Source organism: Macadamia integrifolia, chromosome 6, assembly GCF_013358625.1.
Source record: "Macadamia integrifolia cultivar HAES 741 chromosome 6, SCU_Mint_v3, whole genome shotgun sequence".
Classification (NCBI taxonomy): Eukaryota; Viridiplantae; Streptophyta; class Magnoliopsida; order Proteales; family Proteaceae; genus Macadamia; species Macadamia integrifolia.
The window spans coordinates 30,389,769-30,461,155 of record NC_056562.1 but is presented as its reverse complement, the minus strand read 5'-3'; the positions used below and the strand labels follow the sequence as shown (position 1 = coordinate 30,461,155).

General features: G+C 38.4%; 6 protein-coding genes across 10 annotated transcripts; all 6 read right to left on the bottom strand.

Moving 5' to 3' along the window:
* Positions 1-15,501: 15,501 nt before the first annotated feature.
* Positions 15,502-16,319, bottom strand: LOC122082788 (lipid transfer protein EARLI 1-like). The gene has a single exon (XM_042650560.1). It carries the CDS (start codon positions 16,233-16,235, stop codon positions 15,777-15,779), a length of 459 nt encoding a protein of 152 aa, XP_042506494.1. The 5' UTR covers positions 16,236-16,319; the 3' UTR covers positions 15,502-15,776.
* Positions 16,320-22,845: 6,526 nt separating this feature from the next.
* LOC122082668 (pEARLI1-like lipid transfer protein 1) lies at positions 22,846-23,669 on the bottom strand. The gene has a single exon (XM_042650378.1). It carries the CDS (start codon positions 23,609-23,611, stop codon positions 23,057-23,059), a length of 555 nt encoding a protein of 184 aa, XP_042506312.1. The 5' UTR covers positions 23,612-23,669; the 3' UTR covers positions 22,846-23,056.
* Positions 23,670-36,491: 12,822 nt separating this feature from the next.
* On the bottom strand, positions 36,492-38,145 carry LOC122080814 (L-lactate dehydrogenase B-like). The gene is made up of 2 exons (XM_042647671.1): positions 37,275-38,145; positions 36,492-37,154 (listed from the first exon to the last, which is right to left on the bottom strand). Exons 1-2 carry the CDS (start codon positions 37,872-37,874, stop codon positions 36,711-36,713), a joined length of 1,044 nt encoding a protein of 347 aa, XP_042503605.1. The 5' UTR covers positions 37,875-38,145; the 3' UTR covers positions 36,492-36,710.
* Positions 38,146-45,230: 7,085 nt separating this feature from the next.
* On the bottom strand, positions 45,231-47,160 carry LOC122080952. The gene is made up of 4 exons (XM_042647854.1): positions 46,965-47,160; positions 46,717-46,876; positions 46,232-46,296; positions 45,231-45,435 (listed from the first exon to the last, which is right to left on the bottom strand). The coding sequence occupies exons 1-4, from the start codon at positions 47,091-47,093 to the stop codon at positions 45,277-45,279; spliced, it is 513 nt and encodes a 170-aa protein (XP_042503788.1). The 5' UTR covers positions 47,094-47,160; the 3' UTR covers positions 45,231-45,276.
* Positions 47,161-56,355: 9,195 nt separating this feature from the next.
* LOC122081610 (autophagy-related protein 8f-like) lies at positions 56,356-59,976 on the bottom strand. Of its 5 annotated transcripts, none has more exons than XM_042648794.1 (6): positions 59,840-59,976; positions 59,257-59,334; positions 59,120-59,175; positions 57,432-57,484; positions 56,823-56,953; positions 56,356-56,671 (listed from the first exon to the last, which is right to left on the bottom strand). In XM_042648794.1, the coding sequence occupies exons 2-6, from the start codon at positions 59,291-59,293 to the stop codon at positions 56,568-56,570; spliced, it is 381 nt and encodes a 126-aa protein (XP_042504728.1). In that variant the 5' UTR covers positions 59,294-59,334; positions 59,840-59,976; the 3' UTR covers positions 56,356-56,567. The 5 variants fall into 5 exon arrangements, with proteins under 5 accessions (XP_042504728.1, XP_042504725.1, XP_042504730.1 ...); XM_042648791.1 differs by lacking the exon at positions 59,840-59,976 and adding an exon at positions 59,727-59,830; XM_042648796.1 differs by lacking the exon at positions 59,840-59,976 and adding an exon at positions 59,727-59,830 and having other exon boundaries at positions 56,823-56,941.
* A 2,860-nt stretch (positions 59,977-62,836) lies between these two features.
* Positions 62,837-69,482, bottom strand: LOC122081608 (E3 ubiquitin protein ligase RIN2-like). The gene is made up of 8 exons (XM_042648790.1): positions 69,348-69,482; positions 69,087-69,192; positions 67,020-67,177; positions 66,772-66,909; positions 66,624-66,691; positions 66,283-66,513; positions 65,871-66,195; positions 62,837-63,812 (listed from the first exon to the last, which is right to left on the bottom strand). The coding sequence occupies exons 1-8, from the start codon at positions 69,459-69,461 to the stop codon at positions 63,756-63,758; spliced, it is 1,197 nt and encodes a 398-aa protein (XP_042504724.1). The 5' UTR covers positions 69,462-69,482; the 3' UTR covers positions 62,837-63,755.
* Between the last annotated feature and the right edge of the window lie 1,905 nt (positions 69,483-71,387).

Sequence of the window (71,387 nt, the reverse complement as noted above, 5' to 3'; positions counted from 1 at the left end):
ATTGGGGGAGACATTTATGGGTCCTAGACCCTTTCTAGGTGGCGACTCCCTTTTACCCATAACGTGTATCCCCCCTTGGCATTTGATGACCAGTGGATACTATCTCATCTCATTAGAGTTGAACCCGAGCGTGTATACATGCGCTATGCACCATGTCCCGATCCCGGGGGGGCGGAGGTCCGTGATACCTACAACAGTGATCACAAAAGCCTTAAGTACTTTTTCACCCAGAAAAATTTGAACATGAGGCAGAGGAGATGGCTTGAGCTCATGAAGGATTATGACTGCGACATTCAGTATCATCCTGGCAAGGCTAATGTAGTGGCAGATGCGTTGAATCAGAAGGCACAGACCGTGTCACTCTCATACTTAGCAGTCAGCCCACCACTTGTACAAGAGGCGACGTTAATGGATGAAACCCTCTTATATGAAGGAGCAACCTTAGAGCTTAAACATCAACTAGAAGACCTTAAATGGTTGACTATATCACTGGCGGCTCTACAGGTGCATCCTTCTATTAGGCAAGAGGTGATACTGAAACAACCTTTGGATCTTGAATTGCAGCGGATCAGAGTTAAGATTCAAGATCAAACAATGAACGACCCTGATTTTGTTTTAGCCAGCGATAGGGCATTATTGTTTCGAGGAAGGTTGTGTGTGCCCGATGATTTGGATATACAAGACAAGATAGTGCGGGAAGCACATAGCTCCGAGTACTCACTCCACCCAGGAAGTACAAAGATGTATAAGGACCTTAAACAAAATTACTGGTGGCCAAGCATAAGAATCACGATAGCCCTATATGTGGCGACTTGTCTTACATGCCAAAAGATAAAGGCTGAGAGGCATCGACATTATGGTACTCTTCAGCCACTTCCAGTACCAGACTGGAAGTGGGATAGGATTACAATGGACTTTGTCACCGGACTACCATGCACACCTAAGGGGATGGATGCGATATGGGTAATAGTCGATCGGCTTACTAAGACTGCTCATTTCATTCCCATCAAGACCAAGTTCTCTATGGCCAAGTTAGCACAACTTTATATGGATAACATAGTGTGCTTGCATGGAGTGCCAGTGAGCATTGTGTCAAATAGGGACCCAAGGTTCACTTCCAAATTTTGGAAAAGCTTCCAGCATGCTTTGGGATCACAATTGAATTTGAGTACTGCTTTCCACCCACAAACTGATAGTCAGTCGGAGCGAACCATATAGATATTAGAAGACATGCTAGGGCATGTGCAATGGAAATGTGTGGTAGTTGGGAAGAATATATATCCCTTATGGAGTTTTCCTATAACAACAGTTACCAAGCTACAATTGGGATGGCTCCATATGAGGCATTATATGGTAGGAAGTGCAGAACTCCTCTGTATTAGAATGAGGTAGGTGAACGCCGAATGTTAGGACCTGAAATGATACAGATGACTTGTGACAAGGTCGATGTTATTCAAGAAAGAATTAAAGCAGCTCAGTCACGTCAAAAGAGTTATGCAGACAACCGCAGGAAAGACATTGAGTTTCAGGCAGGAGAAAAGGTGTTTCTCAAGATCTCTCCTACTAAAGGGTTGCAAAGATTCCATAGAAAGGGTAAGTTGAGCCCAAGATACATTGACCCATTTGAGATCTTAGCTCAGGTCGGCTCAGTAGCTACATGCTTGCTCTACGACCTTCACTCAAGAATGTTCATAATGTGTTCCATGTATCCATGCTGAAGCAATACGTTCATGATCCATCGCATGTATTACCCGTGGAACCAGAATATCTAGAAGTTGATATGACCTATACAGAGCAGCCAGCTGAAATCTTAGACCGAAAAGTGAAAACCCCTCACAACCGCTCCATTTCCTTCGTAAAGGTGCGATCGGCTAATCATTCACTTGAAGAAGCATCTTGGGAGAAAGAGGATGAAATCCAAGCCAAGTACCCTCATCTTTTTGAGCAACCAGGTACGCCAATTTTGAGGATGAAATTTTCAAAAAGGGGGGGGGTAAATGTGATACCCTACTTTTAAACCCGATTTAATTACACGGTTGACCCGGTATAACCATGCAGGAACCAAATCGGAGAGGGTTAAGGCGGGTTCCTTATGGACCATGATGGCAAGGGTGACTTTGAACACAGGTTGGCCAGACAAGTCTGAGTCAGTGCCAAAGGAGACGGGTGTACCCAAGCCGTGCACATGCACGTATCATAAGGCCATGTACGAGTAATACCGATATGTAGCCATATCCTAAAGTGCATACGTAGAATATACCTTGTGCCGAGAGTGAGATACGCGCTGAGAGTCGAATTCCATCAAAATCCCACTTGTTGGCAGATTTTTGGCTCTCAGGTGGGCGGTCACAGGTGGGCGCATCCGCCCACCGAAGTGACCCACCCATATGGTTACTAGTGGTTTTAGGAAAGTATAAATAGCATTATTTTGTGTTTTGCAATATCTCGTTTATTACATTTAGAAGTTGGTGAGAAGATTAAAGAGGAGAGAGAAAAGAAGGGAGAAAAGAGAAAGGAGAAGAGGAAAAGGGAAGGAAGAGGAAGAAGAAATGGATTTAAGCGGCACCAAAGTTTGATCTTCCCATTTCGACGCCAGAAGAGTGATCCCCAACACGAGGTCTACGATTAGAGGTGAGCAAAGGCTATGTTTCTTAAACTTTCACCAAACCCAAGTAAAACCCTTGATTTGGGTAGAGTTCCTTGAGATCTTGTAAATCCCCCTTGAGATGATGAATCTAAGGTTTGATAGATGGTCTGTGTGCTGATTTTGAAGGATTTGAAGAAGTGGTTACAAGGTTGGAGAAGCATTGGTGATTTCTTAAGCTAAGAAGTGATTTTGGGGTTTTGAAAGAGTTCGTGAGCAAAGAAGGTAAGATGGCTTCTCAATCCTTAAACCTAACTTGGATCTAGGTTAGAATCATCTTATGAGACCTTAAATGTGTGGAAAATGAGTTTAGAAAAGCCCCATTTGATTCCCCAAAGGTTGGGAAAAGTTTCAAGGAAAATGACATTTTTCTGCCCTCTCAGATGGGCCGAGACCGGTGGGCCGAACGGCCCGCCTGAGGGCACCCGCCTGAGAGGGCAGGCCCTCGGGGCCAACCGGTGGGCCCCTACCGGCTGGCCGACCTGCCCACCGGTCTTGATCGGTGGGCCAACCTGCCCGTAGGTCCTAGCCGACCCTCGGCCCCACCGACGGGCCGACCTGCCCACCGATCAAGACCGGTGGGTCAAGACCGATGGGCCGACCCGCCAACCTGTGAAGACCGATGGCCCGTGACAGGTGGGCTGTCCGACCCACCCGAGAGGCCCCCAACGTGATTTTTGTGTCCGAATGGACCCAAAACGGGCGTGCGACCTTCTTTTATGATTCTAAACATGATTTTATCATCAAATATTATTGGTTTTGACCCCAAAGTGGTGAAATACTAACCCCATTCACTTATGATAGGTTCACCAAAATTTACGTTTCTCGCATCGGATCTCACCCGTACCGGGCGTGAGTCTTTGTACACTACAGGTAAGTGGGGAGAGAACGTTTGGCCTTATTTTAAGGCTTGTTTGGCATTCATTTAATTGTATCTAGACTAGCCATGTCATCATGCAAATTATGTGTAGCTTAGCCATCCTCATATGATCATGACATGTGTGTTGTGTTTTACTTTCTCAATGCTAAATGATGATGTGTCTATGTGATGAATGATGGGATCATTGTGCATGATGCATTATTAGACTAGATGTCGTAGTCGGCTTGAAAACGAGTGCATTGGTAGCCCGTAAAATGGGACGCGGTGGCACTATGCAATCGTACTGTCATATAGGAGCATGCGGCTTAGGATTATCATCTTCCCGTGCTACGACCCTTCCCAACAGGGGTTGAGGTGTTAGGTTACCATTTGGGGGAAGCAGTGGTCGGGGTTGTCGAGTCACTCTGGCGATTAGACATACGCCTGGCTGGTCATTAAGATAGTCGACAACCTCAGTGGTATATTCAAGAGGGCCAATCGTACTGCTTTTAAATTACTTGAGTCAGCACCTTTATTTTCTGTCATTTACTTTTATGTTGAGAGCCGGTAGTCGACATGCTTTACTTTTTCGAGTACTCATGGTGGACCTTCTTTGACAGCCCTATAAGCATATCGCGGGATGGAGTTCGCAACTCGTACCCAGAATATACGCGCACTGTGGTTGTAGTAGCACTAAACCAAAGACTTAGTAATGTTGTTTAGGTGGATGTGATTTAAAATAAATTGCATAGCATATAGTGCATATGGTTGTGATTGTTGTGTGGTCCTTCTTTTCACTTACTGAGCTAGTGAGCTCATCCCACGTGTACACCTCTTTTAGATGATTCTACAGGTTACCCGCCTGAAAATCAAGGGTCGGGCCCCACAGTTGAGTTCCTCGACGAGGATTGGTGGGTCCCCGAGGAGTGTGAGCACGGCACGGATTGCTTGTGCGAGGGCTGTGCTGCGGGACCACAGTATTGACGCCGTGCAGGGTTATACTTTTTTATTCTTTTGTTGACCCCTTTTTGTGTACTTGATACGTGAATTGTTATTCTTTTTGTGTAAATATCATGCATGCGGGCCCACATGTAATTATCTATATACTATAATTTGGGTATCAAGTATATTGGGGGTATTTACAGGTAAATTAAGTCTTCCGCTGAACTTTTGAACATTTATCTTAGATGTGTGTATGCTGTGGTTGAGTACTGTATCAGATGATCCTGGTATGTTTGGGTTAACCCCGGTTAACCCGGTCACCGGTCCGGTTCTGTGTGAACGAGGTGTGACATTCTTCATCTTCTACTCTCTCTCTCTCTCTTTGAACCCAAAATTTCTTGACAGATTTAGATTTCTTTGTTTTCTTCTGTCTTGAGAACTGTCTCTCCATCTCATCATCTTCTGTGTTTCTAAAAACTCTCTGCTTACCTCTGTTCTCCTGTCTTTGTGGGGGAAACACAGTTCTACAATTCTTTGCAATATGTCCAAGGTTGTTGCATCTGTAACAATCAACTGTTTCCTCCATAAGGGGTGCAAAAGGATTTCTGTCCACATAACTCCTTGGACCAATGTTGAACTTGCAATCTTAGATCTTGTGTCCAAAAGTGTTGCATTTGTAACAATAACCTTAAAAGGTGTGCTTCTGCATCACAGGTTCCATCTGCCAGCTGTAAGGAGCTCTGAAGTTGTCAAATGCTCTAGGTCTCTACTGAGGACCTTGATTGTATCCATAACTCTCTGCTCTCCTGCTTGGCCTTGCCAACTGTGGTTGTCTAGCATGGTTAGTCTTATGGAATATAGATGGATTTCCTCTTCTAGTTGGACCAGTCTGCATTTTATCTTTTGTACTGCTCTCTTGACATTGCCAGCAGTAGTAACATGTGCCTTTCCTCTTTGAGCATTTCTATCATTGACTTTGATAGGATTATGTACTGTTCCCTTACCATTTGCCTTGGTATTTTTGGAAGACTCCCCAACAAATCTAAACCCAAATTTGATGTGAGTCGGTCTTTGAGCATTGATAATGTCATTAAGCTTCTTACTGCTAGGATGCTCTTTTGGAGTAGAGTCATCTTCAACATCTTCATTTTCTAAGTCTTCTCTTTCAATCTCAGTTCTCTCATATTCTTCAACCTTAGCTTTTAATAAGGCTAGCTCATCTGCATAACCATCAAATTGTGCAAGAATCTCATATTGCTCCTCTAGTTGTGGCTTTAAAGCCACTTTCTCTAACTCAAGAGTGTTGCAGTCAATGGTTTTCTGTGAGACTTGATACTCAAGATCATCTAAGATCTTCCTTGACTTATTGGCTTTATCTCTCAACTCAATAACTATTTGTTCTTGCCCCTTAAGGTCTTGAATGACCTTTTTCACTTTCTTCCTTTCTCTTTTAAGCTCTCTAAGGGCAACTGTAAGTTTAGCCTCTAGATGTGATTTTTCATCTTCCTCTTCTTCTTCTTCTGTAGAATCTTCCTTGCTAGAAGAATCTTCTTTGTTTTCTTTCATATCTATTGAGACCATGAACATAGCCTCATCATCTTCATCATTAGATGATTCTTCAGACTCTTCATCAGATGTATCACTACATTTCTTAGGAACCAAACTTTTTTTCTTGTCCTTGCCTTTCTTGTATCTGTTTGAGAAGAATTTCTTCTTTCCCTTGAAATGACTTTTCTTTTCACTTTCATCTTCATCACTTTCTATTTTTCCTTGGTTAGGACACTTGACTGCAAAATGTCCAACCCTTCCACAGTTGAAATATTTGAAAGGCAACTTGTCCTTATATTTTCATGTTCCCCTTTTCAACTTTCTGGTGAAATGAGTTGTAACCTCATTTTCACTCTCATCAGTATCCTCCACAGACTACTTCTTCTTCTCCTCATTAATTTTTAAGTTTTTCATTACCTTGAAAGCAGTTTGTTTGTCAGTGGACTTGCCCTTCTTCCATCTCATTTCAAGAGCTGTGAAAGTGTCATGCACTTGATCAAGAGTAATAGTATCTAGGTCATTTGCCTCTTCAATAGCTGACACCTTGGAGTCATACTTGGGCAACAAAGATCTCATGAATTTCTGACAAACAACTGAATCTTCTAGATTGGCTCCCAGACCCCTAATAGAGTTGACCACTTCATTTACCCTGGTCATATAGGTGTCAATATTCTCTCCCTCTTGTATTAGTAGACTTTCAAACTGGACTCTGAAGGTCTGAAGCTTTGCTTTCCTTATCTTTTCATCTCCTTCATAAAATGTTGTTCAGTCTTCCCCAGATATCCTTGGCTGAGTCGTAATCCATTACCTTAGCCATCACACTCTTATCCAATGCTGAGAATATTGCATTCACAGCCTTTTGATTGTAATAATAAGCCTTTTTAGCTTCATTGTCAATCGGACCTCCTTCAGATATTTTGTACCCAGTCAGAACTGATGCCCAAACATCATAACCTAATGAACCTAGGTACTACTGCATTCTCCTCTTCCACAAGATAAAATCAAATCCATCAAACTTTGGTGCATGTCCTAAATGGCCTTCATCTGTCATACTGTCACTGCCACTGCCTTTGGATCACTCAACTGTTGATCAAACTGTCACTGAGTATCGGTTCTGATACCAATTGTTGTAACCCAACAGTCACTGAGAGGGGGGTGAATCAGTGAGTCCAATTCCGATCCCAAAAAATCTGTCTGATGTCAAGCCAAGAAAAACTTGATATACCTGTCCCTGTTTGCACACAGTTGTATGCACACTCAGCCTCTTATAGGCACTTCCAAGTGTGCACACTCATTCCACATTCCACGCACTTCAATATAAAATACAAACAACAAGCACCCACAACACAAGGTTTTTACGAGGTTTGGCAATTTACCTACATCCCCGAAGTAGTGCCTGTAAAAGCTTCGTACCTACTCAATACACTACTTTTGACTGCACCCACAGTCGGGAGCACCCAATTTTCACAAGTCGAAGCTGAGATGGCACTCGTAGTGCCAGTACAATGTGTAGCAGCCACTACACGGGAGCACCCACTCCCGGTGCTTAGCACCCACTAAGTGCTCAATAAATAATACAATAAATTTAGGCTTATATCAATGCCCTACAGTTAAGCCTTGCCTAGCAAATACATCCACAACTAGCTAGCATGCATACAGTTCATCCACAACTAACCTAGCATATAAACATTCATCCACAACTAGCCCTAACATACATACATATTATCATATATGCATATAATGTACTCAGCCTCTTATAGGCACTTCCAAGTGTGCACACTCATTCCACATTCCACGCACTTCAATATAAAATACAAACAACAAGCACCCACAACACAAGGTTTTTACGAGGTTTGGCAATTTACCTACATCCCCGAAGTAGTGCCTGTAAAAGCTTCGTACCTACTCAATACACTACTTTTGACTGCACCCACAGTCGGGAGCACCCAATTTTCACAAGTCGAAGCTGAGATGGCACTCGTAGTGCCGGTACAATGTGTAGCAGCCACTACACGGGAGCACCCACTCCCGGTGCTTAGCACCCACTAAGTGCTCAATAAATAATACAATAAATTTAGGCTTATATCAATGCCCTACAGTTAAGCCTTGCCTAGCAAATACATCCACAACTAGCTAGCATGCATACAGTTCATCCACAACTAACCTAGCATATAAACATTCATCCACAACTAGCCCTAACATACATACATATTATCATATATGCATATAATGTAAATTATAGGGTTAGAAAATCTCATAGCCCTTGTTTGTTGTTAGCAGAGTTGTCTCAGAGCATAGTCTCTCCACACTGGAATCCTCAACTCCCCTCTAGAGTAGGAGACTTGAATCTTCAAGTAAGCTTAACATGGTCATGGCATCTCATAAGTCTTTTCCCTTATCTTCTTGCACTTTGAATCACAAATAGAAAAACCCTCTCTTCTTTTCTCTTTTCTCTTGGTTTTTGATCAATGAAACATCAAGAACACTCAACTACCTTCTCAAACCCACTTTAATGGAGTGAAGACACCTTCCATCAAGCAATAAACCTTATTCAATGATCACCCATCAAGAGGGAAAATTTTTATATCAAAATCGTAGCCTTCCTTCACTCAAAACTCATTTTTATTTCTTCCATGGTGTAGGGCTTGAAAAAACGAAGAAGCAGCAACTTGGTTCACCCAAATCCGAGTTAAAATGAGGGAGATATGACCATTTGAAGTTGGAGCAATGAGATAGCCTGAAATGAAATCTTCGTAAGGGTGGCGTAGGCTACACCAGTGGTGCGCGCAACAGGGGCGAAATCTAAGTGTAGATCTCATATAAAAGATCTAATAATCTAAGCTGTCTAATTAAACCAACGGACAATAGATCCAAACCATTAGATTTTAATTAGGCGTTGACATCGTCAGAAGTGTTGTCGACCACGGATTAGCTACATCAGCGTATATTCCGGATCTATGTCGGCTTAACCCATAAAGGAGAATCATTTATAGACCATTAGATCTGGATCTATAAGATCTACTTGATCCAGATCTAAGGGATTGGAATCTAAGCTTCGGTGATGATGCACATGCGACACACACTAGTCAATGCAATATGGTGTAACGCCAGACCATCATATCTAATACACTCCACCAATGAGAAGCCTCGGATAAGCATCTTCAACGCATACTCTTGTACGAACCGTCAGATTAGAATCTGACCGACGTGGCTCAATCTGAGCCGTGTATTAAGGATCCCTCTGATTCTCTTATATACACATAAACCTCTGCTTCTATAAACTTTAATGCCAAAAACCCCTTTATCAACTCAGACCTTTAAAACCTTGAAATTGCACAAAAGCCCTTGAAATTTCAAAATTAAAATCCAGAAAATCCACCCAACACCGAGAGCATCTGTTGATTTTCTAGTTCGGATTTTCGAACCGGCTTCACGGAAACACTTATAAATTTTTCATACGATATCTGATCGAGATGAAACAAAGTGCATTGGAACCATAACTGGACGCTTTACGACTTTCTAGAAAAATTAATCATCTGACTCAGTCATGTAAAAAGACCAAAATGCCCCTAGACCTTTCTAATGACGTAAGTTTCTCATACGAAATCGGAATGCGATGAAATTAGAACCGTTGAAAAGATTGGATTTTTTTCGTATTGTTATATGGAGAACACTTCCTTTAAAAAACTCATCTTCAATGCCATAACTACCCTCGAATGTCACAAATGTCGTAACTTCTTCATACGGTATCAGAATGTGACGAAATCAAATGCACTGGACTAGGTAAATTACAATCTATCTTTTTAATGAAGAATCAATCTTCCAAAAATGTTATTTTCAATACCAAAAATGCCCCCAAGCATAAATAGGCCAATTTTTCCAGTTTTGACCCAGAAACCCGCACCACCTCTTAATGATGTATTAAACCACTCCATGCATACCAAGATGCTCTGTTATCTCATCGGTGACACTGGACACTACCATATCATTATTTTCATCCACGTCACCCAAACTGGCCACGTCATCACTGCCACGTGGCCGGGTTGCCAATAAGGACAACCATAAAACAACAATCTCCCTTTTTTATTCTTGGATTTTAGATTCTGGATGTTCATATCACATGTGTCCACATAAGGATTGGTTTGATACATATCAACCATATGATGGTGGGTCTGTCCTAATTGGGAATGATGTTGTATGCAAGACCATTGGGATAGGCACTATCAAAATCAAGATGTTTGATGGGATAGTAAGAACCTTAGCAGATGTGAGACATGTACCAAAATTAAAGAAAAACTTAATATCTTTGGGGGCACTTGACTCAAATGGCTGCAAGTACATAGCAGAAGGTGGAGTTCTCAAAGTTATTAAGGGTGTAATGGTTGTCATGAAGGGATAGCTAACAGGAAACCTATATAGACTCATAGGGAGCACAGTTATAGGTGGAGCATCTATGACTACAGATGCAGTATTTGATACAGATGATACCTATCTGTGGCATATGCGGTCAGGGCATATGGGAGAAAGAGGATTGATGGAGCTTCATAAAAGGAAAATGTTGAAGGGAGTAAAAACTTGTAAACTTAACTTCTGCAAGTATTGTGTGTTCGAGAAACAGTGCAAAGCTAGTTTCAAAACTGTAAAACATAAGAGTAAAGGAGTGCTTGATTATGTACACAGTGATGTATGGGGTCCTTCAACAATAAAATCTAAAGGTGGGGCAGAATACTTCATGACCTTTGTTGATAATTACTCAAGGAAAGTCTGGATCTACTTCATAAAGCATAAAAGTGAGGTGTTCACTAAATTTAAGGAATGGAAGGCTGAAGTAGAAAGGAAGACAGAAAAGAAAATTAAATACTTGAGAACAGATAATGGAGGAGAGTACACATACAAGTCATTTCTAGAATTGTGCAAAGCTGAAGGGATTACACATCACTTCACGGTTCCAAAGACACCACAGCAAAATGGTGTAGCTGAAAGGATGAACAGAACACTTCTAGAAAGAGCTCAGAGTATGAGGCTGAATGTAGGGTTGAGCAAGAGATTTTGGGCAGAAACAGTGAACATGGCATGTTTCCTCATCAATAGGTCTCCATTAAAGGCGATTGATTGTAAAATTCCTGAAGAGGTATGGATAGAAAAACCAGTAGATTATTCTATTTTAAAATATTTGATTGTCCAGTCTATGCACATGTTGAGAGTGAGCAGCGTTCCAAGTTAGACTCAAAGTCTAAGCAGTATATCTTTCTTGGTTTTAAGAAAGGTGCAAAGTTATGGGATCCAAGTTCACAGAAAGTTGTGGTGAGCAGAGACGTTGTGTTTGATGAGGCTCATATAGTGAAGTCAAAATACAATTCACAAGCAGTTGATGAAAATAAAGAAGGTTCTACTATGCAGGTGGAGTTAGGTGAGTTAGAAACAATAAGAGAGAATGAGTCATCAAGTGACTTACCAGGACAACAGGAAGCAGTAGAAGTTCTATATACTGTGGCAAAGGGTAAAGGGAAGCATACTCACAAAGCACCTATGAGATACGGGTTTGAGGACATGGTTGTCTATGCCCTCACTGTAGGTACAGGTGATCCATCTTCCTACCATGATGCTTTGAGTGATGCACAGCATGATAAATGGATGACAGCTATGATGGAAAAAATGAAATCTCTACAGAAGAACAAGACTTGGGAGATTGTGGAAAAATCCAAGGGAAGAAAAATCATTGGGTGTAAATGGGTCTTTCGTAAGAAAGAGGCAGCATCTAAAAATGAGCGTGAAAGGTATAAGGCCAGACTTGTAGCCAAGGGCTATGCACAGAAGGAGGGGATAGACTACAATGAAATATTCTCTCCAGTGGTGAAACACAATTCGATCAGGGTACTACTTGCTTTGGTGGCGATGTATGATTTAGAGCTTGAACAACTTAATGTGAAAACTGCATTTCTTCATGGTGACTTAGAGGAACAGATTTATATGGATCAGCCTGAAGGTTTCAAGGTGCAAGGAATGGAAGATCATGTTTGTCTGCTTAAGAGGTCGCTTTATGGCCTTAAGCAATCTCCTAGGCAGTGGTACAAGCGTTTTGATTCCCACATGATGAAGATTGGCTACACAAGAAGTGAGTATGATTGTTGTGTTTATTATAAAGTGTCAAGTGATAATTTCATTATTTTGTTGATGCTTTATGTTGATGACATGCTTATTGCTACAAAGAACAAGCATGATATAGTCTCTTTGAAGTCTTTGTTGAGTGTTGAATTTGAGATGAAGGATCTTGGTGTTGCTAAGAAGATCATTGGCATGGAAATCCTTAGAGATAGAAATGCAGATAAACTTTGGGTAACTCAGAAGAGGTATATTGAAAAGGTGCTAGAGCTTTTCAATATAGAAAAGGCTAAGCCGGTTAGTACTCCGTTAGCTGGCCACTTCAAGTTATCTGAAAGGGAATGCCCTACAACACATGAGGAGGTGGAGCAGATGTCTCAAGTCCCTTATGCTAGTGCAGTTGGGAGTCTCATGTATGTTGTGGTTTGTAGCAGGTTGGATTTGTCTCATACAGTCAATGTTGTTAGCAGATACATGAGTAATCTAAGGAAGGGATATTGGAATGCAATTAAGTGGATCTTCAGATATTTGAGCAAGACTAAAGATATAGGTGTTATGTTCAATGGCAAGGGAAGTTCTACAGAATTGGCAGGTTATGTTGATTCTGACTATGCTAGTGATTTAGACAAGAGGAGGTCTACTACAGGGTATGTGTTTACATTGGCTAGTGGACCAATATCATAGAGGGCGATGCTTTAGTCTACAATTGCATTGTCCACTACAGAGGCAGAGTACATGGCAGCAGTTGAGGCTGCCAAGGACTGAGTCTGGTTGGCTGGACTGGTTCGTGAATTGGGGTTGGAGCAAGGAGGTACAGTATTACATTGTGACAGTCAGAGTGCCATACATCTTACAAAAAATCAGGTGTTTCATGTAACGACAAAGCATATTGATGTAAGATTTCACAAGATCAGGGAGCTTGTGTCAGAAGGCAGTATTTACTTGAGAAAAATTCATACAGATCTCAATCCTGCAGATATGTTTATGAAGCCAGTTACTACAGAGAAGTTCGAGTCCTGTTTAGACTTGCTTAATATTACTCATTGTTGAAGATGAGGGACGCACCAAATAGGTGCGGGTTTGTACCTCTAATGAGGTATAATGATGAAGACGTCTACAAGTTATCTTTACAGGAGGCTCGATAGAATTCAAGCCAATGTGGAGATTGTTAATGTATGATGTCTTGTATTCCATCGCAGTTTAATCCAAGGAATACTGGTGCAGCACATAGACAGACAGGACGACGGTCCCACTAGCCGATTAGCAGGCCGTCAGGGTTGCAAGGGGGGCAGGAGGCCCCCTTGCATAGCAGGGGGTGTAGGGGGGCGCAGCCCCCCGTTCGAATTTTTTATTTGAGGGCAATTGTGTACTTTCTGGATTAGGATTTTTTCGCTATATATTTGTAGCAAGGGTTTCTTTCTCTGTAATGTAAGCAATACTGAGAGGTGTGAGGACGAGCGCTGTAAACCTATTCTCTATTGATAGTGAAGCAGGATCTCATCTCACCGGGGATCTAGGCAACCTTTCCGAACCTCGTAAAAATCCGTGTGCATTGTTTGTTTTGTTTTTCCATTATCTTCTGCATCGTTTTAGGGTTGCGTTTCTACAGAAAATACAGGTCCCTTAATTACCCCTTAGAGGTGAGCAATATTGGAAACAAGAACTAAATCTATACGTGAGCTAGGCTTCATCACTTCCCTGGAGTGATTCTAATACAATTTTGATTCTCTGGAGTACTGATTCTAACAAGAACCATTAATTTGGCACAAATTTGATTAGTTGCATCGTTATGCGGATAAGATTCCTCCATGATCCTTCAAGGGATGGTTCTAAAGTTGATTGGAACTCTGTGATATTGCACCTTATCTTCAGCCTTGTCAATGTTGTTTTACTTAGAGGATGATGCATCGAAGATTACCTACCTACTGATGAGATAGTTTCAGGTAAAAGTATACGCCTACTATTCCGACAGAATGGAATGTAAGAAGATTTGAGAGAAATACAAGGACAATCATGGCTTCCATTTTGCTTGATATCAGAGATTATGTACAATAGGTCAATTGTCCTATTGCAACATGTTGGTTACATATTCTTATTTTATCACAGATTATTTATATATAATCTTACGGAATTTTACTCATTATTTTTGGGAAACAGACTATGTGGTAGATGTACATGATTAACGTTTTGACATTCCCAGATTGGAACAAAAAATAATGGTTGATTTGACATGGTATATATCTAGCCGCTAGAACTATTCAAATTGAAGATATTTTTAATAAGATCGATTAAATATCAATCAATCACTTCAGTATCCTGATATTTACGGCTCCATAAAACCAACTAGCATTGCCTAGTCTTGACAAAACCGGCTCTCAACTCCCAGTCAAATAATGTGTTTTTTCTCTCCATTTTGTTATTTCGTGCGACAAATCCTTTTGCTAAATGCTTAGGAAATATAGAACAAATTACATTGACCTGTGAAAAAGCAAATTTGTCTCAATAAAAAATTGAAATGGTACAATTAATTATCTTGTTCTTTTAAATCTACACAATTTAACTGATTGACTTGAAGGAAATAGCTTTTCATTAAGCAAAAGAGAAAGGCATAGAATGGCCTTGGAAGAAATCTTATGTTTGATGAATTATTGTGTAGCTTGTCATAGATACATAAGGGATTTTCTTAGTGACGTTCCTTAAAGTGCCAATAATCAGTATATGTCCTGAATTTCATTTGCATATTCAAAATGTACGTGTACGAGACAATGATAATTCTTGAAAATAAAATTAATTTTTTATTCTTAACTTAAAGAAACTTTGAGAATAAGATAATGGGCAATCAAAAGAAAGTTAGCTAACTAATCATCTCTTTCTTTTTTTTTTTTTTTTTTTTTTTTAAGTGATAATGAATCCAGTTATAAGATGAACCACCGGGACGAAATCCCTGCATCTTTATTTGACACATAATTGCCACCCATTCCCTTTCTGCAATTTATGTTGGTCACTTCAAAAGCTATCCAAATTATTAATATAAGTTCCCACTAAATGCTTGGGAGACGAATACCAGACCGGAATTGAAAAGATCACATTACGTGTGGGGTTTCAATGTCAAAAGCCCTAAAACCAGTAGCTAGCTAGGAAACCTTTCTTGTGGAGCATGTGGTTATTCTTTTGCACTATTCTCTCCTCATGTATTGTTGAGGGTGTGAGGTTGTTGTATCCCCACCCCCCACCCCCCACCCCCACTCCCACTCTTTTTGTTTCTTAGCTTTTGTCTTGAAGGTTCTTTGATTCTTGGGGCTTGGCCTTGAGAGTGTAAGGCTTCCTTTCTTTTCTCTCTTTGCAATAAAATGATCTATCTATAAAAAAATAAAATAAATCATGTAACAATAAGAAGCAAGACAAATCAATCAACTAAGAAGCTGTTTTTATTAATAAGAGCATAAGTTGTTACTTGTTACAGCACAAGTTAATTATTATCATTACGAGGGGACTAGTGAAGCTCTAGAGGAACATACAACACGATTAAATGAAGAACAAGAAGTCCTCAAATCATATCATAACCAATCCAAAGTCCTAATTAACTCAGCAAGAGAGGTATAGAAGGGACAAAAGTGTCAAAAAAAAAAAAAAAAAGGAAAAGAAATGGAGAGCATAGCTATACTAAGGTGGCACACAGGCCTAAGAGCACTGGTAGCCAGATGGGACCTTCTTTCCACAATAATTCAAGAGCAAGCTCAAGGATACAGGGACGTTAAGGTTAATGCCCAAGACATTGGCTTTGATGGCAGTGCAAAGGCAAACAGCAGCATCAAGATTAACCAGATTCTGGATGAGACTGCAGCAAGAGGTCGAGGTTGGGGTTCCCAAATTTATGTTGAGCAAGCTCTGCAGCACATTGGCACAAGCACCCAACTTTAGGGTGTCTATAGGGCAACTTCCCTTACCACCAGTGCTTGGCGTAGGTGACTTTGGTGATGGGGTAGTGGGCGTAGGTGACTTGGGGGGTGATGGTTGGCAAGTTCCGCAAGTAGGCTTAGTCTTTGGTGGTGGTGGGCAATAGGTAGAGGAGACCAAAGTGAAGAAAAGGATATTGAGCATAAGGAGAAGGGCAGTTGATGCAGCAACCTTGGAAGCCATGATGATCTCAAGTAATACACTACAGAAGGTTCAAGTGCCCAAGTAGGTCTATAAGGGATATGACACTAAAAAGGAGTTAGGGACTCTTGTTTCCTGTGATGAGAATTTTCATGGGGTTTGGCCTGGGTTTTATAGATGGAGATTTGGAATATAAAAATACATTTTAATTTGTGGATGCCATGTAGGGCCCTGATTAGATCACAGAGAAGATTTTCTAAATTGATTAGCAGTTTAATCTGTTCATCACTAGTGATTTTATTTTCGACTATGGATGGATCCTTATCGTCTTATGTTGTTTCCTTGTGTGGATTGGGCGTTGAATTTACCCAAAAAAACAAGATTGGGCTTTGAATTTTTTTTATTTATTTTGCTAATTGTCGGCAAAATGGAATTTAAAAATAAATGATCAGTTTGAGACAACTATCTGGTCAGTTTTTAACTGAATCTCTCCATTTTATACATTCCACTAGAAGGTGGATCATGTTTTCAAGCCTATGGTATTATGTCTTGGTTTTATAGTTCTAATTAAAATCTAACATGGAACTTTTTTAATCTCCATAAATTGTAATGATGTAATTTTGAGCCACGGGAAAGGATTATGGTTTGAGGTATCGGTATCAGATCGTCCAGTATTGCTAATCATCGATTTTGATATCATGTCAATTTTGTATTGATGCAAACAATGTGAATCAAGGTCAAACAGTTCAAAAATCCGATTTTTAAGAAAAACAAGGGGCAGACTTATCTGATATGGCCGATTCATATTGATATGATATCAAATTTGAAGGTAACAGATACCTGATCCGAGACTCTGCACTAAATCAATGGAGACGATAAGTACGGGAACACTAAGTAATATTAACCAAGTCCACACAAGATTCGCCGTTATTTTTTTTTGGTGGGGAGGGGGGATGAACCACTCCCTATATTAAACTGTGATAGGATACAAGACATTATACCCCAACAATCATCACCTTAGTTTGAATTCTGTCAAGTCTTCTATAAATATAATATGTAAATGTCTTCATACCCGAACCTCCATAGAGGTACAAACCCACACTCATTTGATAAATCCTTCATCTTCAACAATGATAATATTAACCAAATCTAATTAGGACTAGAATTCCTCTTAAGTGACCGGCTTGATGAATATATCTACAAGATTGTAAGACAGCCATTTGAAAAGCCTACACCAATACTTTCTAGATATATATATATATATATATACCTATGACAGAATACAAAACATCGTACCGAACAAATGGGTATTGACTCCATCACACTCTATGAAAGGACATATTCATAACTAATTTTACAGGAAACGATCGATAATAAAGTATCGAAGACCGAACGATTTGATTCAACACCTAATAATCTAAAGTTCCAAAAAAATTGGGAAGTTCCGATTCACAAGGGTCCACGCGGTGCTGCACAGCTGCTGGGTCCATGCCAATGAAGGTTTTGAAACCCAGAATTCACGTAAATGGATCGATTTCCTTAGATATGGGTCCGATTCAATTTTGAGTCAAATCGTCATAGGTCGGAATTGTCCGGATTAGACATAACTTGATGGGACTTAGTATACGTTAAATTGGGTTTAGTCCGAATGATCAAGAACGATTCCGAGTTAACTATCAATCCAGCCAATGTCAAATAAAGTACCATTCTTAGTGGCTTCCCTATGGAAGTGACTCAAAGTGAACAGTTTTTTTTCTTTCTTTTTTTTTTAACAGATTGCACCTTGGATTTAGGTATCTACAGAAGATACCAATCCCATACCCATTCAAATTGGATCAGATTGCTGTGTATCAATTACTTTTGTCATTGTTTTAAAAAAAAAAAAAAAAATTATATTCAAATCGATATGGATAATCAATTCAGATCGATCAGATATCAGTATTAGTCTTAACCGATATCAATATAATACGATCAATACGATGTTGATACTGATACTTGAAACCATGGGTTGCACCGTTTCATAAAAGAAAGAGTATTGCAAGTGGATCAAGAACCAGTGATGTGTAATATGCTCAGAGATGAATACTCTCTAATTTCTACCTGCGAAAATGGATAATTAATTGATGAGCTACGTAGCATTGCCTAGTAGAAGAACTAGGCCAGAGGGGGAAAGAAGACATGCAATCTAGGGCCGAGGGGCCATGGCCGCCCATTGGAACAAACAGTACATTCAAGAAACATGTAGTTTTGGAGGGGACCTACGCGCCTACTGCAGCTGTATTATTTGACAATTAAGGCTCTGCTCTCCACACTCCCCGGCCGCTGAACTTCCTTCCCGTACTTAGTAAGTATCCATTTAGATTCATTCCTTTAAAATTGATTTCATTGGGATTGATTGCGAGAGGAGTGAGTGTGAGACCATGAGAGTGAAAGAAAACGCGAAGGGGTACTTTCCAACCATAAATAGTCCACTATTTCTTAGCTAATCAAGTCTAAATTCTACAATCTAAAACCATATTTTGTTGGTTCATTACAATTCATCATAAGTCAACCCTGCCTTACATGTCCAAGTTTTAAACTTTTAGTTAGCTATCGTTTTGTGTCGACTAAGCTTTTATAGCCCCTTTTTTCCTTTACTCTTCTCATAAATGGATTAATTGAATGCCCTGATTTTCCTCTTACGACTTACGTCCTCTTCAATTTGGCCTTGGCCTTCGGGCATTGGATGGCCTTGGCTTTTGGGGATCCTGTGATTGGTCTTTGAGATATTTGGAAATTGTGTAATGGGTAAGTCATCTTAATTTATATATGTAATTATTCTATGATCTTTTTAAAGGAGACTTAGAGCCATAAAGTTTACATTGGCATGTGACAGGAGTTGATCCGTAGACCACAAACCTGGCACCAGCTGGAATCAACTTGGGCAGAGAGCCAATAAGGAGCCCCCATGGATCTATGTCTATGGGTGTTAATCGGTCGAGTTAGGCTGGTTTCGGTAAGGCCTAATCGGATTTCCCTATTACCTTACTCTGTGATCATCTCGTATAAGTAATTAATCCTCATGTGTTAGGCATGATCTTATTTATAAATGGTCAGTTGGTACCAGTCTTTAATCGTGCTAAACAGGCTGATGACATTTATCACTAGATGTTAATCATGTACATCTTATTCTTTAATGTAATTATTTCTTTGATTGCTAGCAAAAAAAAAAAATTCATGTTCAATTGTTTGTCATGTTGATTGTGTAATTTAAATCTACACACTTCACAGAGGTGTGTGAAATTTTTTTTCTGAATTTTCTCTTGTTTAATTAAACCGGAGACAATTAGTAATGCTTCTCTCTTTCACTTCTTATCTCTTATTAGAAATATCAAATGACAGAATCCCTATGATCTTATGAGATTTCAAGAAAGAGTTTTTCAGTGCGAATACTACTCAAATGTACAGAAATGACACTAACTAGTGATTGTGACTATGATAACAACGTACAGTGACAATGAAAGCACGTGATGTATATGGTTAAGCAATCAAAGATATATAATATTAAAGATCTGTACTCTTTGCGTACATATCAGCACATATGCTCCTTTATTTATCAGTTTTGAAATGTGGTAGAAGGCTCTCTCGTTTATTGACCCTTTGCAAAGAGAGCGGAATAAAAAAGTGGATTGCTTCGTTTTGGGATTTGCCCCCTTCTGTTCATTTGAATTGTTATGGCAGCTAGATATGACATCTCTCTAGCTGCCATAACGATTCAAATTGGAGAGAGAGAGAGAAAGAGAAAGAGAGGTCCACGAAACCAGCTAGCATTTCCTAGTCTTGACAAAACCAGCCCCCATTTCTTACTCAATTGATGGGTTCTATCTCTCCATTTTGTTGTTACGTGCAGCAAATTATTTTGTTAAATGCTTAGGATGGATAGAACAAATTACATTGACCAGTTAAACAATGAATTTGTCTCATTAATACTTGAAATGGTATAATTGATTTTCTTGTTCTTTTCAAGTTATACAATTTAATTGATTGCCTTTTTAGGGAAATAGCTTCTAGTCGAGCAAAGAAAAAGGCATAGAATGGCTTTGGAAGAAATCTTACGTTTAGTGAATTTTTTAGCAGCTCGTCATAGCATACAAGAGATTTTCTTATTGATATTCCTTAAGGTGGCAATAAGTAGTACATATCATGCATTTCACATACTCGAGACAATTAAAATTCTTGAAAATAAAATAATGAAAAATCACTTATAAAATAAAAGGGAAAAAGGTGGGAATACTAGTGGGTTACATTGGAATTAGGAATGCTAGCGTTTATTGACCTTTAGATGAAATAAAAACTATCTCATCCATTTGAACTCATTGTCTTACATAACTTGCCCACCACTGCCACTCTACAGCTTCCCTTCTTCTCTCCTCCGGCTCCGCTCCCTTCCAGAAATTGCAGTCCCCCTTATTCTCCCCTCCGGCTCCACTCACTTCCATAAATTCTAGTCCCCCTTCTTCTCCCCCTCTGGCTCTGCTCCCTTCCACAAATTCTAGTCCCCCTTCTTCTCCCCCTTCTCTCCCCCCTCCTCCACCATTTTTCTACTCGCCACACACATAAGAACAAAACCCACAAACACAATCAAACCTCCTCTTACTCTCCTTCTTCGTCTCTCTAAACCCTCTGTCTAACGCCATCCGAACCGAAGCTAACACCGTCGCAACCGCTGCATTGATGAACTGTATTTCAATCACCATCTCGTAACCCTGAACCATCTTCTTGTAAATCATCTCCATTAATGGTAGATACAGAGTGAAGTGCAATCCCGTCGAGAGAATAGCGAAGAAGCCCAAGAAATATTGTCACTGGGTTACGCCTTTAGGTCTATCATGGCTGGATCTGATAGCCAAGAAGATTATTTTCCACATATTTGGCAGAAAACATTAAATAGGAAATTGAAATTGAATAAGAACTTGAATCGGAATATGATATTGGAGTTTATTAGGGCAAAATCATGTCTAACAAACTACTATTTAAACTAAGCAAATCAGATCTAGAACAATTTAGAAAATAGAAACCGCAAGATAGAAGGAAGCTTAAAGAGAGAGAGAGAGAGAGAGAGAGAGAGAAAGGAGCAGCAATGTAGTAGGGATCGAGATGAAGGGACTGCAGGGAGAAACTTGCTTGATGAGAGAGAGAGAAAGCAACAACAATGGGGTAGGGATCGAGATGAAGGGGCTGTGGGGAGAAGAAGGCGCGGGAGAGAAACTAGAGGTCCCTAAGACTCCGGCAACTCAGGATAGTAGTAGGGGTAGAGAAAAGGTGTAGCAGCGGTGCAGTGAAGGTTTGGATTTTTTCCCTTCATCCAACGGTTTTATTTAAGATGACTAAATCCTACAGTTAAAACCTTGCTAGCATTCCTAATTCCAATGTAATCCGCTAGCATTCCTATCCCTTTCTCAAAATTAAAATTTTGAAAACCCTCTTTTATCTCTAATTTAAAAGAAATTTTAGAAATAAGACAAAAGGCAATCAGTAAAAGGTTAATTGTTTGGGGCTTTTGTTTTTTTGGTGTTCTCTTGGAGTCCATCCATAAGATTCGCTCTTTGCTGTCACCTTTCTTCCATATTCATGTTTCGTCCATTTTTCTCTCAAGGAAAAAAAATGAATAAATAATTATGTTCTAAATACACCTATAGAGGTTTCAACACGATTTATTTGCAGCTATAAGGGACTAGGCAGGGCAAATCTGTGATAATTAATCCAGTTATAAGATGAACCACAGGATGAAAACATTGCCCACCCATTCCCTTTCTGCAATTTATGTTTTTCACTTCAAAAGCTATCCAAATTATTAGTGTAACTTTGCACTGAATGCCTGAGAGAGTGACAGACAAGTACCAAACCCAAATGAAAAGACCACATGCATCATGTATGGGCTTAAGAGTGAATGACTAAGATTAATGCAAATGAACCCAACGAATTGCAGTTACTGGTCTTGTTTCAATGTCCAAATAAAGGCCCTAAAACCAGTAGGAATGCCTATCTTGTGGAGCATTAGGTGCGCAATCGGATTGGTCTAATCCTTGGTGACTGTCCCACCACGGCGATTTTTTTTTTGGACTATTCTCTACCTATGTTAATGACCATGTGAGGTTGTATCCCACCTCCATTCTTTTTGTTTGTTAGCTCTTGCCTTGGAGGCTTCTTTGATTATTGGGGATGGATTTGACAGTAATGTAAGAAGGATCGATCTATGAAGAAGAAAAAATCATGAACAGTCATAGTTCTCTGACACAAAGCCACCATGAATCAATAAGAAGCAAGGCCAAATCAATTAACTAGAAAGCTGCTTTTATTAATAAGAGAGTTAATAAAAGTTTACTCGTTACAGCATAACATAAACCCCTAATTATCATTATAAGGGGATTAATGAAGCTCTAGGAACCCGATTGACAATGTTTCAAGAAATACGTTTCTACAGAAACGGCAGAAACGGAATAAAAAGCATTTGATAAAACTATTTCGTTTCACTTGTTTTCAGAAATAGCCGTTTCTGAAAACGACTCGTGGCTATTCTTTCGTTGGTTACTATCGACTTCCAGAAACATGACTTATCAAACACCTTCAATTCCGTTTCTGTTTCTAAAAACTGAAATTTATGTTTCTGCCATTTCTTGAAACGGAAACGACATAAACATTATCAAACGGAACCTAGAAGAACATACAACACCATTAAATGAGGAACAAGAAGTCCTCAAATCATATCATAACCACTTCAAATACCTAACACAGGAAGAGAAGAATAGAATGGCCGAAAAAGAGAGGGGTGGGGGGGAGAAAGAAAGCAAGAGCATATGGGCATCATAAGGTGGCACACAGGCCTAAGAGCACTGGTAGCCAGATGGGACATTCTTTCCACAATAATTCAAGAGCAAGCTCAAGGAGATAGGGATGTTGAGGCTAATGCCCAAGACATTGGCTTTGATGGCAGTGCAAAGGCAAACAGCGGCATCAAGATCAACCAGATTCTGGATGAGACTGCAGCAAGATGATGAGGTTGGGGTTCCCAGATTTATGTTGAGCAAGCTCTGCAGCACGTTGGCACAAACACCCAACTTTAGGGTGTCCATAGGGCAACTTCCAGTACCACCAGTACCAGGTGCAGCTGGTGGTGATGGTTGGCAAGTTCTGCAAGTAGCCTTTGGTGGTGGTGGTGGTGGTGGTGGGCAAGCAGGCTCCGGTTTTGGTGGTGGTGGTGGTGGGCAAGCTGGTTTTGGTGGTGGTGGTGGTGGTGGGCAAGCAGGCTCTGGTTTTGGTGGTGGTGGGCAAGCAGGCTCTGGTTTTGGTGGTGGTGGGCAATGGGTAGAGGAGACCAAAGAGAAGAAAAGAATGTTGAGCATAAGGAGAAGGGCAGTTGATGCAACCTTGGAAGCCATGATGATCTCAAGTACAGTACAGAAAGTTCCAAGTGCCCAAGTAGGTGTATATGGGATATTAAATGTTCATGGAGGTTGGTCCGGGTTTTATAGATGGAGATAATTAGGAATATAAAATTAAATTTCTGTGGTGACACCTTCATTAGATTTGGTCACCTAGTGCCACATGGCAGCACCGCAAGTAGATCAGAGAGAAGATTTGAAGTTTTCTGTGTACTGTATTGATTGATCAGCTGTTTATTCTGTTCATCACTAGTTATTTTCTAACCGCCTATGGAGGGATCCTTATTCTCCTATGTTGTTTCCTTATGTGGTTTGGCCTTTGGAGTTTGCTCTCGTCGGTGGGGCCGGGCTGGGTTTTGGAGCTTCCCTATGTTGTTTACCTCGAAAATGGATCAGTTGTTCGTAAGATCACCTGTATCGTATGAGTCAATATCCAACACTTGCCCTTTTTGTTTCTAAACATACCCCTTTTCATCTTTGCAATGGCAGAAGATGCGACAGGTGTTGAAAGCTGACTAGTATGACTTGGTGATCATACTACCAGTGGATCCTATCCTCTTCGGGCTTGTTCATGATCCCAATACCATGGTACGGTCTAGGGGTAAAATTAGGGGTGTCAATTCCAAGCCTACACTGACAAGTCCAATCGAATTTAATCGATCAAGCTCGAAACCAATATGGCCCATTTAATAAAGATGCCGAACTCGAGCTCAATATAATTATGAACGGTCATTTTTTGTGCAAGAGTACAACCTGATGGACTATCTGTAGGGATCAATCAATTAATGATCCGACATGTTTAGGAACCTGTTTATTCAATTTGACATGTTTAAAACCCGTTTATAGTCCGATTAGAGCCATTTAGCGATATAAGTCTCATGATCCTGTTTTAGGCCTGTTTAAGGTCCTTTTAGCCCAGTTTTGGTAATCCGATTAAAGATAGGTAATCGACCTATGTTTATAAATGATATCATGCCTAACCTATGAGGGCCGATTTAAGGCCTGATTACTAAAATAGGCTGATCACAATGTGATCTTCTAAAGTGGAAAAGTCCCATTAGATCTGATCGAAACTGGTCCGGCCTGACTGATTGACATCCTTAGATAAAAACATTCCAAAATTCTGATTTTTCAGAAAATTTAGAGGTTTAATACAAGACGATTAATATTATATCGTATTGATATTGAAGATGACCGATACCCAACCCGATACCATGCTGTAAAACCACGGAGAAAAGAGATAGGGTGAACTGGAGTTGAGGATAGAAGGACATCTTCATGATTAATTAATTTAACAGCAATGATAATAAAATATCAACGAATCAAAGATTTGATTTTTAGCACATAGCAATCGGAAGTTTCGATTCACAAGGGTGCACACGGTGCTACATAGCTGGTTCATTCAGTGTTGAATCGTCTTGGAATTGGCCGGACTCGGGCTGTTTAACATACGTTGAATTGCTGGGGATAATCGACATGACCCGGAACTATTCCGAGTTAACTAGGTCAATCCAGCCAATTCTGGGTTGTAATATCATGATGCCAATTCTCAAACAAAGGGCCCTTCTTATTAGCTTCCTTAGACCAGTGAATCACAACCCTCCAAGCTGCACCCTTTCATGAGGGAGACATGTAAGAGAAGGGTACCGCAAGTGGATCAAGAAACAGTGATGTGGAATCTGGTTGGAATTATACTCTCTCCCCCTCCCTCCCTCCGCACCCTTCCAAGCCCCACCGCCCCTCGTGAACTTCCTTCACATATTCCATTATAATATAGATTCCTTCTGGATTCTTGACCTCTTTCAATTAATTGATTCATTGTGATTGATTGAGAGAGGGTTGAGAGAGAGAGAGAGAGAGAGAGAGAGAGAGAGAGCCTAACATTCCTAGCCAAACATGTCTACATTCTACAATCTTAAACCATTGTTGGTTCATTATAAGTCACCAAAGTTAACCTTGCGTTTTAGTGAGAGCTATCGTTTTGTGTTGACTATGATTTTAGATAGCCCCCCTTTTTTTTTCTTTCTTTCTTTTCTCATGAAATGGATGGGATGCCCTTTGTTACATCCATTTTCAGTTTGGCTTGGCTCACAGTCTTGACATGTTATCCCAACTCAGAAACAAGTGGTTCATTAATGGCGTTTTGGTCTCCAGTGATTGGACTTGAGATGTTTGGAAATTGTGTAATGGCATGAGTATGTCTTGGTTTGTGTCCTCAACTAAATTGATACGTATTATGATCTTTTTAAAGTAGAATAGAACCATTAAGTCTACTGATGATCTGCCACTAAACAAATTAGTCATGGAATGTGGAATTGAATTTGTATGGTTTTCTTATACTCGACCTAGCATTTATTGTATGTGTATAGACTAGTTGAATGGGTGTTGACGGGTGACATGGTTGAATGAAGCCCTATGAGTGATGGTCTTCTTAATTAGTGGGTAGTGGCTTCATTGTACTTGTTCTATATTATGTAAAATATGTCTTATTATGTATGAATACATTAACAACTAAGTCCATTATGAAAGACACATTAGTTGGTCTGTATTTTAGAGTTGGTCATATTCCTAGATTATATCATAGTCTTAATATCCATTAGTTGAAAAGCCCACAATTGTAGAAAGAAAGGAATAGACAAGACCAACAAAAGAAGAGACAAGAGAAAACGGTTGTGGATAAATCCTCGTCAAGCGCTATGGATCCAAGTATGTGCGATTTATTGTTTATTTACATTGTTCAATAATTCAACATGATGCAATCCTATGTATTTATTTCTTACAAAATCTCCTTGCATTCAGCTTCAAAGGTTACGTAAGAGTAGATCAGATAATTTAATTTGACTTGCTAGTGTACGTGATAGCCTACTTTGGATAGTTGAGGGTCAATCAGGTTCTCGTATCAGAACCATTTTTTTGTACGATTCACACATGGTTATCGTCACAGGGCTTTTTCTTATGTGATTTCCTCTGTATGGATAATGTTAGATCAAACACCAAGAAATACGAAAATAAATAGATAAAAGATCCATACGACACAGAGATTTAACGAGGTTCACACACCAGTGTAGTGTGCTACGTTCTCGGGCGAAGAAGAAGATGTTTCGCTATGCAGAAGAGAGATTACACCCAAGCAGCGGCGAAAAAACTCGCCCTAAAACCCTAGCTCAATAAACCCCCAAAATACAATGACTTTCTCAATAAGACAACAATACATTATATACTCCAAGTCGCAGGTCGACCAACACCTCTGCTTCCATCACAAATCTCAGAAAATTTTCCATTCGAATCACCACCAAAATATATAAGAGTGGATCAATTTTCAAAACGGGTCAAGAATTCGAGATAAACTTAATACATAAAGATCGTACAATAATAATTCTTATACAAAAAACCTGTTCCGCTGAATGGGTATAGTTGATACTTAGCTACAAGGACTATGAACTGAAGATGATCTAACTAATTGGTGAGGACAAAGCTCAAGTCAATGACATAATCATGAATCATCTCACTGGGTCATTACTCCTCTCAACCCACATAGGATGCACTTCCCATTTCTATTCTTAGAAGCTTTCAGCCCCTTGGAATATCTGTTCTGCAAATATCTTTAATAAGACAAGGTATTCCTTTTGTTTCTGAAGAGATTTTTTCTTGTACTACTATTGCCCCAATAGGGAGTAGTGAAGGATTATAAAGGTTATCTTCTTCAGGTTTAAGAAGAGTTAGTCAGATCATTTCATTGGCTAGTGTGGAAGCCCATATTGGATATCTAATTGATATTTAGCTACTAGTACCATGAACACAAGGTGAGGTAACTGATTGGTGAGGGCAAAGCTTAGGTCAAATGCGGGAATCAACTTGGGCAGGGAGCCAATAAGGAGCTCATGGGTCTATAGAGTCTTCGAAGCCAAGAACAAAACTCTTCCACTTAGGTATGCATATCCTACACAAAGCCAAATGGAGAGATAACCAGCAGGTTTGTCTCACTCTTAGGTACACAACTTGCCCCGTGACTTGTGGGCTTAAAACTTCTTAAGAAAAACAAAAATTTCTTTTTGGGTTATGAAAACAACTTGAGAATGGAACAACCATAGCCACTCATAGCACCAGCAGTAAATTTGCCTTTTCCTTTCTCATTCTTGACTAAGTATGAATGCTTCTTCCTTAGAGACACCTGTTTTTGGTCTCTTCTTAATGAAAAGGTGCAAGACCTTAGATGGAAAATTTGGGGCCCACCTTCTCATGTCGGTAGAGTAACCAAATTGAGAGTAATTAGATTGATCCAATCATCTTAGTTTTGGAGCTCTCAGCTGTATACTTCAGGGTGAAACCAGATCCCTTCGCTAAGCGCTACCCCATGTGTCTCATTTTGGTCAGTTGTACGGATTTTTTTTTTTTCCTAATGACAATTACCCAAGGTTTTGGTCTGACTAGTTCCGTGGGCTCATATTGACCCTATAATCATATAGATTGGATCATACTAAGATTGAATGAGAACCATTCAACTTTCACTAAAAGTAGTGAAAAATATTGAACACCCCATGTGAATAGTCCAAATGACGTAATAGAAGTCGAACTTAGAACCATATGCTTCCTAAGGCAAAGGTCTCTTGCCAACTCAATTACTCCCTTGGGGTTACAGGGGTCCCATTTCACTGTTCAACCCTACTCCGAGTTAATACATATTGCCAACCCTAATCTATACTTTTGTCCTTGAACAAAAAATAAGGTAAAAGATTTCATGCTGGTTGTGCATGTGCACATGACGTAGTCAAAAACATGGGGTTAGATCTCGTTCTTATACTAACAAACCTTCGAATCCATAAGATGAAGAAAACCCTAATTCCAACAAGGAGGTAGAAGAGCAATAAACGAATTTTCTTTATAAACTTCAAGATGCCTTTATTGAATTTCAAACGGCCTATTAATAAGTAGGTCAGATTATGAAGGAAAGGGAAAAATATTGTTCCTTATGTAAAAATAGGAAACTTGTAAGCTCGCACTCTAGTCTAGCCATCAATCGTCTGTAGAGCACTAGTTGCCATTCTAGAATTGGGGTCACAGCTCCCATGACTCCACTCAAATCAAAAGTTGTGAACTTATGACCCATTCCAGCTTGATCATGACTTTTGTAAATTTAGACGATCCCTTAATTCCTCCGAGATCTTCTCTACATCAGCACGACCTGCATTAAATACAATGAGATGGGCATAATTGCCCAGCTGAAAAAATCAAAACACCCTCAATCCCTGAAAAACAAATTCAATGAAATGAATCTCCCTTGCGTGAATCTCTCACCAACACCCCCCCTTAAAAAAAAAAAAAAAAAAAAGGAAGCCACATCTCCCTAGATAAGTTAATCTGAACAATTTCGAGAGGGTTTTTTTTTTATTATTATTTTAAATTTTGGTGTTTAGGGGTGGGGAGAAGGGTGGGAGGAGCGCGGGGGGTGGGGGGGGCGGGGGGGCGCGGGGGGAACCTGTCCAGTGTCCGCTAACCAGGCTTATCGTGAACTGGTATTTCAGAGTGATACCCTAAGCCCTAGAATCCACGCATGGATTGGCAGATCTGGAACGGCCCAGAATCAGAATTGGCCAATACGGCCCATTCCAATGTTCTTGTTTCTCTTGGGCCATCCAAAATTCACTTTATGGGTAAATGTTTGCACAACATCCTACCAACTAGGGTTGAGCCCAGCATGTTTAACAAACGGGCCGGGCCGCTCTTAGGTTTTCTCGGTTGGAATTGCCAGTGCAAACTTGGAATTGACATCCCTACTGCCCTGTGCTTAATAAGAAACAAAAATCATTGTGGCATGCCCATCCACTAGGAGAGTATCAATTGGAGTTTGGATCAGGTCCTCGTATGAGAACTATTCTCGTACAATGCCTGATTTCCACATGAAGTCCATTCAATGTGAAAATCTATTATAAGAAGAAAGAGAACAAGTGGATTCCATGTGGATCAAGCACCATACGAGAATGGTTCTATGAGCTGCCACACCCCTTGCATTGGCACTGAGTTTCTTAATGCATCATCCACCAAAGACCTAGTTAAACAGGTAATTCTGCCACACCCACTTAAAAAAAAAAAAAAAAAAAAAAAAAGGTACAAGGAACTTTCTGCTAAAAAAAAAGGTACAAGGAACTTTCTGCTATTCATCCTCTGATGGAACCAAGACACTACATTATAGGATACAAAACGTGACTATTAATCCAATCCAGCAATACCCCTCTGAATGGTTTAGGTTGTTGAAGAAATATGACTGCATTACTTGAGCTTAAATAGTTTCTTATGCTACTCTTCTACCTTCTGGTGCATCCAGTTGGTGTGTTATTTTGTGGTTATCAGTTTCACCACAGATCCAAGCAAGATCAGGGAAAGGAAAATGTGGCAGCGCCCTTGAAGCACAGTTGAAGGGGATCCATCTCACTTTCGAATTGAAGCAACAGTTCAATTAATCTCTCTCAAACCGTGGTTCTGTTGATGGTTTGGGGGCCATCTATTTGAATACTAAATTCAGAGACTCGTTTCATGAACGAGATTGGAGACTATTTGGTTATTTGTTTGATTTATATCACTTTTATTATGAGTTGAGGCACTGTAGTTTGCATTACCTATGTAGAACAAATATAGCTTTAATGGATTGTATTGGTAGGGAAGCTAATTTGAGGTGTGTTTCTGAAGACTTGATATTAGATCTTAGGGGAAAAAGACTGTCCGGAGTGTGGTACTTGCAGCCAGACTCAGGAGGGGGTGAAATGATCACCCGGTCCCAATGAAAGATACAAATCCCTTCCCTGTTGGAGCTTTCCCGTGCACTCTCATTTGCTCACGTGCTGGTTGGTGGGCTACACTCCTGGACAGAAAAATTCTGTCCCCAGACCTTAATCTTTAGTTTTTTTTCTTTCCCTATGTGGTAGATTATGCATAACATTCTTTCTCAATCAGGCTGTTCTCATTGTGCTACTGCTTCCTGTTGCTTTTCTATTCTCCCCTCTTCGACTATGAATACCAAAAATGTCTTTTGCAGAGCATCGCTCCTCCATGCCCATGGTAAAAACCCTTCCACACACCCAGTTCAAATACCACCTGCTGCCAAGTGTAGTATACTGGGTCCATATTTTATGGTCAGATAAACACACAGATCCTCTGTTCACTTGTCAAGTTTCAACTCTCTACTTTACCATTTGCCATTTACCAGGACAAATATTTGAAAATCTAAAGTCTCCGAGAAAGTGCACAGTAGTGATCAGAGTAATATAAACGTGCATGGCATACACGAGGATGCATGAACATACATGGAGCTATTTGACTGAATTTATTATAGGAAACAAAGTAAAAATAATAAATTCACTAGATTTAAATCCAATTGCTAAAACAGCAACTCATCAATGAGAAAATACAAAACAAATAAAGCCACCTATTCGAGTTCGAGACCCACTCCTCGATCTCAACTTCCCTCTTGTGGAAGAGGCTCATCCCAATCTCAACGTGCTACCTGACCCTGCTTCTGCCACCGACCCTGCCCCTCTTTTTCTCATTCTGTGGAGAATTAACGGCCAAGCAATTGGTAATTCGAGATTATGCAGTCAAATTTCAAAGGGAAACTGGAGGACTATTAGATAAGCCATTGCACCCATATCCAGAACCCAGAAGACATAAAAACCATAAGAATCCATAAAACCTGAAGCAAAATTCGGTTAGAGAAAATAGAGTCATCAATCCACCTGAACAAATCTCCAATTAATTTTCATTAATTCTTGCCAAAGTTGAACTAAATATTTTTTACCCTAAAATTCATGGCCACCCAGCCTCAGTGGTTCAAGATTGCATTATTAGACATCTCCAACTAATATTGGGATTGTAAAGAATAAAACCCCCAAACCATTTTAATTGAGGGACAATCATCATCTATTCCAAAGCATAGCATTTCACTCTTTTCCTCCTCATTTTCATCTGGAAAACATGTTTTCTATGAGAATCATTTTAGAGAGTAAAGCTCTCTGTTATTCTGTTGTAACAAACTAGCTGAGTCAGCTCAAGATTTGTTGTAGTGTTTAGTTAGTTAGTTGGTTAACTGTAGTTAATAGTGAGTGGTTAACAGCTTGTAACAGAGGAGAGGATCGATCCTTTCCACTCTTGTATATAAGCCTTCTTCACTAATGAAATCAGAAGGAGAATTCCTAATTCAGAATTATAGAATTTCACATGGTATCAGATGCCACTTCTGGGCAACCGTCTTCCTCAGACACCATGTCTGGACAACCACCTTCCACATCTCCTTCAAATTTTCAGCATTTCCTGTCAATTAAACTTGATGGACACAATTATCTGCTATGGAAGTCCCAATTTCTGCCATTGCTGCGAAGTCACGATCTCCTCAGCTATGTCGATGGCTCTTTTTCTTTTCCAAAAACGACCAGCCCCGATATGCTCCTTGGATAAAGCAAGATCAGCTTCTCTTAAGCTGGCTTTTGTCTTCTCTTTCTGAGGCCATTCTTATTCATGTTGTTGGATTATCTTCCTCAGAAGATGTCGGGCAAACTCTTGAGCGGCAATTTTCTTTCCAATTCAAGGCTCGTTTGATGCAATTTCATCTCCAGCTTCAGACAATCAAGAAGAAAGATCTTTCTATGGACGAATACTTACAAAAGATCAAGACTCTTGCTGACAATCTTGCAGGTGCAGGTCAGCCGATTTCTTCTGATGATCTTGTTCTTTATATTCTTGGAGGATTGGGTCCCGAATATGAGTCACTGGTTACGGCGATCTCCACTCGCAATGATCCAATTCGTCTTTATGACCTATAAAGTTATCTGTACAGTAAGGAATTACGAATTACAGAAGCTAATCTTCCCCAAATTGATAATGCTCCATTATCTGCAAATCTATCTCAAGCCCGCTCATCCAACAAAGATCGGTCAAATTCTGATCGTTACAATTCCTTCAGCAGAGGTGGCTTCTCTCAGAATTCTGGTTCTCGATCTAACCAAAATTTAGGCTCTCATGGTCGAGGTCGAGGCCGTGGTCCTTTTTTCAACAAAGGTGGAACATATCAGAGTCTTGGTTACCGATCTCCTGCTCAGTTCCATTCGAATGCTTCAGAGCAACCTTGGCTAACTTGTCAAATCTGTGGGAAAGAAAACCATTCCGCCGCTACCTGTTGGTATCGATATGACAACCAAGGCTCTGGTTCTCCATCTCCACCACAGGGTCTTCTTGTTCAACATAACAATCCCTTTTATGCTGCCAATCAAGCTTGGTGTTCAGACTCTACTGCAACACATCACATTACTTATGATCTAGCGAATCTTGAGCTTCAAGATGCTTACCATGGTACCGATCAGTTACATGTTGGTAATGGCGCAGGTTTGTCTATTCACCACACTGGTTTTGTTCTTCTTCCTACTACTCAAAATCCTTTAGCACTCAATAATATGCTTCATGTTCCTTTTGTTTCCAAAAATTTATTGTCTATTTCTCAATTGACTAAAGACAATGATGTCTTCGGTGAATTTCATTCCAATAATTTCTTCATCAAGGATTCTATCACAAAGAAGATCCTTCTCCAAGGTCAAATGCATAATGGGCTCTATCAGCTTCTATCTGCTTCCTCTTCTTCTTCGTACAAATCAGTTCACATTGGGGAACGAGTACTGTTGTCTGTCTGGCATAGTCGCTTTGGACATCCAGCAAAGAAGGTGGTTCGAAGCATTGTTTCTCATCATCGTCTTCCATTTCACAGTCAGCCTCCAATCAGTAGAGTTTGCTCTTCGTGTCAACTTGGCAAATCTCACAAACTTCCTTTCAAAAGGTCCTCACACTACAGTAAACAACCTCTTGATCTTGTGTTTTCAGACATTTGGGGGCCTGCTTCTGTAACATCTAATGGTTTTCGATATTTTGTACATTTTTTAGATGATTATACCAAGTTCACATGGATTTTTCCCATTACAAATAAATCTGATGTTGCCTCTGTTTTCATTCATTTCAAGACTCAAGTTGAAAATCTACTTGGTTGCAAAATTAAAATTCTTCAAACTGATGGTGGGTTAGAGTATGCTAAACTAGATCCTTATTTTTCTGTTAATGGCATTTTGCATCGCCTCTCTTGTCCACATACTAGTGAACAAAATGGTTCAGCCGAAAGAAAGCATCAGCATGTAGTAGAAACTGGACTTACTTTACTTGCCCAAGCTTCACTACCTCTTCAATTTTGGTGTGATACGTTCCTCACTACCACATTTCTCATTAACCGAATGCACACACCTGTTCTTCAACATACTTCTCCTTTTGAGAAATTATTTCATAGATCTCCTGATTATACTATCCTCCGTACTTTTGGTTGTAAGCTACCCACTGCTCCGTCCATATAATAAACATAAGCTTGACTTTCGTTCTCGACCTTGCATATTTCTTGGCTATAGCTCGTCTCATCGTGGTTACAATTGTTTTGACCCATCCACTGGTAAGACATATGTCTCTAGACATGTAGTATTTGATGAGACTTCTTATCCTTATTCCTCTATGCCTTTACCTGATACCTCACCTTCTTTGCTCCCCCCTTCTTCCTATGTTTTGTCCCAACCCCCAATTATTTTCCCTATTGGTTCTGCTGCACCTATTTCCCCTGCCCGTTCAGCTCTTTCCCCTTATCATCTGATTTCAATTCTCCTCCCACAAACTTGGTTCCACAACCACTTCCTCCGACAACTTCTACAGATTCTATACCTCCTTCCACCACTGTTTCAGTCCCTACACTTCCATTACCTTCTCATCCGATGCAAACTCGCCCAAAGAGTGGTATTCAAAAACCAAAAGCCTTACTTTCTTCTCGTCACCCTCTTCCATTGGCCCCTCTCAGCAGTGTTAGTACAGATGTTCATGAACCTATGTGTTTTACCCAAGCATTTAAACATCCTCAATGGTGAAATGCAATGAATGAGGAATACAATACCTTAATACGAAATGGGACTTGGGTTCTCTGTCCTCCTCCTTCCAAAAAGAATATTGTGGGCTATAAATGGATTCACAAAGTCAAGCGACATGCAAATGGTTCCATTGAAAGGTACAAGGCACGACTCGTAGCTCAAGGATTCACTCAACAAGAAGGGCTTGATTATGGTGAGACATTTAGTCCGGTTGTCAAACCCACTACTATACGGATAGTTCTCTCCCTCTCCTTGATGCACAACTGGCCTATCCGACAGTTAGATGTCAACAATGCCTTCCTACATGGCACTCTCGATGAAACAGTCTACATGGCTCAACCAAAAGGGTTCATTGATCCTACATTTCCAGATCATGTATGTTTACTTTGAAAATCCCTATATGGGTTAAAACAAGCCCCAAGAGTCTGGTTTCAACGATTGAGTTCTTATTTGCTGAAATTGGATTTTAAAGCTTCTCAATCTGATGCTTCACTGTTTATCAAGCATCTCCATGGGCAAACAATTCTGATTATGATATATGTCGATGATATACTGATTACTGGCTCTAACTCAGCCTCTATTATGTCTCTCATTCAGCAGCTGAATAGTGAATTTGCCCTTAAAGATCTAGGGCCTCTCCACTACTTTCTTGGAATTGAAGCTCATCAGCTTGGTGCTAATCTACATCTCTCTCAGTGCAAGTATATACATGATCTTTTTCAAAAGACAGAAATGTTGGGAGCTAAGCCCTCTACCTCACCAATGGCCACTAAGACTTCCTTGTCTAAGTCTTCAGGGACACCTCTTCTTGATGGTACCGAGTATCGAAGTGTGGTTGGTGCACTACAATACCTCACGCTAACAAGACCTGACATTGCCTTTACGGTGAACAAATTATGCCAGTTTATGCATTGCCCTTCCACTGAGCATTGGACAGCAATCAAAAGAGTTCTTCGTTACTTGAAGAACACTATCACTAGTGGTCTTCTCCTTCGTCCCTTCAATCGTGCTACCCTCACAGCATTTTCTGATGCTGACTGGGCAGGAAATGTGGATGACCGACGCTCTACATGTGGATATGGCATCTACCTTGGACCCAATCTTGTGTCTTGGAGCTCCAAAAAGCAAGCCACTGTTGCTTGCTCAAGTACTGAAGCAGAGTACAGAGGTCTTGCTCATGCAACTTCTGAAATTCTTGGCTTCATGGCCTGCTCTCCAAGCTTTGTGCATCTCTTTCAGCCATTCCTGTCCTTTGGTGTGACAACCTCAGTGATACATATCTTGCAGCAAATCCGGTATTGCATACTCGTATCAAGCATGTCGCAATTGATTTTCATTTTGTTCGGGAACTAGTGATCAGCAAACAACTGGCTGTTCAGTATGTGTCTACTGTCGATCAACTGGCTGATGTTACAAAGCCTCTCTCCTCTGCTCGCCACAAACAACTTGCTTCCAAACTCACCGTCACTGCTCTGCCGCTGCCTTTGACGGGGATGTTAGAGAGTAATGCTCTCTGTTATTGTTATTCTGTTGTAACAAACTAGCTGAGTCAGCTCAAGATTTGTTGTAGTATTTAGTTAGTTAGTTAGTTGGTTTACTGTAGTTAATAGTGAGTGGTTCAGCTTGTAACAGAGGAGAGGATCGATCCTTTCCACTCTTGTATATAAGCCTTCTTCACTAATGAAACCAGAAGGAGAATTCCTAATTCAGAATCATAGAATTTCACAAATCAATCTGGTTTTTTCTTCCCTTCTCCTTGTGTTATACTTGTCATCTTCATTAATCTTTTCTTTTCCACCTGATTCACTTTAATTTTTATGATCAAAACCAATTGTTTCTTCATAGTAGAATGATGTTTCACACTACTTAGAGGCCTAATTGCCTACTCCTAGGAAAACTGAGAATAGTTAAAAAGTTTAACAGAGACTAGTGGTAGACAGAATATATAACTGGTAATGGCAATAACAATCCATATTGATAAAGATGAATCTGGGATTTTTCATTGTTACTCAGATAATTTACACAAATATTAAAGGTAAGGAAGCTAGAATGGAGCGTGCCAGTGGATTTTCACCAAAAAATCTGACCATAAAAACAATAACAAAAGAAACCCAGAAACCAAACTAACAAATTGAAGATCAAAAGGTAAGCTTGAGGCGTCCCTTCTAGAGCCCAAGTTGGCACTGGTACTCTAAGATGGTCTTAGCAGAGTCACGGAGCTGCTGTGCTTCTTCATCCGTCAAATGCACGTTAACCACACCCAGGACTCCACCCCTACCAAGCTGGGCAGGCAAGCTCAAGAACACTTCCCCTTCATCCATCCCATAAAAGCCCTTGGCAAGGACTGAAACAGGGTGGATCCTCCTCTGGTCCCTGAGTAAGGTTCGAGCGAGGCTAGCCGCAGAGTACCCAATCGCCCATGATGTGTAGCCCTTGAGACGAATCACCTCGTATGCACCGCCTATGACTGCTTGGTGGATATTCTCCAGTGTTTCCTTCTCGTAGGGGATCTGTTGCTTATCTAGGAAGCTCAACACAGGAACCCCACCAACGCTTATGCTCGACCACAGAGCAACCGAACTATCTCCGTGTTCGCCAACAATGTATGCCTAGAAACAGAAACTCATAACATTCAAGATTTGATTTTCGAATTTCCATCACAGAAATAGCAGAGGATCTGGGCTAGCAATGAATGAAATAAATAGTTAAAATAGAACCCCAATTCCCACCTGAACGTCTTGGGCGTTGACGTCGAGATGATCAGCAATCAGGGAGCGAAACCTAGAGGAATCGAGATTGGTTCCGGATCCAATCACTCGATTAGAAGGAAACCCAGACAGCTTCCAGGCCACATAAGTCAAGACATCGACGGGATTGGACACGATCATCAGTATCGTATCGGGGGAGTATTTGGCGAGATGGGGTATGATGTTCGAGAAGAGACTGACGTTGCGGTGGAGCAGGTTGAGTCTAGATTCGCCAACAATCTGACGGGCCCCAGCGGTGACGATACAGAGGTCGGACCCGGCGGTGACGGAGTAGTCAACGGAGGCAACGATCTTGGTGCGAGGGAGGAAGGCGGCGGCGTGCTGGAGGTCAAGCATCTCACCGCGGAGCTTGTCGGGGTTAACATCAACGAGGGCGAGTTCGTCGGAGAGGTCTTGGGTGAGGATGGTCTGGGCAATGGCCATGCCGACATTGCCGGTGCCGATGACTGAGATCTTAGTATGGCGTTTGGTGGGGGAGGGTGGGGCTGATTCCTGTATGGATTTGAAGAAGGCTGGGGCTAATTCTTGGCCCAGGTATGAATCTGAGGGGTTCCTATGCATTGTAGATGTATTGCTGGGTTATTGCAAAAGGAAATGTTGTGATCTTCTTCTTCTTCTTCTTCTTCTTCTTCTCCTGAGTTCTCTCTCGGCAATCGGCTCTGCTATAGTGAGTAGTACTAGGTAATATAGTTGGCTGCAGGGCTTGATCCGACGACTTTGGGGATGAATTGATTGGTTTGCTCTTGCTCTTCCAGCGAGAAGTTCTAACTGTGGGCGCCTCCGTCTCTGGTTTAGTGGTTTTGGCCAGCAAAAGAGGAAGGGGCCAGGAGTGGCCGAGTGCGCGTACGGTTTACGCATTTTATTTTTATTTTATTTCTATTTATTTATTTATTTATTTTCTTTTTATTGGATGAAGACTGAAGAGGAGAGAGGAGAGAGCAGAGCCCCCCCCCCCCCCCCCCCCGCACGGCTTCCAGAAGGAAATCCCTAATCTTTGGCGTGTAGGATAGATTGACCCGTTGTCCACTTCGTGAATTTAAAATTCTTGTAACTTGTACTTATTTAACACATTATAATGAATAAAGGCATCTTTGATTATCAAAAAAGAAGAAAAATTGGCATCTTCAACATTATTCCAATATTGATCATTGGATGGAGAAAATATTTCTGGTCTTCTTGGAGTGCAAGGTTTTAAAATTTGGAATCCATCTCAATTAATATCGATTTGAATGAGATGGAAATGATATCTATTTGAATCATTTTATTTTTAAATCTTATGAGTTAATCGGTATCTAATACATTAATATACAGTCTGAAATACATCAATCGTGGGTATATCAAAACCTATAATATCTAATTGAAATGATAAAAATTTCTCAAGTCAAGTGACTAATTGTAAACTACTAATCAAAATCTTGTTCTTTAATTAGTTGATGTTAGTTCATTCAAGATTTCTTATGTGATCCAATCCAATGCACACATGAATATAAATCACACTTATATTAAGAATTTTCATTCTTAAAAGCACACAGCTGACGGCCATATGAGCAAAATGCCCAATTTTATATTTACTGGTGAACAATTTTAGATTAAGACTTTTAGATAACCACAACCCCTTAATACCATGCAAAATAAATAATGAAAAAAAAAATATATATATATATATATATTATTTGGTCATGTGACTCATGCGTCTAGACTAGGCCACCTCCCTCCATGGTTTTAAAAATTCTGTCCAAACTAAAGCTCATATAAGCATTTTCATTGGCTCTTGTGTGGACACTAGAATCATGCGGCTGGACAAGACAACAATCTTTTACCTATAAATAAGATTTTTTTTTTTTTTAGGTAGAAACCTATAAATAAGATTAAATATTTTAATAATTGATTTGTACACAATGCCAAAGATTGGCGTTCGTGTGGTATAGAGGAACTGAAACAAGATTTTAGGGTAACTTTAAAAGATGAGAAAAAGAGAAATTGACTTGGATGTCCAAAGTTTTCGAATTATTTCAGTCAGACCTGAATCTTTGAATCCTTTCTTTGTATTTGTCTTGAACTAGCAAGAATGTAAATGTAGAAGAGATGAAGAAGAAACATTCCCACCTTTCAAAGCCGTCGCATGTTTATAGATGACTGACTGCCTTTTTGGGCTATAATTTATTATAGTTTATCTGCGGCATGGAGACTCTGGACTCTGGACTCTGGACTCTGGATTCTGGATTCTGGATTGAAAACAAAAAAGAAAAAACAAAAAGAGGCAAATGGGTTTTGACTTCAGGAGATCATCTTGGATGAAGCAACCGTGAAGTTTAATCCTAACTTCTTCTGTATGGGAGGTGGTGAGGTTGAATTGAAGCTAGGGATTAGGACTTCCCAATTCATTGGCTTTCTTAAACCTTCTATTGTCAACTGTAGTGGTACTTGATTACGTTAAAAGATGCATTATTGAATCAATTAACGAGAACACAAATTGACAGGTCTGTCTGTTTAAATTGGACGAAATGCTATCTCATTTGCCCTATCAAATTGGGAATGCCACTTTAGTTTTTGTGTTTGGGATGTTAAAAATTATTAATCAAAAAAAAAAAAAAAAGGTTAAAAATTGGTTTAAATATTTGTATATTTAATGGGAGACATTCTTGGAATAGTTGCTGCCATTGTCGATGTTAAGCTTCGAATCTGGTGTGTAAAAAAAACCACTATAGTTTACCTTGAAAATGGACTGTCTCAAGGGTATTATATTTTAGAATAATTTGATGGGTTATCAAAACAATGAAATTTGAATATATATATATATATATATATTTTTTGAAGATATTTTGAAGAAATTTGAATAGCATATACAATACATGATAAGGCAAATATCCTGGTCTTTTCCATTGAGAGGATGATATGTTGGCATATTTCCTCTTCGTGGTTAATGGAGGTTTGCACATCTTCCCCTCCACATGTAACTCCCACTCTTCTGATTAGAAAAAAAAAAAGATGATGTAGTAATTTTGATCATTGGGTAATTAATATATGCATTGGATTAATAAAGTAACAAATCTCCTTCTCTAGTTTAATTAAATATTCCCCCGTGGATTGGCAGGAATTCCCCCATGTATGTCAATGCATGCTCAAGTAATCCCATAACTTTTGTGCACTCACCAGTCCCATAATTATATCTTCAATTCTTTAATTTTTTATTGACTTGGTAAATTTTATTTGAACTAAATTTTACATATGAGAAAAGGTTGACTTAGGAATCTATCTATATACAAAATTTGGGTCTCACTAGTTGTACCATGTGACAAATATTTAAATTAACTTGAAAATTTTATAAAGGTAGACTATTCCGATAAGTTTTGCCCATATAATTCATGAAAAAAAAAATGTTGGAAAAAATTTCTCTTCACCTTCTTTTTGGGAAAAAAATTTTCTCTTCACCCATGATGAGTAGACTCTTGGTTAATCAATTGTTATAATCTCCCCCTCCCTTTAATCAGGAAATGCTAATAACACTTTTTTTTATTTTTGGTAACAAATGTTTATAATATCTTGAGTGTCCAAAGATTCTTATCCAACAAATAAAGTGATGGAATCTTTTCAATGGGGTGAAGAGTAATCTATGAAAAAGGGGGGGGGGGGGGGGTGTGGGTTGTTTGCTCATATAATTACATACTCAGACAACATCAAATTGTGTTAACAATGCTACCAAATGTTGACCCTCATTGGTAAGGAGAGCGAAGACTGGAAAAGTAACCCTAAACCCATATAATCAGGTGTTTGTCTATTTGAATGTAAAGCATTTTACTTGCTATTGACAAAACTTAGAAGTCTTAGTCGTTATGACTTTTTACACTGCTTTCTATAGAGAGTTTTTGGCAGTGACAGAAAACTGCTCTTCTTTTTGGGGTATCCCTTAATGCCCGGACCATTATCAATTGTATTGTTTATAAATGTATGGAAACTGATCCTGCTATGTTATATTTAAGGACTGTAGGGGATTTAGTTAACTTAGGGCACCTCAACATAGACTCCACGGGTTGTTATTATAATACTAGTTTTTATAAAATTTTCTTTTTCTATTCAAAAAAAAAAAAAAAAATTATTGTTTACAAAACTGAAATTATACTGGTTAGAAGATAGAGAACAGTTAGAAGGATCAGATGGTTTAGAATGATCACGTACGTTTACCTGAACATACATCTCAAATATCAACACCTTGTTTTTGTTTTCATATGTACAAACCCCTCTTGGCTTTTTAAATGTAAGGAGTAGGACAGGTGTTGGTAATTGAACATCTATTCTCATATAGAATATAGGAGGTCAAACTGGAAATACCTCAACCTATGGAAGCTGTTATCATTCATTAGTCATCATTTTCTCACTAAATACAACCAATGCAGTTCTGTAATCAGTAGATAGGTCACTTAGCTATTGAAATAAATAGAAGCTTTATAGGTTCCCAGACAGCTTCCTTTGTAATCAATCCATACAACGTTAGTTTACTTGTGATCTGCAGTTTCCTAGTAAACTTTGGGACCATCCAAGCACTGACCAGATTCACCTCTCCATGAGAAAACATGTAATAATCTTGGCATTTTCCACAGGATTACATTCATGAACCTCAATACTTTCAACTCTCTATCTCTCTCTCTCTCTCTCTTAGGGTATTCAAGCCTTCGGCTTGACTAGTCCTGAGGGCCCATATTGACCACACAATCGGAGGTTATTCTGAGGTTGAATGAGAACCTTTCAACTTTCACTAAAAACAGTGAAGAGTACTAAACACCCCGTGTGAACGGCCCCAAGCAGTGAACCATTCAACTCTCTCTCTCTCTCTCTCTCTCTCTCTCTCTCTCTCTCTCTCTCTCTCTCTCTCTCTCTCTCTCTCTCTACATACATGCATAGACCATAGCAAGACGGTTATAATGTTTTTCTTCAATTCAGAGAAAGAATTGTCTAACTGACATGAAGTGTAGAGCCAAACATGTTAACACATACATTGCAAAATCCTTTTTATAGTATGGTTATAATTGATGTTGTTACAGTTATGTCAACATGTATGATCTAAGACTCTAAAAGCTCAGCTTTTTCTTCCTTCTACATTTTCTTTGGGAGTTTGTGGATGTTAAATGTAAGAATAACAGAACTGCAAAGAGAGATGGGTTCAGTTGTGGGAAGGGGGGTGTATCTTGGGTGGAGAATAGTCCAAGTTAAAGCCAGGATGACCCTTTTGCTTGTTATGAGATACATGCCATGATACCGAAACTAGGGACTGGATTGGAGAAACAGATGCAACCTTTCCTCCTATCTTCTTCTTCTTCTTCACTTTTCTGCTACGAACTCCTGAATGCTTTGGCCTTATAGTGATTGCACCACCTCTTCCTTTAATGATGACGCTTTCTCCATTTGCAGCCCTTTGTTGTCCTGTTTGGAGTTCATATGACTTAGAAGTCATCACCTCTGATCCAATTGAAGTTTTCATTGATCTCTCTTTCTCTACTTCCTGCATCATATATGGAAAGATTAAAATTCCAAAGTACTTAATTAGATTTTTTCTTTTCTGCTAAAAGGTCATTTGCATTAAGAAAAAAAAAATAGAGAAAATAGAATATACAAGCTTGGACCGAAATGACACCAGAGACTAATACAACATAAAAGAGAATAAATTCCGGGATCACTCTCCCACCTTCCGCATGGCCATCAACAGGGGAGAGATCCACTACTTCACCAAAATAAAGTTAATAGAACGAAATAATCACTCTCTACCAACCTTGACAGAAAGCTGAACCTGTTCACTGGGTTTTTCGTCGATGACATTGAGATGGCGGGCTCCGCAGGCATGTATAGTAAGAAAGAGGAGGAGAAGAAGAAGAAGAGAAGACATGATTGACACTATGAGAGAGAAGAGTAGAACTAACTATTATGGGTTCTACTTATTGAAGGTAGTGTCTTAGTGAAGAGACATTAGAAGGTTAAGGAAGATTTAGTTGGACCCCCTTGTCTCCTCCTACATTTAATTGTTAATCCCTTATGAACTTGGGAAGCAAAAACATAGATCCTCACCAAGGAAAGAGAGAAGAGAAAATTAGTGTCCCATTGCAAATATTTATAGAATTCAAGTGAGAAGTTTAATGTAAATTTTAAAATAATGAAGAGAAACAAAACAAGAATTAGAGTGATTCAAGAAGGTAGTAGTGGGGCTCTTCCCATTTGTTTCTTTCGAAGAACTCCATTTCTTTGTCTTCTTATTAGATTTCACCAAGACATGGCTTGTGGCTCATCACTGTTTGCTGCTCTTGGCTAGCTATACCTATTCTTCTTGAAAAGCTTGCTTTGATTTTTCCTTATTTTATGGAAGGATAGATTAGGTGGGTACGTGGTACCCCTCCATAGATAGGAACACTGCCCTTAGAAAAATGGTGTAAGCAGAAATTTTTGTTCATGGAGCTTGACATCTATTAGGCATTTCCATGAACCTCTCTTGTCAAAACATCACCATTGGCCAGAGAGTAGTAGTTTATGAGACTTTCAAGTAATCAATGTTTTCCTTGGAAATGTGTTCAGAACATGGTTCCCACAGGATCCTTACATGAAACCCGATATGTTTCGTCCAGTATTCCACAAGGATGTCTTATTTTCTGGTTTCAGCTTTGGACTTTGGTAATGTATGTGGAGAGGCCGGCAACTTGGATTTCATTTAGGCCCTTTTGGTTAGATGTGTAAAGTTACATGGAAAAGTAAAATGAAACTAGATATAAAATTAAGTAGGGAAAAGGTACTCAGAATGCTAGGGTTTCTTATGTATTCATATAATTTTTTTAAAATAATAAATAAAATATTTCATGTGAGAGAGTATAGAAAACCCACGCAGCTAGAAGTACCCTTGCCTATAAAAATATGGATTGAGTTTCGTTATTTTTTTTTTTTTTTTTTTGCTAATGATGGGTATCTCGGCCTTAGACCTAATTAGTCCTATGGATTCATATGGACTCGACAACAGTATGGAAGAGATTTTCCTACCCACATACCATGGATGCTTTAAATGCATCTAGAGGGTATCGTGATGGTTTTTTGGGTAGGTATTAAAATCTGGATTCAAATCCACTCTGGTTGGGGTGGCTAGAGAGTATTTACAAAAAAAAAAAAAAAAGTATCTAAATTCCTAAAACCCTATAGGGGGTTAGTAAACCTTAGAATAGAGTGGTGAATTTCACCACCTAGTGAAGGACAACTTTATCCTAAAAATATCTCATCAATTCATCATCCTAAAATGGGTGTCTAACTGTCTACCATGTCTCTGGACCATCTTTATTTTGAATGGTTTTTTTTTTTTTTTTTTTTTTTTTTTTTTTTATGAGGATCTGGGGTAACATTTTATCTCTAATCAACCTTTTTCATATCAATTCTCACCATAATTTGAGGAATTAGGTTGAATTAGCTTGAATTGGTCAATTAGATTGGTATCAGTCTTGACTGGTCCTCAATGAAACAATATGAACAGAATAAACAATAAAACAATATTTTTACAATTGAACTGGAGATATTTTTGTCCGATTCAAGTCAATCTGAATCAGAATCAGATCAATAATTATATTGGCTCGACCAAACCCAACCCCGATTATGTCTTCTCAAACCTTGGTTCTCACTGGAAGTTCAATATAAGATTCTCTCTCTCTCTCTCTCTCTCTCTCTCTCTCTCTCATATGCAAACAAGGAAAGAAAATAGAAGTTCCTACATCATCATTATTTTTATACAATTAGTTAACACCACAATTTCACAGCCATGGCACACACCCAAATCTTATATTTCTTTCTTTTATTTATCATTATTAAATAAAATTCTAAGAGAAGAAGCACAAACACTTTCTATTGTTCTTCAAACTTAATGAATTGTAAGCTTAAAAATAACTGAAAAACAAGATAAAATCAAATAAGTGGCCATGTTATTCAGAAATATAGTTTCTTTCATCTAGGGTGAAGCATTGTGGATGGGTGGTTTTCGGTGAGGTTGCTGGTAATCCATGACTACTACATCTTCACTGATATCATCATTTTCCTTAGAATCTACCATCTCTTTGTTAACAGGTGATGCAGACCCTACCAACGAACACACTCGCCTCCCTGAGCCCTACACAAGCATCATATGAAATAACATGTTACAACATCATCCATCCCTTGCATATGAAACCAATCCAGCCCTCTCACAGACTTCCCTTACAATTCTATATTTTGCATCATTCATTAAAGAAGGTTTAGGACCTCACACATGGTCACGTATAGAAATAATACATGCACATGTAGAAAAAAAAAAAGAACCAATGCACAAGGCTTCCGTTATTGCAGGGTTTGGGAGGGGCAAATGTAAGCAACCCTACCCCCTACTTTGCAAGAGAGGTTGTTTCCATGTTTCGAACCTGTGACTTACATGTTGCAATAGTGCAGCTTGACCATTGTGCCACAAGCTTGCCTAATACAATGATATACATGCATGCATGTATGTGCAGACCATTTGCCCTTGCCATCCTCATCAAGGACATGGTGAGATGTAAAGAAAACCTAAAACGATGCATGAAACATATGGAATTCACAAACAATCAATCACACAATGCAAAAGGATTTATATGGTTCTGTAAGATTGCCTACGTCAAGTGAGATGAGATTTGTTTCACCATCAATGGAAAATAGGGTTAGAATACTCGTACTCACACCTCTCTCAGATTGACTATATACAAAGAAATAACTCTCACTACAAATTTATAGTGAAACCTTATCCATGTTGATTTACCAAAATACATATATAGCCCAACATGAAGGGGATCATGGGCCATGAGTTCTTGTCACTGTAAAACCCACACTATAACTTCCCTAACTACCACTCTCCTCCTATATCCGTCTCAGAATAAATGAAAGTATGGTGTCTTTACCTTTAATGTAGTTGCCTGTCGCAAAACCACATCATCAGAGGAATGCATAATAATCTGAATTATTCCTGCACATCCCGGTACCATCAATAATAAGAAGAAGAAGAAGATGATGATGAAGGTCTAGAGGATAATATAATAAAATGGATCCCAATATGGTGATCAGTGATCTTCTCATTTAGGAACATATGGAAGTACATAATTAAACTGGTCATAAACAGGAGAAAAAAGGCAGGGATCCTATGTCACATGGCTATATATATGGTCTTCATTCCATATTGTCTTTCAGGGTTTGTGAATGTCAAATATAAGGAGAGATAACTAGTTGAAAAGAGAAGGAGAGAGAAGGGTAGTTTAGTTGTTGATAGGAGGTCTTGTTTCGGATGGAGAATAGTCCATGTTAAGTACTGGAGGATGATCTTCCCTTTGTTTCTCATGAAGTACATTCCTTGAAACCGATACAAGAGACTCATCAATTTGAACAAAACCTGATATTGTTTCTCTTTTTTCTTCCACTCCCTTTGGAAAAGCCTTTGTATCCTTTAGCTTTCGCGGAGTGTTTGCACCAACCAGCCCTTGTCCACGCTTTTGGAGTACTTCCTTAGACATGGAAAGCTTCACCTTCAATGGTATGGCCTTCTCCATATCCTGCACCCAACCCAAAGAATCAATATAGTTATATTAACATATGAAAGCTTAACAATAAATTTAATGAAATTAACTATTCTGCACCAACCTGACCAGGAAGTAATTGGATTTGTCTACTGGTTTCTTCCCTCTCCATGAAACTGAAGCGGCTAGCATTGCATAAATAATCACTGAGGTTTAGAAGGAAGAAAAGAAGAAGAGAAGACATTACTGACATTGTGGCAGCAGATACAGATGACTCTCTGAAGGTTGTGGAGTTGGAGGTTTGCAGGTGACTTAGAGGTTTCTATGTTTTTTTGTGACTTATGAGTTGTGGGTGGGGCAAGTGGTATTTGTACTACAAGGAGAGGAGCATTAAATACAAGTTTTGTAGAACATGCAGGTCTGTGTTCTATAGGTGGTGAGTCGTGAGGAGAAAAGAAAATGGAGATGGGTTGGCCTCACTTGTCTCCCCTCTCTTCCTCACTCCTTCCCTCACTTAATTTTAAGTGAATTGGGACCCAAATCATAGATGATAGACCCCTCTACCAAGGAAAAAGAAAATACCTATTAGCCTCTCGGTGAATATATATGTGTATATATATATATATATATATTTATATACATACAGTATAGATTAGAGTGAGAGGGTTGCAGGAACTTTTCTATTATCTGGGCTCACAGCTAAAGAAATAGAATCTCGAAGGGTATTTTGAAAAATATAAATTTAGGAAGATGCTTGCAATTCAAAGGTAAGAGAATTATTCTAGTTCTTTTTACTATGAGCAGAGGTAATACAAAAGTTCTTGTAACCCGGGTAGCAGCAAAAAAAATTCCAAGGGATAGAGTCCCAAAAAATTCAACAAAAGAAGCAGGATTTATTCTCTCTCTCTCTCTCTCTCTCTATTATTTATTTTCCAGACAATGACATTATACAGAAATTAATTGAAGACTTCTTTCAGGTCAAGGAGTGTGAAAATAGTAAAAAATCCTAGTGAAAGTTAGGGCCTTCACCGGTTGCTTCTATGGAGTAACTTTCATTCCTTGTCTTTGTGTGAGATTTTTCCACTTCATGGCTTGTGGCTCCGTGTTAGTTGCTTATCCAACCTTATTTTCTTCCAAAATTTACTCCATTATCCATTATCCTATATTTCTTTTGGGTTTGGAAGTTAGAAAGTAGTAATTAGTATAAAACCTTCTTGGGTTGATGGAAACATATATCTTTGGCAAACGTTTGTCACCTAGTTAGGTTACAAAATTGTTCTAATCTATTTTCTATGGTATTATGTTTATAATGATAAAGACATGATTGGTTAAAAATAAATAAATTTCAAGCCAATAAGCTAAAACATAGAAAGAAAAGGGCTAGATCTGGTTTAACTGCTTTGAGAAATGAAATAAGAATAAGAAATAGATTATACATCCATTGTTCTTCAGATCATTGAAGACTTCAATGAAGAACAGTTGAAAAAATGTGTCTTCACATTTTCTACTCAATTTCCGAAGTCATCACAAAATTCTAGCTACTAAGTGGAAATCTGACTTGGCAAATGCAAGTTGTTAATAGTTTATTGGATAGGAAACCTAAAGAATTGATTCTTGATCACCTACCCAAATTCCATGTACGTTTAGGTAATTGACATATACTATAAGAAATAAGGGTTTTAGCCGCGATACATACCACCATTATAAGTCCAAAAACTACTGCCAAAACCTTTTCCGGCCTCTTTGTTTTTTACCATTGAAAATCCATCACCCCTATCATTTTCATCTGCGGCCCCTTCTGGTAGCCCCCACCCGTCGCCTCCGTTACCTCCCCTCTCCCTCATCCCCCATCCCCCATCCCCATCCCCCATCCCCCATCCCTACCTTCCTCTCACTTCCACCCACTTCTTTCCCACACCACCCCCTATGTCTTGTACATGTGCAAGGGTTGTGGCCTGCTTTTTCTTGCAGTGACATTTTTTGCTTCCATGAATGCCTCTTCATACACTCTCAATGATAATAAATGGGACACGAGTAATCACTTAACTATACTTGAAGTGTATATGTAAAAAATAGGTGATCCGGATGTAATAAACGAATACTTACAACGATGCAGAATACAAATGAAAATAATAAACAAACAATCACACAAAGCAACACAATGATTTACATGGTTTGCCAAAATTGCCTATGTTCACAATGAGATGGCATCTGTTTCACAATCGATGGAGAATAAGGTTATAGTCGTTCATCTGCATGCCTCTCTCACATTACAAAGAAGAAACTCTCGCTACAAATTTACAATGAAACCTACATAGACACACATTACCAAAATACCCATGTAAACCTAAAAAAACTTTTAATGTCCCTTCAGAACCAGCCCACAAATGCAAGCGATAGAATACAAGATATCATATCCCAACACCAGGCCCAAAAAAATATAAAACATTTGCACACATATATATAGCTTCCTTTCTCCACTTTAGCCCGCAACGTAGTTCACTCTTTCCCTATAAACGACCCTTGAATTAAAATAATAATAATAATAAATAAATCATGAGTGTGAAAGAGTTAATCTGCTTTTGCGACTTGATTAAGATGGTGGTTATTTAACTGAGAAAAAAAAATTGATGAGGAAAACACATGGGCACAATTGGCTCCCTCTTAGTTTCCATGTGTCAAAAGGAAAAGAGGAGAGATGTGAATTGTTCCAAGAATGCATACCGGACGCAGTCTATTAATTCGCACAATATGAATTGTTCACTCTCTCTTTCATCTCTTCCTCTAATTGTATGATTAAATTTCAAGCTTTCATGTCACCCACATTAATCCAACATTTGTGCAATCGCATCGCTTGATTTAAAGCGAAGCTGGTCAAGAAGTGGTCCGGACACGACTCTAAATGTTTTCACTTTGATCCATGATGCTTGCTTATTCAATATACGACTCAAAACTGATTTATACTTCTATTGAGGATGAGCATGAACACCTCTCTCTCTCTCTCTCTCCATGACATCATGACATAGGTGAGCATGGCCAGGTTCTCAAGAGAACCACATTTTTTAGATCCAATTCCAGGCTCATGAGAGAGAAGGGGACCTTTGCCAAAAACTACAATTAAAAAAAAAAAAGAAAGAGAAAATTTTGGATTGGGGATCAGAGGGACAAAAAAAAAAACTTGAGTGGGACCAGGGGAGGCGTGAACGGTGGGAACAGGAGAAGGAAGAATGGAAGATAGAGATTTGTGTGAGGAGGCAAAGTTGCATGGCCAAACACGTTCTGCACGTCATGTAAGGGACATGGAGGCCTCAAGGGGGAAGCTCCCAATTGTAAGTAATGGACAAGATTCACACGTGGCATTCAAAAGCATGTGCGAATTAGACATGAGGGAAGTATAGCCACGTGGGTCTGGTCCCACCTAGGGCCTTGCTTCCTGTGGGTCTTGTTTTGTTTGCTTGTGGGTTTTTTTTTTTTTTTTTTCGTTCTTGGGTGTGGTGTGTATTCTTTCCTATTTTATTTATATGTATGTGTCGGCTTGGCCTTAGGAGCGACGGCGCGACAAGCTAGTCCCGAGGGTGGCTCGGGATTCGGAACTCGGCGTTTGAAAACGAGCTTTGTCTTGTCTCGGAAAGGTCGAACATTCTTGATCGGCTTAGGCGCCATTGTCTCTACGGCGAATTAAGCTCTCTGTGTTGAAAACGGTTCCAGTCGAAAGCCGCCATTGAGCTGAGTGAACCATGGTTTAAGTTATAGGAAACAGTCTTGGGATTGGACATGACGGTCCGGAATCCCAATTGAACAGAAAAACCTTTTATTGTTATTAAAAAAAAAAATTGATTTTTACCTAATTACCATTCATTCATACCGATCCAACGATATGGTATATGACCGATACCAATCCAAACCGATCTGAGCCGATTCCTCATACCATGGAGTGAACTCTGTTCTTCTTCCTCGCAAGAGTCACGGTCGTAAAGCAGGTGCATTGTGATTGGTGTGTATGCGTATATAGAGAGAAGGTTATGAATTGGGCCTCTAACCCCAAGCCCAGAAAGATTTCATAAGACCTAAAGAGGCCCAACCTTGTTCAATCTGGGCTCTGCTTAATTCACACCAATGCTGGACTATTAATAGTGGCTCTCAGCATTCTTTCTTCCGTAAAGATAATACTACTGAAAGATAAGCAAGCATCAGTCACAACTTCTAAGCTGCTTCCGATCACTACCTCAGTAAGAAGTGGTTCTACCTCCATAGGTAGAATTATAACCCAGTGTGCACGTTCATGTGTTGAGGTATGTGTTCGGATCCTCTCAACTGTAGGATGCCATGTTGGGCGTCCAAGCAACAAAAGCCATCTCAGTAAGTAGGTAAAATTCATGGTGGAACTGTTATCTTTTACCTACCCTTTTTATCCTAACAAGACTCTTACAGGAAAGGCATCATTTGACCTTACTGATTCTGGTTCAAGTAAGCAGTATCGGCAACAAGATCTGCCTCTGTTGATTCAGCTGAAATAGGTGTGAATCGGCCTGAACCCTAGAAATTCGACATGAATAGGCTAGAATATCTATCGATTCCTCAAACCAGGATTCAGTTGGATGGAACCCGGATCCCAGGATTCAATTGGACATCATGCAGTACATTTTGGGACCGGGATCTTCTGTTGCACAACTTGGCACAGAGCGCAGTTCCAAGGACTTTGCAAAAGCATACATGCATTATTATCATCTGTTAGATGGCACCCATTCTAACCATTGGTTACAACAATTCTTCCCAAAACTACCACCACCTTGGGATGAATTATGCGTAAAAAATTATTCTAAATATCTTACCAGTTCAGGGAGTTCAGATACTTTAGGAAACTGAATCAATTTCATTTTTCGCATTATTATTGACAACGGCCTCAAAGCTAAAGCAGTTAAGGCAATTAAACATAAAATTAACTCAGCTTTATGTCGAAAATATTATTCAGCAAATTATGAGTTTGGTAAACCACCTTCTCATTATAAACCTTCAAGAAGGTATAAGATAATTAAAAATTTTAAATGGAGAAAATGGAAACCTTGGAAAAATAGGTTTCAACCAAAAAATAAATTTTCAAAAAAGCGTTTTGTACGTAAACAACCTAAAAAACCCAAATTCACAGGACAACATAAATCTAAAAAAGATTGTCGTTGCTTCCTTTGCAATGAATTGGGCCATTTTGCAAATGAATGTCCCAACCAGAAAAATAATCGTAAAAAAATGATAAAATTTCTTGAACAAAATAAATTTGATATCATTTTTGAAACAAAGATTTCTGATTCTGAAGATATCCTTTATGAATTAGAAACTACTTCGATTTCTACTTGTTCCGACTAAGATGTCGAATTTGTTTTTATGATGCACCCTCCCACAGCTCTCAACCCTCTGAAGAAGCAGAATTGCAACAAGTTCCACAACAGGAACAAAACTCTGTTGCTTTCTTTGAGCTTGTTAGAGAAGATGTTATCCTCAATGATTCTTATGTACTATCTTGCTTTAATAAACATAAAAAACTTTCTCATTCTGAGGTTTACAAATCTTCAAAATTAAATCTCTGAACCACAGGATTTTTTTATCAAGCCAATGGAAACACCATTACTTGGGGAATTGATGAAAATACATTAGAATTTCTGATTTTTAACATTAATCAAATTAAAAGAATGCAGAAGAAACACCCTCAACTGCGATATATTCATATAGGATTAATACAAATTAAAATTACATCTTTATTTAGGCAGGGAATGGACGTACCAATTATTGCTGCCCTTTTTGATAAAATATTTATAAAAAATCCTGTAAAAGCCCTTGTAGGAGGAATGGAATCTAATATGGTACATAGCCACATTTGGTTCAAAATCAAACCAAACTATTTTGTCTCTATCACAAACCCTGCAGTTTGTGATTCAGTAGTTCTAAAGATCAAAATCCACAATTTAGAAATGAGATTCGATAGTCATAATTTTGCGGTCTCATGGAAATGTCTTCATGAACTTACTAGCATGACTTATACAAAGCTACAACCAGCTGATAAAAGAATAATTGAGATCTTTGAACCTCGTGCTTATGAAACAGAATTAGAACCTACGCTCTTAAATGGGCATGATTTAAAGATCCTAGAAAACTGGATTTTGACAGACATCCTACTAAAACTTCAAGCACCGCCAAGAATTCCCCAAACCTTTGATATCTTAGCTTCTGGAGATACTCTATATCTCAAAAGAAGATTTTCCTTTTCTACCCCCGGTGAAGGATCTTCTTCGTCATCTCCTGTTCAAGAAAGGAATTCAATTTCTAAATATCCTCCTTATAATCCTTTATTTTTTAGAAGTTATGATCCCACGCAATCTTCTAAACAATCAGATACCCAATCTGAAGTTGAATCAAATATGCTTTCTTATCATAAATATGAGTTGGAAGATAAAAATGAGAAAAAGAAGAGCTCATACTATCATTAAATCAAGGAAAAAAACATATTTATGTAAAAAGTATCTTTAAATTCCCACAATTTGAAGAATATAGCCTTGACATCCTCATTAACACAGGAGCAACACATGTTGTTTGTCAATGGAATGTAATCCCCAAACACTATTGGGAAAAAATGGAAAAACCCAATCCATGTCTATGGTGTCACAAGACCTTTGGATACTTTAGAGTACAAAGCTCATAAAGTTCCAATTTATTTGACTAATATATAATTTATTATTCCCAAAATTCTTTGTTTTTCCTTCATGCATGGTGATTTTATTCTTGGAAATACCTTTTTACAGAATCATCTTCCTTTAACAATTTTATATAATTCTGTAAAAATAACTTTGAACTCTACTAAGGTTACGTACCAATTCTCCCTCAACACAATTTTTTCATTGAGAAAGGTTTTAAACCAAAACCAACTATTCGAATTCTAGAACCCACTCATTGGCTTTACCAGGAATTATCTAATAACTTTAGTGACAACTCATTAAAGTTATGGGATGAAAGCCCAAGATTTTGCCATATTCATCTCGATGATCCACTAAAGATCATTAGAGTAAAGCCAATTTTATATTTTGAAGATAATATTAAGGAATTTGATATTTAATTAAAAGAGCTACAAGAACTCAAATTAATTGAACCATCAATAAGTCCTCACACTAGTCTAGCATTTATGATACGCAACCATGTGGTAATCAACTATAAGAGGCTTAATTTTCGATGGATACTTCATCCCAAGAAAAGATGTTATTATTCATAAGACTAAAACCGCTATGTATTTTAACAAATTTTATTGCAAATCAGGGTTTTGGCAAATCAAATTGACTGACAAGAAAACCACTCACAGCTCTTAGTGTCCCATTTAATAAATATTATCAATGAACAGCTATGCCTTTTGGTCTTAATACAGCCCCTCAAATTTTCCAAAGATGGATGGACTCTATATTTGGAGATCTACCTTTTGTGGCAATGTATATTGATGATATTCTTGTTTTCTCTTCTACTAAAGAAGAACATTAAGAACATCTCAGGCAAACCTCTCAATTATTCCAACAACATGGAATAATTTTAAATCCAAAAAAGATCGAATTAGAGAAAACCTCTATTAATTTTCTTGGACTCATTCTAACACAGAATGGGTTACAATTACAAGAACATATTTTAAGAAAAATAAATGAGTTTTCTGATAAACTATATAATAAAAAACACTTACAACAGTTTCTCGGAATTCTCAATTATGGTTGAAATTTTATAAAGGACATTTCTAAAAAATGACCATTTCTGAAAAAGTATATAAAGATAGTGAATAGACATGGAATGGTTCTGGCACACAGGTTTTCCAATAAATAAAGAGGGAGCTAACAAATATTCCTCCAATATATTTTCCTGCTCCAGGTGATTTCCTCATCTTAAAAACCGATGCTTCTAATGAACATTGGGGAGCAGTTTTAAAAGCCAGACCCCTGAAAAATCCAACAGACGAACAAGTTTGTGGATACAATTCAGGAAAATTCATGCATACACAAATACGTTATATTATATTTGAAAAAGAACTTTTAGCTCCAAAAAAACTGTTTTTAATACGGACTGATAATCAGGCAGTTTGCGATTTTTTGAAATCCAAAAAACCCGAAGAAAATGGCAGAAGAATTAATTGGTATAACGAAATTAGTCAATATAGATTTGAAGTAGAATATATTAATAGTTCAAAAAAAATTCTTGCAAATTATCTCAGTAGACAATAGATAAACAACAAAGCAATGATGGATGAATAATCATCAAAGGAAAAGGCAAGGCAAAAGAGTCCTCAAGCAAACCTCCTGCAAAGGAATCTTCTGGCAAACCAACTGCATAAAAGCCTTTTGGAAAAAAATCTTCAACGTCATATACACGACCTACTGATAAGATTGATTTATCACAAGCTTCACTTACCCCAAGCAAACCATTTCAATATTCTCCTACACCAGGAATATCTCAATGGACTCCACTATCTCAGATTCAATAGACACAAACTCCATTATCTCAAACGCCTTATTCTCAAATTCAGTGGGCACAAAACCCATATGAGACCCCTCTCACTTGCCTACAAGTGACTCAGATTCAAATGATATTCGACTTTGAAATCTCTTACAGAAAGAGTCTACAGAAGTTTCTGAATTCAAAATCACTGAATTTCATAGACATCAAGGACTCCCCAACGATGTTTATTACATGATAATCAAGTATAGAAATCACACTCTGGTAATAAAAAAAAAAAAAAATTCAGACAAGATATGCATACTCTTTCCACAACCCTTGTTCAACATTTTACAAACCAAAAACGTCTTCAAGAATTGATCTTCAAAATCATTATCCAAATGAAATTTGACAATGACATTGAATATGAGAAAATAAACAATTTTCTCAAGCTCTCTAAATTTCTTACTGATTTTCATGAAAAACCCATTTTTCATAAAATCAGACAAACTTGTCTCCATAAAAAAAAAAACAAGGCATGTACTACCCCAGGAATGCTTCAAATTTATCAAAAGAAAATTGTCGAAAATAATAGTTTTCATTTTTCTCAGATATTACAAAAATATCTAAAAAAGACATGCAAAATTGAACCGAATTTTTCTAAATTTTATCAAAAATTCTGACCGAATCCGAATTAAAAATAAAATTCGGTAAAATTCACGATTTTTTCAAAAGTGAATATAAAACACGAATAATTCGGACCGAATCCGAATTAAACCGAATTATTCGGTCCACTTAAACAGTATTTTAAAAAAAAAAACAAAAACAAAAAAAAAAAAAAAAACCCAATAAGCTTTTTTGACCGAATCCTTAAATTAATCAATCGAATTATTCCGAATAATTCTCCGTTTGAATAATTCCCGAATCCGAATTTGCTAACTATGCTGTGGAGTGCACACTTTAAATTTTACTTTTCATTGGGTCATTTGAATCAAGTGGGGAAGCATTGACACCCGAAAAAAAAAAATCAAGTGGAAGCATCACCATGTATAAAGACCCATATGTAAGAAACGGAAGGAAAAGTTATGAGGATAAACCAGACATTCTAATGTTTGCCAACCTCACGAAGCTATGTACATAATATGACTGTACATCTGATCAGTGTAGAGGTCTCTACATTTTGGGAATTGAAAATGGAATTATTAACACAAAAGCAAGAAAAGAAGATAAGCTAGAGATGAAAATCAGAGTAGTCTCTGACCCCATCAGCCTCGCTCTATAGTAGCATCTGGTGACCAAATGTGTTCTCCCCGCTGTAGGTGACATAAAGGAATCCATCTTCATCCTTCTTCTCATCATATATGGCAGACATTATTGCCCCTGGCAAAAACCAAATGCAAAACCTTCATCATCTCAAAGTCTAGCTGCTTCCAATTAGGAAAGCAAACATTTTTTTTTTTTTTTTTTTGGGGGTGTTTTGGTGGGGGGGGAGGGTGTGTTAAAGAAGCAACACAAATTGTAAAATTGTTACCGGTTGGAGGGAGGACATTGTCCACAAAAATGAAGATTGCCTTTTCTGCACTCAATTTGATTCTTTTACGGATTACATAGACAAACTGTCCCACTGTCAAGTCAGCTGGGACTAAGTACCTGCAGTTTCTTCTTCGGGTTTATCAAGACAAATCTCACTACTACAATTAGAACAGTGCAATCAATAAAAAGTAACCAGTTCTGATTACAATTGGTTCCACTTAAAAGGGTGGACATAAGCATAATGGTAAGGTTGCTCCATTACGACCTAGTGGTCGCAAGTTCAGAGTCAAGAAACAACCATTCTGCAAAATAGAGGGTAAGGCTGCGTACATTATGACCTTCCCTAGACCCCGCAGTGGTGGGAGCCTCGTGCACTGGGTATGCCCTTTTTTCTAATTATGATGGAGAAAAAAAAACACATGCAAAAGAAGAATTCAAAATTCAAAATAAGTTATCTGCAAGTACATGATTTCTTGAAATGATTTTGCATTTCTTCCCTTTTGCCATCTTTTCCGAGGAATAACAGGTTGGCATTCGAAAAGATCCAGAAAACAGCCAAGTGAAATCTAATGAGACAAGGCCATTAGCAGCAGGAAGTGAAGCTTACTTTTTCTTATCGATGTTTGGAATATCACTTCTCTCAGCTTTTTCCACGATCACCTGAAATTAAAGCCAGTTTATAAACTAGTCAAAACAGGATCCCAGTAAAGAAGGAGAAATGGAGCCAGAATTTTAAGCACCAACTGATAATGAAAGAGATGGTCGAGAGGGCAAAGTGACAAAGGTATTTCTGAAACCCACCCATAAGAAACAATTGAAATCAGCAATGATCTCTCTAACGCAGGGATTGTTTTCATAAATAACAAAGAGATCCATTTACCATCTGGACTCAGATGCTGATAATATGATAATAGAACATCAATATAATAACTATATGCTCCCCATGATCTAGAAAGACACCGTACTGCCCTATTTACCAGACATAAGTTAAGAGGCCTAAATAGGACTAATTAAGATCAAGTACACCAAGGTCAATTCCAGTGTTTCCACCAGAGTGGTCCATTGGTCGTTGCTCACTGCCTGTGTCCTTTGCTCTCTCATCCACTCATTCAGGAAATTTCTTCTCAAGAGCTCTAAATGTTTTTTTTTTCTCCCAAGAACATGTACCCACTTCCTGTTTTTCATCTGTAACAGCGCCCCAAAACCAACTTTTGCCATAAGCACAACGAACAAAACATCACCCCTTCGTCCTCCCCTGACTCATCCAGCTCTTGATATGTTCATATTATTGCTAAAGGGCGGAAAAAATATTAATCCCTATCTTCTCAACAACTACTCATGGCTCCCCCTCAACTTGGGCTGCATGAGCCTCAAAAAAAGATACTGGAAGCTCATACAGCATTGGTTGACCTCCATCATTGAACACTTAAGTCTTATTTTACACATGATGGATCTACTTTTGGTGATACAGACCTTGACAGTTGAAACTACAAAGAAGAATTGGAATCCTTCAGTGAAATGATGGCTCTAATAATCTAACTTTTAAATTCTAAACCTACTAGCAAAAAAGTAATCGAAAACTTAACTTGCATCAAATTCATTCCAAAGAATGAATCTTTATCTAAATCTTTTCTTAACCAGTTTAATTGCCATTCCAAGGCCAAAAATAAGATCCAAAGAAGATATTAAAACATCCTTAGTAGAGTCTTTTTTGGTTTCTGATATAGGGATGTAAATACAACTACTAGATGAGAGAATTGCATTTTTTAGTCCAATGCAAGTAAGCGCAGGAAATGCCCTTGGTCATAACATTCAAACCGTAACTAACATAATAGATACAGCATAGATGCATCCTACCAATTTGAGGAAATCATAATACTAGCAAGAAAGCAAAACCAATTCAATCAGATCCCCACAAATATGTCAAGACCAATGAACATGGTTACACCTTATAGAGTCACGACCTAAAATTTCCAACATCAAACAGCAGAGAGCTCAGAAACAAAAAACAACTTTGCTTCTCACAGACCAAATCACAACAAATTAGCAGGCATATTGAGGACGAAGGAACCAAATTTCCCAACATTGTGACACATCCCTTTGCTTCAGCAACAGATAGGCTAAAGAGAATGCGCATACAAAGAGTAGATTCTTTACTTTGAAAAACAAACAACAGTTCAAGCAAGAGATAATTCTTAACGTTGAGACTTTACCAAAGATCATCTGAGAGTCTCAAACTAAAGCAGCAAACGAAAAGAGTATTCTTTACATTAGATATTAAGGCTAAATAATCACCGGAATTCTGTCTGGATATTTCTCCCTAATTCTAGCAGCCTCAGCACGCCTCTTCTCTGAGAAAATCAAGAAAAAAACATCACTTCCTCCATATGAGGAGAAAAAGGAAAAAGAAACATAAAAGAAACGCCACATACCAAAGTCATGTTCTTGCTTGAAGTAACTCTTCGTCATTGCTCCTGAAACTACTGCCACAGAAAAATCAAACCTTTAACCTGCAAATAACACAACCAAAGGGTATAAAGAACCATAATTTCATAAAAGATCACAAATAAAAAAGGAAAATTTTACTATAAATCCAAAGAAATTCAAGATTTTTTATAGTTATAGGCAATAAAATCACATCACACAGCAGACAAAACAACTAAAACAAAGAACGCGATAAGTTATTACCCATAGGATTTTAAATTTTAATAAAGAAGAAAAAGAAAACGCCATCAGAAGTTCAGAACTCATCGAAACAATGAAAAGACTATTAAATTAAACATCAAACAACTTCAGTAAATTGACTGATCATACTCATAAACCGATTGCCGATGAAATACAAATCCAAATCAGAAATTGATGCAAAAGAAGAAGTTTCAGAGATGTAAATAGAAACCCTAACCCTTCTTTTGCGAAAAGGAGGAATAAACTGGGGAAGATTCTCTCTCTCTCTCTCTCTCTCTCTCTCTCCGGAAACTACAGAATGGTAATGATTTAGAGGGGAAAGGATGGCACCTTTAATACTCTTTATACGGGAACGGAAAACAATAATTAATGAGTAGCACAGCTTCGTGTCCTCCGAACGGTGGCCGTCTGGGGTCTTCTTTGTCTGTTGACGTATTTTCCAATCCTAATCCGTTATCCGTATCTATCTTCCTTTTCAGAAATAGTCTATAAGATGAAAATAATTAGTGACCAATTAATGTGAATTATCTCGCATCAGATATTCTTTCCCAACCGTTAGATTGGAACTGAAAAAATGATTCCAATATTTTGTCAACCAATGGTTTAAAAAGCAACCCTACTACTTCATGGAATCCGGAACAAGGGCAGAATAATGCGTTCAGATTTCTTGGGGAAAAAGGAAAGGCATTTGAATGTTTGAAAAATTAAAAATTTTGAATAATATTGAATTTAAAAAAAAATAGAGAGACACGTAAATTAATCACTATGCTATTATAATTTTTATTTAAATTTATTTTATTGACGTCCAAACATGGTGAAAAAAGATATTGATCATATAATTAAGGCAATGGAGAGTTTAACAATCTAGTTCTCCTTAAGATTAGACTCAAGCGAATGTGATTATTAACTCTTGTTGGCCCCTATAGTTGAATGCATGGTTTCAAGTATCAGTCTCATATCAGATATAGTGATTGTATCGGATTGATATTGGTTGAGATCCCTGATCCCTGACCGATCCATCTAGTTTCAGAGGTAAAATAGTAAAAAAATTAATACTTTAAAAAAAAAATAGGGGTAAAACCGATCGATACCCACTGACCCGATTCAATCCAAATTGGTATTGAATATTGATATCGATACCAATACCGTCCCCTATATCCTTGGTTGAATGTCTGAAATTCAATTGTAGGAACTCCAAGCACAAATTTTTTTATCTTTTTATTTTTAGTAGAAAGCTGAATACTATGATTGTATACAATTGTGAATGCATTTTAGGAATATTCATCTTCATAATAGAAAAATGCCACCGATACATACAACCGTTGTTGATAGGATTGGCTCAAAGCTTTTGGTCATGGTGTTTTAGGACAAAAATAAAGTTACATTAAGGTTGAAAGGCACAATCCACCAGAAATGATGATCGTGAATAAAGGATTTTGTTTTTTCATTTATCATCTTGATGCATTTTAAGTTACTAAAATATAGTTTCTAAATCAAGCTTAAAAACTTTAAGCATTAATGAGCCAAATAAATAATGAACTCCTTTGGGCAAAAGGAACTTCTTCTTGTTGACATGGAATTTCGTCTCAAATGGATTGTGATTTGACCATAGAATGTCCATACAAACAATGATCACATTCACATGTAATAACGCGTTTTAAACCATGTGGCGAACCTTGGTCAAGCAAACAGTATCGTGGCTTGTGAATATGTTGATCATAAATTGATCTTTTTTTTTTTTTTTTTTTCTTAATAAAATTGATAACCTCACAGTCCAAAACCCTCCCCCCCCCCCAAAAAAAGTACAGCTAAGAACAATGAGTGGGCATTTTGGTCCACATTTACCATTGGGCAACTTCTCTTCTAATAAATATTTATCATACATTATTTTAGGATAAGAGATCATTGCTTGGTTGCATTATTTTTACATTAGTGGCAGGACCAATGAGAGAGTACACAAAAACATCAACACTGGAATTTTTAAGTTCATGGGAGTGGGACATACATGTCCCTATATCTAACGCACATGACAAGATAGCTTTCTTTTTTTCATTATTTATGCTAAAAAAATGTAACCTTAGGCACCGTTTGATAACGTTCATAGAAACGTGTTTCTATGTTTTTCTGTGTCGAGAAACGGAAAAACGGCCTTAAAAATGTTTGATAAATCCGTTTCTGTCCACCTGTTTTTAAAAATGTAAATAGAAATTTATGGCAATTTATTATATGTGAATGGCGAAACATGTTATACTTGTTTTGCTGTTTTTAGAACCAAGTTGAGACCAAAATATTGGGGAAAGACCCAATAAAAAATCAATCAAAAGGCAACTTGTTAATCAAACACCAAAAAATCCTTGAAGGTAGTCCTTGACACCATTGTTGGTGTTGTAGATCTCGACGTGGACGATCCGAGAAACAAGTTTATCAAACACCAAAAACTCCGTTTCTAGGAACAAAAAAGTGAAAAACCATGTTTACTATTTCTAGACACAGGAACAACAGAAATTTATCTTAGTGGACTGTGGACCACAAAATATTAAGGCATGTCTGCCTACCTCCTTAAAAATATCCCTCTCATCTTCGTATCAAATGAAAGGTGAAAAAACTTGACTTAAAATTCTCCCAAAAAAATAAAAAATTAAAAAAGAAAGCTAGACTTGAAAATCTGGCAAAATTCATATTACAATATTGTTGCTACTGCTGGGGACAATGCTTTAAGTATCGATATTAGATCAGCCGTAATTGATACTGATATTGATACATATGGTTGGCATCAAGAAGATGACACTTTTTAAAATTTGCAATCAACTGATACCATCTAATACATATTGGTATCATATCCATATCAGCCGTGACCGATACCACAGTTGAAAAGCTAACATTCAATGTTTGTCTATACTGAGATTAACCAGATTTATTTATTTGTTAGTGTAAGGCTTTCAAATTATTTGAGAAATATCTGTAGTTGTTGACAAAGAATAGGGTTATCAACACTATTTGCAGAACAGGGGCCAAGTCCCAAGATATCATTAAAAAAAATTGGGGAATTGCCAGCATGTGTATAGCAATCTTTGAAAGGTTGGTCCTCATCAGTTCTTTTATGGAGAAGTTTGTACAACCTCTGCTGAATTTTTTGCTAGCCTCTCACCCTATCATGGTCCAAGCCACAGAGAGTTGTGCAACAGCAAAAAGCAAACCCAAGAGACAAATTCCACCCTACTTACATGCATATTCCTTCTTCACTTCCCATCAACAACATCCAAACCTTATCCCAATTTAATAGGGTTGGTTACATGAAGATTTCAAATAAGGACAAGTGTGAGGATCTATGCAAAAATATATGACGAGTTATGAATAATTATAATAAATACCAACTGTCAACATGATACACCAGTCCACTTCACTTCTCATCAAGGTTCAAAATCTTGGGGCCAAAACCAGGTACTTTTCTGGCTTACAATTAAAAATACGCTCACCACTCAATTCCAGGAAAAATTTCTGTGGAAACTGCCGACATCTCGAGGTCCACCGATATGCCATAAATTTGGCCAAAACTGCCCAAACCTGCTGAGATTTAGAAGTATGCTTCTCAATCATAGAGAGAAGCACTGCAGTGAGAGCAGAGCAGGGGCAATATGTTAGCAGCTCTCTTTGATGAAATCAATTGTTCCACCAGCATACTTCACCAGCGCATGTTTATTATGGTCAGAAAGGGCCGGCATGAATATCTTCAACCACTCAATGAATATATTTCCTTAAGTAGAGAAATAACTACTGAAAACTACTGAACCTCACACAGTGGCAACACCCTTTTTTTTTTTTGTCAGCCAAATTTAGATTAACTAAAATTTAGAAAAACCCAAAATATTACAACAGTTCAGGTGATCACTTGCTCTGCAACTTAGAAAGCTCTTCAATCCTTTGGTTGCTTTTATTATGATCATAATGTAGCACCCCCTGTTGCCCTGTCCATGTAAGAACAGCAATTTTTTTGGCAAGATAACTGAATCGCATAATTTTCATAAATTTTTATCAGTAGCTCCTGGTGTAAGATGTTGACTCCCTATGTACAGAACCGAGGCAAAAGAACATCATTGGAGGAATAAAAGGAGGGGGAGAGAGAGGTTTCTCCAGCAAATTCAACAGCCTCACCTTTTGGTGATTAGAATATACAGTGCATATGATCTCCTTGAGTTCTTCGAGCAAGCAAAATGGTATTACAAGAAAACATACCGATATTGGAAAATCACATCCGAAGAAGATTATTCACGGTAACCGCAACAGATTTTGTTCTCCACAGGTCCTGCAATATTTGGACAGGTCAGATATCCCAAGTTCAATTATGAAAATAAACAAAGGGCAGCTACAAAAGCATCCTTAATTTCCAATCACAACAGCCTTATAATTCACAACATGCATACTAGAATGCCCCTAGTGGATTTTTTGTCAGTTTTGCTTCGATATAACTACAGTTTTATGCTTTTAATCTTAATGTTATGTCAGAGTCCAAAAAGGAAAAAGTGGAATATTAAACTCACGATTTTAGAAAACATTTTCAAAAGAGAATGTCAAAACTTCCATCGAAAAGAGAAGGGAAATGCCTCTTCTTTCTCTTTTCTCTGTTTTTCCAGTCTAATCTCCCTAATTCCTGCAATTGCAATACATCAAAAGCTCAAATTTTCCAACTAAGAACTCTTCCTCTTGACCTGTATAAATATACTTAAAAGGGATTTGTAAGACGTTTTATCTATGAGGATTTATATACTAAAATGGTTATTTTCATGGGGAAAAGGGAACAAAACTAAAGTTGGAGATAAAGAATAAATTATATTTGAAACTGTAATTTATTCCATAAACAACAGGAAGTCTACAATAACTGGGGTATAAAACCATTATAAAAATAGAGGATGCTCTCCAGATTAAGGACCTGGGAACCATGATTAAAATCAACCAGTTTTTACAGTGTATCCAGCCAGCTTGTAGTGCATCAGCTACTCTATCTAACCTCCAAGATAATCAGGTCCAGTCTACTGGATTTCATGTAACAGCCAGCATCAACCCCCTGCCCCATTTCCTCGTCTTCTTCTTGCTTTCTGCCTTCGTCAGTCCCTCCCATCATGGTGGAAAGCAGATCCAGCATTTATAATTTGCCACCACTAAATGTTATCTTAACATTAAAATCACTTAATTAAGTGTTTGTTTAGTGGCATTTTATAATGTCCTCTTCGAAGAAGATCTTTTAGCGGCATAATATTTTGCCTCTACTGAAGGTTATGTTAACCTGAAAAGTTTAGTGGCACTTTTTTACTTCCGCTACTGAAGATGACCTTTTAATGGCAGTAATATTGTACACTTACTTGTTTAGTGGCTTTTTTGCTCCTGCTTCTGAAGAATACCTTTTAACGGCAGTAAAATATTACCACCACTAAAAGCTACTTCACCTTGCATGTTATCCTAATTAATACCAATTTAATTATATTTCCCTTCTTTATTTTGGTAAGAAGTTAATTTCTTACTTAGTTAAACACTCTCTCCTCCCTTAAGTTGTACACTACTTCCTTGGTCTTACGCCAGACCCACTAGCTGGTAGCCACTGTTGTGCTACAAGCGGAATCCAATGGCTAAGATTAGCATATAGTAGGGGTATAGAAGGGGGTTGGGAGTATATGTGGAATGGGAGTCTCGAACCCAAGACCTCCTGGGCACTAGTACTCTACTGCACTATGCACCAACCAATTGCGCTAAGCAACTGATTACCATATTTGTATGATTTTAAGATAACGTAGCTACATTATCTTAAAACCCATACAAATAGGGTAATCAAGTTTCTTAAATGGAATCTTATCGAAGGAATTGATTGCAACACTCAGTTGGCAAAGACCAACACCTCAAAATTAAGGGGTCATGAGTTCAACTCTCTTTGGAGCCTAACCATCCATAAAGAAATAAAAAATACCCAGCCCCCACCCCACCTCCCACCCCAAAAAAAAAAAAAAAAAAAAAGGGGAGTGGACAACTCTAGTATTCACTCTACGCACAAACTCTAAATCTTGCCTATGGAAATTTTGCCTTTTTATTGTCTTATTTATTTAGAGTAATTAGCTACTATTTCCTATGTGTGTAAGCATATGTGGTCATTTTTCATTAATCAAATAAAAGAACCTAATGTGATGACTGGTCAGGACAAACACTGAATCCCATGACTTAGACCCTGCATGTGAAGTCTTCAAAAATCTCATCCTGGCCACACCAAGTGATATGACTTTCTGGCTGACAAGCATAACTCAAAGCTAGCTCGATCAATTCAATAAGATTATTAAGAAAATCGAAATAAGCTGATTGAGTTAAATCCAAAAAGTACCTGGAAAATTATTTCATGAGGAATATGAGGCAGCACCTCCCGTACTGTGTCAGCCATCGCAATTATACGTGATATATTGTCATTAACCAAGGGAGACGCACTTCTAGAACTTAAACCACCAGTGGTTGGAACAGGTGGAACAGGGGAACCTGGAACAGCTTGAGGGTTGGTCACAGGCCAAAGGCTCCAAACAGCTTCTTCCAGGTGTCTCATCATCATCTGAACTCTGCTGAGTCCAACTGATCTAATTGCAGTGGAAGGGCCAGCACCATCAAGGCTCTGACTTGGCCTAGGCTGAATCCAACTTGAACCAAGCCTCACCCCCCTACAGACCAAGAAAATATCGGCGGTGGTTAGTGGGGTTTCAAATGTAGAGAAATTGCAGAAAGCAGACAAAGGCAAGGAACTGAACCTCCAAGCGAAGCTTTCTGAGGGGTTCTGTTGCATGTTGGAGAATGCCCCCACAGGAAGCGTATGTCCAGATGTGTTTTGCCGCTCCAACCCTGAACTGATTTGACGAGCAAGCTGCTCATTATCTGTGACTTCTCCAGTATGGTGATTAGTATTTTCTTCAGGTCTGACCGCAAATAGTGGCCTTCGACATGTAGGACACAGATGAATCTTGCTTAGACCTTGGTCCAACCTGTAATTGTTATGTGACATCAAACCAGTCATCAGAGTTAAGTAGCCTAATTGCAAATAAACAAAAGCAAAGGGAATTAATAATGACCAATTAAGATCAGCAGATCATACCAAGACCGCAAGCATGCTAGATGGAAAAGATGATTGCAAGATAGCTTTTTAGCCTTTGCCATCGGTTCCTGTTATTCACACATCATTACCACTGGAAGAGCCTACAGTGAAATAAATATAATAAACAAGAAAGAAAAGTCAACTTTACCTTACAAATAGCACATTCATCATCATATGCTTCTATCTCTTCAGAAGTCGCATCAGGAAGAGCCTCATGGAGAGCACTTAGAGCTGTTCTCAGCTTGACAAATCCTTTGATCCGCTTATATGTTGTGCTAGCCAAAGCCTGATTATGGTACACTGAATAAATGAATAAAGGTGACAGGAACAGTACATGTCATCATGATCCAAATCAGAGGGTCGACAACCATAAATAAGTTGAATAAAGGAATTTACGCGTATAGTTAGGAAAAGGACTGCATCCGCAAGATGGAATGCCATGCCACGAAGCCACCAAATATACAAATAATGACCAAGGGCCATTAACAAGGTCATCATGTCTAGAAAAAAACCAAAATCCAGAGTAAGAATGCACTTCCATTCCCATAAAGTACCTGCAGTCAACACTTCCCCGGTCAGGAAACACAACTACAGAAATAAAAACAACTTGAGAATTATCATCTTTCACAAATTAAACAACTACAATCATGCCAAAGTTGCAATAATGAGATCCATTATGAAATACTAGAATATTTCTCTCTCATAGTCATTCGGGGACAAGGATTCTTCACTTATGACCTTGAATGTGCATATATGTTTTGACTTAGACAACTCTCCCCTTCTAACGGGGTGACATATAACTGCAGATGTTTCACTAATACACACAGTTATTAATAAAAATAAATAAAAAATAATAAAAAAAGAAGAAGAAGAAGAAGTGCGGGAAAATCAACAAGATCATTTGTAACATTATACTATTCTTCCTGCATGCTTTGCTCCACTGTAATTTCTCATTCTTGATTAAAAAAACAGAGAAATCCACCATCAAGGACCGCTTGCAATGTTGATCAAAGAATGGGAACAAAATGAAACAATTATATACAAAAAATTACATATATCAATATATATCTGTGTGTGTGTGTGTGTGTGTATAAAATGACAATACACAGAGTGGATGATGCAGTTGCTTGGTTCACTAGGGTTAGTTTGGGGTTACTTCTATAATTTCCTTTTATCATTTTATTCATGTTGATAGAGTCATAGGATAGGGTTGTGGAGTTTGATTCAAACTCTATTTCAATCACTGAGTTTTAGTAGGTTTGGATTATGTCACTAGTCTTCAAATATGCATGTAGTCCATCAAAATATTCAGCTTCAAATGCAATTTTTTTGAGTTCTTGCCAGCTGCTGCAAGAGCATGAAACCAGGTTCAACTAGTAGTTAAGTTTTCCTCCCTGACTTGGATCTCTTCTACTGATTCTTTGTCTGCTCAAGTTGGGTTTCTTCCACAATCCTTTCTTTTGTTCTTCTGTTTTATTTATATTTGATAGGTAGGCCCCACGGAGAGTTGAACTCATGACCTCTTAATTGTGAGGTGTTGGTCTTTTGCTAATTACGCTACCCCCTTGGGGTTGTGTTCTTCTGTTTTATGTTCTACTCTTAATTATTTTCTTTCCCCCGTTTCTCATTCCTTGTGCCCGTTTCTATTTTCTATTAACTTCGCAGCTGTGGCGATACTATTGGCTGAGAGAAGAGTCGTTAGAACTCAGTCAATCCTCCACAATTTGAGCGGATATGTAGCGGTCTGTTTCTACACACTATGGCGACTCAAACACTAGACTCGTGGTTCAGGATACCACTCCTGCCGTAAGAGGCCTGCAACAAAGACTGGTCTCAGTTTTACAACCTGGAATAGTTTCAACAATTAAAATCCACTTCTCTGCTCTTTATTGTGAGTATTGGACCTATTGGTCGATTGGATTCAAGAAACTCATAAGTTAGCAACCTCCATCTAAGTCTTCCGATCTATTGGGTGTCTACCAAAGGACCTCTCTCTATCTCTGGACGGTCAATCATAAGGTTGAAGACAACCAAGTTTGCATATTTAGATTAAAGGATTCTTTCCCTTGGTTTTACCAAACTGCCCTTGCCTTTTAAAATTACTTCTATCTTATCCCAAGGCCATATTAAATACCAGATTGCTCCTTTCCTTTCAAATATATTTACAATTCTGTCTTCAGTTTTGTAGGCTTCCCAAAAGAGTCTTAAATTAAACTCTAGCTATTTATGAAACTGCCATTGATCATTCAATTTGAGTTAATTATCATTCCTGTGGGCCCGTAGAGATCCCAAAAATATCCTTTTCCGTGTAATCATATTGCCATTGTTATGGTTTTTATGGTCTGGTATTGACTTATCATCAGAAAAATAACATAATGAAATTACAAGAACTTCAAAGAACCCATTCCCAGTGCAGAATTCAGTTAGTCACAAGCATGGACAAACAGGACATTTCTGAAATACCTGCTGCTGATCTATCAAAAACTTGGGATCTTTGACAATCAGTGCTGCTTTCCATGGAATGACGGTGCCATATATCCAGTAACTGAAATCCGTGAACCACAATGGCCTACCAAGTAAATTTTGAATGCCAAAGAAGCAGTGAGTTTTAGAATTCTCCTGAGAAGCAGTGTGTGATCTCTAACAAGATTTTTCTTTATAACACTTGCAAGGAAACCAGAGACAGACAGAGAGAGAGGGAGGGAGGGAGGAGGAACCTATTACCTGCAATGTCTCAAAAGCAATACTTAGAGGTTCAAAGAATAACAGAAGAAACACAGTTGAATGCCAAGTTTTGAATATTGTTATGCACAACTTTATCCTGTAAGCCAAAAGCATAATATATAAGAGACATCAAAGTTGTATCAGGTCCCATTTGGACAAATTCTTTTTTGGGGAGCGAATAAAATTAATTTTTGATAAGTCAAGTTGAAAAAAAAAAATAATAATAATAATAATTATTATTATGGAAAGTGTTATTGAAAGGCAAAAGTAGGGATAAATGCAAAGTTGGAATGATGGAGATCAACTTGGGAATCAAAAGGTGATGTAGGAGCACTTCCTTGGACCGGCTGAACCTGTTTGAGAGTCCTGCCAAGTTTGGTTGTGGTACGGAAGGATATTAGGAATTTATTTTGACTTATTTTGTAATCTTTTTATTGGAACTTCTAGATAGAGTATATATGTATTGAGTCCTATTTCAAGTCTCCTAGTTGCTTAGTTTCCTTGTTGAGTTAGTTTCCTAGCTTGATAGTAGTTTCTATTTGTAGGAATCTATAGTTTTCTTTAAACATGCTTGTAACACAATGCATTGGACAGAATTGAATAAAATGAAAAGTTGAGTTGAACTCGTTTCCTGTCTGTGGGCTTCAAGATCTGGGGATTAATTCCTTCCCCAGGGGCAACCTTAAACACAGAACCCTACCACTTCACCTATCATGAGATTCTTACCTTGAATATCAAGACCAGACCTGCAACTAGCACTACCTTCGGTTTCAGGAATTTATCTTAGGGCCATTGCTTGCTGGTGATCGCTAACTTGCTCCTAAGATTTCCCAATGTTTAAAGCTCTCCATGCGGAAAACCAGATTGAACTCTAGGGAATACGCCACAGCTGTTTTCTGTTTTGATCCAAGGTTGAAGACAACCTCATTCGTGGGTTGGTATTTGATTTCCTTAAATACCCTTACCATTATTCCTAATTCTCTTCCATCCCTTATTCTGTTTCGGTACCAAGATAGCCCTCCCTCTTGAGTTTATAATTCCCTTTCTATCCTTTTTTCATTGTCTTTCTAAGTTACCTTTAAGATTCTGTTTTAAATGACCAAAGTGTCATCCCCTTGTAAATTGGAGTTATTTACAGAATTGCCATTTTCTTCCTATTTTTTCCTATTATACAACTGGGTGGGGCCATAGCGAATCCAATATGGTATTTTGATCCCGGGATCACCTTCATAAGGTTTTAAGATAAATAGAACAAAAACAGAGTATATGGTGTGTAAATTCAGTAACAATAGGATCAAAAGTGGGGTGGGGAAAATTGATGATAAGGAGATACAACAAAGTTAAAATTTTAGGTACCTAGATTCAATTATAAATAAAGCAAGAGAAATAGAGGATCATGTTGCACAAAGAAATTGAATAGGGTGGATGAAGTGGAGGGGGTGTGTTTGGAGTGTTGTATGATCGAAAAATTCCTTTAAAGCTCAAAGAAAAAATTTATAGGAGAATTATAAGGCCAGCAATGATGTATGGAGCTGAATGTTAGGCACTGAAGAAACAACATATAAACAAACTTAGTGTAACTGAAATGAGGATGTTGAGATGGATGAGTGGTAAAATTAGAGAAGAAAAAAAAAATTAGAGCTAATTTAGGATACATGATAAGTTGCGAGAATATCATTTGAGGTGGCAGGATGGACATGTGCAACAGAGGCCTTTGACTGCTCAAGTACGGAAGGTTGATTTGATTCAAATCAAAGGAGCTAAGAGAGCTAGGGGAAAGACAAGCATATCTTAGGACTAGTAAAAAGTATGGCTTTGAATAGGGTTGATTGGAGAGAAAGGATTCACGTAGCCAACAACCCCTTTTAGTTGGGGTAAGGGTGAGATGAGTCAAGTTGATCAGTTATTGAAAAGCAAAAGAATGAGAAGAAGACATAATGATGATGATGATCTTAAACATTCAAAAAATTAAGAATGAATGCATACTAAGAAAATTTACATTTATTCAACAAAATACGCAACTAATTCAACCATTGGATA

What these genes read in the sequence shown, in the direction of transcription:
- LOC122081608 (XM_042648790.1), bottom strand. Translation starts at nt 69,461, where the DNA reads ATGCTTTTGGCTTACAGGATAAAGTTGTGCATAACAATATTCAAAACT. An exon ending in TCCTTTTCCTAACTATACGC is followed by an intron (nt 66,910 to 67,019) that starts GTAAATTCCTTT and finishes TACCATAATCAG; the next exon opens with GCTTTGGCTAGCACAACATA. An exon ending in CTAGCATGCTTGCGGTCTTG is followed by an intron (nt 66,514 to 66,623) that starts GTATGATCTGCT and finishes TAACAATTACAG; the next exon opens with GTTGGACCAAGGTCTAAGCA.
- LOC122080952 (XM_042647854.1), bottom strand. Translation starts at nt 47,093, where the DNA reads ATGTCAGTAATGTCTTCTCTTCTTCTTTTCTTCCTTCTAAACCTCAGT. An exon ending in TCCAATTACTTCCTGGTCAG is followed by an intron (nt 46,877 to 46,964) that starts GTTGGTGCAGAA and finishes GGTTGGGTGCAG; the next exon opens with GATATGGAGAAGGCCATACC. An exon ending in AAAAAGAGAAACAATATCAG is followed by an intron (nt 46,297 to 46,716) that starts GTTTTGTTCAAA and finishes CGGGATGTGCAG; the next exon opens with GAATAATTCAGATTATTATG.
- LOC122082668 (XM_042650378.1), bottom strand. Translation starts at nt 23,611, where the DNA reads ATGGCTTCCAAGGTTGCATCAACTGCCCTTCTCCTTATGCTCAACATT.
- LOC122080814 (XM_042647671.1), bottom strand. Translation starts at nt 37,874, where the DNA reads ATGCATAGGAACCCCTCAGATTCATACCTGGGCCAAGAATTAGCCCCA. An exon ending in TCAACGCCCAAGACGTTCAG is followed by an intron (nt 37,155 to 37,274) that starts GTGGGAATTGGG and finishes TTCTGTTTCTAG; the next exon opens with GCATACATTGTTGGCGAACA.
- LOC122082788 (XM_042650560.1), bottom strand. Translation starts at nt 16,235, where the DNA reads ATGGCTTCCAAGGTTGCTGCATCAACTGCCCTTCTCCTTATGCTCAAT.
- LOC122081610 (XM_042648794.1), bottom strand. Translation starts at nt 59,293, where the DNA reads ATGACGAAGAGTTACTTCAAGCAAGAACATGACTTTG. An exon ending in CCAAACATCGATAAGAAAAA is followed by an intron (nt 56,954 to 57,431) that starts GTAAGCTTCACT and finishes ATAAACCCGAAG; the next exon opens with AAGAAACTGCAGGTACTTAG. An exon ending in CAATGTCCTCCCTCCAACCG is followed by an intron (nt 56,672 to 56,822) that starts GTAACAATTTTA and finishes GGTTTTTGCCAG; the next exon opens with GGGCAATAATGTCTGCCATA.